Source organism: Bufo bufo, chromosome 3, assembly GCF_905171765.1.
Source record: "Bufo bufo chromosome 3, aBufBuf1.1, whole genome shotgun sequence".
NCBI classification, from domain to species: Eukaryota; Metazoa; Chordata; class Amphibia; order Anura; family Bufonidae; genus Bufo; species Bufo bufo.
Genome location: NC_053391.1, coordinates 107,360,940 through 107,433,028, shown reverse-complemented (window position 1 = coordinate 107,433,028; position 72,089 = coordinate 107,360,940). Strand labels below are relative to the sequence as shown.

Sequence of the window (72,089 nt, the reverse complement as noted above, 5' to 3'; positions counted from 1 at the left end):
CAGTCCAGGACTCGAACATGAACATGCGGGAGCAGGCGAGAAGGATTGGAGGAGCAGAGAGCAGGTAAATTTGAATCTTCTGTGTATGGAGGCAGGCTGCGGGCATTAGATAAAAAGTAATTATTCTCAGAGAGCCCCTTTAAGCTAAGACCAAAAGTTGGGGAACATGTATACAGAGACTGGCATCCAGCTTTAGCTTCTATTTGAAAAAGTTTTCCTGCAATGTTGATAGTCTGAGAGCAGTTGATGTGATCTATTGTCTCTTATTGTGCCTCTTGAATGTCCTTTTCCGCTGGATGCCAAATCCTTGATCAATAGGCTGCGCAGAGGGCACTCACCTCGTCCATGAGGATCTTTGAGATTCTTATCTTTAAAATAGCACAGAACCTTCCAACACATTATGGAATAAAACACAGAAGAGACAACTGAATAAAAGTTTATTACATTGGCTCATACAATTGTTATGTAAAGCAATTCTAGTGCAATTAATGCCTCATGTCCACTTCTATACATTGAAATACTGACATGGTTCCCTTGGCTGCCACTGCCTCCGTGTGGGAGCAGAGTCCAGTTGCTAGTGGAACGAGATCAGCTGGGTGGCCGCTCTGACTGGGCCAGGGTTCCAGAGCATTGGAGCGTGCAGGGACGCTGGCGTGAGCTGTTCTGTCTCAGGGCACATCTACCTTCACTTGTATGAAGCAATGTGCATATTTCTATAGAACATTTTCTGCTGCTAATGCTAACGTTGACACTGGCAATCGTGAGCTTTTGGCTATCAAGTGGGCTTTTGAGAAATGGCGTCATTTCCTGGAGTGGGCTAGACACCGGGTAGTGGTCCTTACTGACCATAAGAATCTGATGTTTTTGGAGTCTGACAAAAAAATTAACTCTAGACAGGCATTTTGGGCATTGTTTTGTTTTTTTTACACGTTTTAACTTTGTTGTTTCATATACAGTACAGACCAAAAGTTTGGACACACCTTCTCATTCAAAGAGTTTTCTTTATTTTCATGACTATGAAAATTGTAGATTCACACTGAAGGCATCAAAACTATGAATTAAGACGTGGAATTATATACATAACAAACAAGTGTGAAACAACTGAAAATATGTCATATTCTAGGTTCTTCAAAGTAGCCACCTTTTGCTTTGATTACTGCTTTGCACACTCTTGGCATTCTCTTGATGAGCTTCAAGAGGTAGTCCCCTGAAATGGTCTTCCAACAGTCTTGAAGGAGTTCCCAGAGATGCTTAGCACTTGTTGGCCCTTTTGCCTTCACTCTGCGGTCCAGCTCACCCAAAACCATCTCGATTGGGTTCAGGTCCGGTGAATGTGGAGGCCAGGTCATCTGGCGCAGCACCCCATCACTCTCCTTCATGGTCAAATAGCCCTTACTTTCAAAGTTTTCCCAATTTTTTACACAGCTGATAGTCCTACTGAATAGACTGTTAGAATTTGTATTATGGCAAGAAAAAAGCAGCTAAGTAAAGAAAAACGAGTGGCCATCATTACTTTAAGAAATGAAGGTCAGTCAGTCAGCCCGAAAGATTGGGAAAACTTTGAAAGTAAGGGCTATTTGACCATGAAGGAGAGTGATGGGGTGCTGCGCCAGATGACCTGGCCTCCACAGTCACCGGACCTGAACCCAATCGAGATGGTTTGGGGTGAGCTGGACCGCAGAGTGAAGGCAAAAGCGCCAACAAGTGCTAAGCATCTCTGGGAACTCCTTCAAGACTGTTGGAAGACCATTTCAGGGGACTACCTCTTGAAGAACCATCAAGAGAATGCCAGTGTGCAAAGCAGTAATCAAAGCAAAAGGTGGCTACTTTGAAGAACCTAGAATATGACATATTTCCGGGGGCGTGGCCTAGCCGTCATGGTGTGAGGACGCAAGTCGTTTCAGCTCCGACATTATCCTGCAGTATCCTGATTGTCTGAGCATTTGGCCTGATAGAAACCCCCCTATGTGATCCGCAACTCTCGGTTTACCGGTAACCGGAGTTTCTGCTCTGTGGCTGCTGCGGTCGCTGTCTGCTGGATCCTTTTGAGTGAGGCCTGTGAGCGGAGCGTTATCCTGCACTGCGGACCCCTCGGTGAGAGCGGGAGAGGTGGGGACGCACGAATATCTTACTCACCGGTGGTGGTAGTCGGGTGGGGCCTGGAGCTGCAGGTCGGTGTGGCCCCCCGACTCTCTCCCTGCTGGACTGCCGGCTTGAAGTCCCCCACGTGTCTGGCAGTGCGGGCGCCATCTTACCTGTGACGCTGGGAACAGTCATCTTCATGCTCCAGGACTGGCGCGGGATCTTGGCTCTCCTGTCTACATCCATCTGACCCATCTGACAATTGTATTGGGTGGAGAGTGCAGCTCAACTGAGTTGTAGGGCAAGTACATCCTGACTCCAGGAAAATAATCTTTCTAGAGAGTGGTGCGACTGCTGACCTGTTGCCCCTGAGTGAGGGTGCTGATTAAAGGGCGAGTACTCCTACTACTGGTGAAAGGGAGATCACCTTATGGGCCGGAAAACGGGCACCTCAGGGCCAGCTAATCCACCTAAACTAATGCTGGACAATATGAGCCAGACAGAGGATCGAGAGGTTGGGACCTCCTCTGAGCGCCCAGAAGTGGACCTTGCAAAAGTTATGGCGGCCATCACTAACTGCCAGACGGCGCTTACGGTCAAAATTGACCATGTCCAGGCTGATCTTACTCTCCTCAGACATGATATTGATAAGATTAGAGAGAGAACAACTGAGGTGGAAAGGAGGGTGAGTGATGTGGAGGACAGAGTTCAACGTGATGACTCTGCGATAAATGCTCTGCAGAATCAAGTTAAGACTCTGATGGCGAAGGTAGAGGACGCCGAGAACCGTAACAGACGGAACAACATCCGCATTATGGGTTTACCTGAAAGAGCAGAAGGGCCCTCTCCTGAAGAGTTTGTGGAACGTCTTATAAAACAAGTCTTTGATCCTATAAATCTATCAGGGACTTTTGCAGTGGAACGTGCTCACAGGATCCCCACTCGTCCCCTGCCTCCTGGAGCCCCATCTCGTCCTTTCATCTTTAAGTTCCTAAATTACAGAGACCGAGATGCTATTCTGGCAGCAGCTCGCCGACTAAAGGACATTCATTTTGACAACACCCGGATCTCCTTCTACCCAGACTTTTCTACAGAAGTGCAGAAGCAACGTAGGCAGTTCACGACGGTGAGAGAGAAGGGACTTATCTATGCCATGATGTATCCGGCACGGCTCAGAGTGCAGGAGGGAGAGCAGGTGAAGTTCTTTGCCACCCCTGAAGAGGCATCGGACTGGCTTGACCGCAGAGGCTGAGTGCTACATATCTGATGTTTTGGGTGTCTCATCATATGTTTCAGATGATCGAAATATTAACGGAGCTGAATGTGTGATGGTTGTGGTAACCTGCTGCATAGGTTCAGTTTTAGGTTTACCTAGAGCAGTGGGGTTAAGAACGGGTTCTCCGTTCCCCTTTTTCTACTAACGAGGCAAATGGGGGGAGGGTTTTTAGGCTTGGATAAGTTGGGGTCATCTGGGCAGGGCGGGGGGTATTGCCTGATGTTACGAGCATATTTAGGAGCTCTTGCTCTAAATTTTGGAAGTTGGTATGAATGTGCGAGTGTATGGCTTGGGTGGTGCAGTTACTTCTGGGGTTATTGTCTTAACAAGCCGCCATGATGTCGGTCTGTCGGTTTGTCTCCTGGAATGTCAGGGGTCTCAATGACAAAATTAAACGATCTCTGGTCTTTAATTTTCTGCGAAATCACAATCCTGACGTTCTGATATTACAGGAGACACATTTGCAGGGGCGGAAGCTTTTAGCGTTAAAGAGACCCTGGGTAGGTTCAGCATACCACGCTGTATATAATTCTAGGGCCAGAGGTGTGTCAATTCTGGTGGCAAAGTCCCTTCCCTTCCGATCATATTCTGTGCATACTGATACGATGGGGCGTTTTGTGATTCTCCACGTTGCAATCAGGGGCATTGACTACCTTGTGGTGGGTCTTTATGTCCCCCCCCCTTTCGGAGGGAAATATTGGATGAGATTATGAGAAAAGTAGCATCTATGCCCCCGGTGCCTCTGATTGCATTTGGGGATTACAACGCGACTCTGGACCGGTCGTTGGATCGACTTCGACCTAGTGATACCCATAATGAGGCGTTAAGCTCCTGGGCTGATGTATTCGATTTAACGGAGGGTTGGAGGTACTTGCATCCGGGATTGCGCCAATATTCCTGTTACTCTGCTTCACACGTTACGCTCTCACGGATAGACTTAGTATTCCTTAGTAGAGATCTATTGCCCTCTCTGGTGGTGGCTGACTACTTGCCATGAGGTATCTCTGACCATGCCCCTCTGTTAGTAATTCTGAAACAACCCCTGGCACCGGCTGAGAGAATATGGAGACTCAATAGTAAATGGCTGGAGGTCCTGCCTGTTGTTTGGGCTGTACAGCAAGGTATGAAGGACTATTGGGACTTCAATGAGGGCTCAACTAACCCGTTGATAGAGTGGGAAGCCTTCAAAGTTGTGATGAGGGGTACTCTGATTCAAGCGATAGCTACGTATAGGAAGGAGATGAGTGCTACTAGGACTAAGTTAGAGGGGGAGGTGGTAGAGAAAGAGCAGGCTTTTATTACAAATCCGGATGGAGAGAGCCGTAGATTATGGGATGAGGCTCAGAGGAAACTTAGTTTACACCTAACAGAATATACCCAGAAGAAGTTATTGTATCAAAGGCGTGTAATATTTGCTGATGGGGATAAGAATGGGAGTGCTTTGGCGTTCCTGGCTAGGACTGAGTCGCCTCAGACGGTGGTCCCACACATCACCTGTGGGGATGGCTCAAGGGTATATCGACCGGAGGGCATATGTGAGCAATTTGTTCAATTTTATGCGGACCTGTATAGCTCCAAAATTGGGATGTCCCCGGATGAGATCCGATCTTTCCTTCAGAACATCCCCCTCACACCATTGGCAAGGGCGGATAGTAAGTTTTTAGAGGCAGCTATTGATGTAGAAGAAATTAAAGCTGCTATTGGAGATATGGCAGTAGGGAAATCACCTGGTCCGGATGGGTTCCCAGTCGAATGGTACAGATTAGATGTTGAGTTGCACTCTACACGTCTACTGAAACTTTTTAATTACGCACATGACTCCGGTGGGTTGCCTTTATCCTTTGGAGAGGCTACCATTGTGGTAATTCATAAAACTGGGAAGTCTCCAGACCACTGTGCGTCATATAGACCTATTTCCCTACTGAATACTGACGCCAAAATCTTAGCTAAAATCTTGGCCAAGAGACTTAGTAGGGTAGTCTTATCCATTATTGACCCTGACCAATCTGGCTTTATGCCTGGAAAGACAACTGATATCAACCTTAGGAGATTATTTACGAACTTGCAGGTCAGGCATGATAATGCGGGTTCAAGGGTCCTGGCATCTCTCGATAATGAGAAAGCCTTTGACTCGGTAGAGTGGCATTTTATTTGGGAGACAATGTCCCGCCTTAGCTTCCCTCCCTCCTTCATTCAATGGGTCCAATTATTGTATCAGGCGCCTACAGCGCGCATCAGAGTAAATGGCTTTCTTTCCCGGCCATTTAGGTTATACAGAGGTACAAGGCAGGGTTGTCCCCTGTCCCCGTTGTTGTTCGCTCTGATAATGGAACCTCTTACTCAATTGATTAATAATAGCTCCTTGATAGAGGGGTGGACGATAGCTGGGATACAAGAGAAGGTATCGCTATACACGGACGACCTGTTGGTGTACTTGGCTGACCCTGGCCCCTCCTTAGAAACCCTGCTAGATGTGGTGAATGGATATGGTAGATATTCAGGATTGCGAGTGAACTGGGCTAAATCCAGTCTATGTATGGTGGACATAGAGGAAGGGATGGATATCTCTCCGGTATCCCCCTTGAAGGTGGTAGATAGTTTTCTTTATTTGGGGATTCACATACATAGAGACCCTCGGCAATTCTGCCATCTGAATCTGAGACCCACTATGGAATATGTCACACGCAAGTTAGAAGCCTGGGAAAATCTCCCCTTGACCTTAATAGGCAGGATTAACATCTTTAAAATGGTGTTGCTACCGAAACTATTATATGTATATAGAGCGGCTCCAGTGAGGGTCCCGAAGTCCCATTTTGATGTATTAGATAAAGTTATGTCCCGATTCTTATGGTGCCATCAGATCCCTAGGATAGCAAGGAAGACGTTGAAAGCCTCCTACTTACAGGGAGGTTTGCAACTTCCTGACATATGTTTACTATATAGCGACACGCCTGATGTATGCTTCCTGGTAGATTAGAGCAGATCCCAATAATCCGGCGGTGGTGCTGGAGGCTGTGCTAGTTGGTTCATATGAAGCTCTAACGAACTTGGTTTATAGGGGAGGTGGAGTTCTGGTCGGTGGGAGGTACACTGAGGCTATGGTGACGGTTATAGAAGCTTGGGCGAGGTTTGTGAATACACATATGGATACTCAAGCAGGGGACATCTGGTCTCCGTATATCCCACTATGGCGTAACAAGCATCTCCCTGAGCTTTTACACTTGCAAGATTTTGAATTTTGGCCTAGGAAGGGGCTTAAGTACTTGACGCAGCTATTCCAGGATGGGGTCTTTCGCTCCTTTGAGAGTTTGCGGTCAGACTTCCTGTTACCTCGGACGAGTTTTTACCGGTTCCTCCAACTGAGACACGCTTGTGATAAACAGTTCCACTCCTTGACCCTGAGCTTGGAGTGTGGTCCTCTAGAATCAGTAGCTAGGAGGGAACAATCATATAAACCAATTTCTTCCTTTTATGGTGAAATCATTAAGATGCAGGAGTCTCCTATCCAGCGATCATTTGTTAGATGGTCGGCGGATATCCCAGAGTTGGAGGACTCTCATTTGGAGGAATGGCGTCTGGGGTGGAGGAGGTCTGTCGTGAGCTCTCGAGATCAACTCATTCAGGTCAAATGGATGCATAGGGTATATCTGACCCCGGTGCGTCTATATCAGATGCGGCAGATACCGAGTCCTGGGTGCGACAGGTGTGGAGGTGATAGCGGATCCTTTTTCCACATGGTTTGGTTATGTCCGACTTTACAAATATACTGGAAGGGGGTGTGCAATTTCATTAATGTTAAGCTGGGTCTGCCAGGGATCTGTGATCCTATAGTTTGTGTTATGGGGCTAGTTGCTGATGCGACTCCATCCAAGTATAGTAGAATTCTGCTACGACTTTTAATGTTCTATGGTAGGAAGAACATACTTTTGAACTGGAAACCTCCCAAGTGTCCCACGGTAAACCAATGGGTGCAACTTATTAACAAAGATCTTCAGATGTACAAATTGACTTATGAAGCGAGAGGGATCCCTGATCGGTTTGACAAAATCTGGGGTATATGGGTGCAGGCGGAGGGTACGGTTTGAGGCCCATTACTGGTTGGGACTGCGTCACCCAAGTGTGTGTTTGTGTGTGCGGATGTGAGTAAGTGAGTGCAGACCTCTGTTTCCTTCCTTTTTTGCGACAACAGTGATGTTCTGTAATTAAATACATTTATGTCTCTTACTGTCGTACATTATGACATTGATGGAATTGTCTGGTCTTGCTTACGTGTGTGACTGTCATGCAGAATTGTTTTTCCCTTTGGGATTGTTGTATTAACTTGAAAAGTGTTAAATAAACGCTATTAAAAAAAAAAGAATATGACATATTTCCAGTTGTTTGACACTTGTTTTTTATGTATATAATTACACATGTGTTAATTCATAGTTTTGATGCCTTCATAGTCATGAAAATAAAGAAAACTCTTTGAATGAGAAGGTGTGTCCAAACTTTTGGTCTGTACTGTATGCCGGGTTCCAAAATTTTTAAAGATGATGTCTTGTTTAGAAGCTTTTGTGCCACTCAAGCCCCGAAGTCTGTGGCTGTTCCGATTTTACCTGAAGGGATTGTGGTTTCAGCTATTTATCCTGATCTGGCCTACGAGATCTCCACTAATCAGGTTCAGGAACCTGATGGTACTCCTGCAGGTAAATTATTTGTCCCTGAGGGGTTTAGTACCTTTATTGTCTGAGTTACTCTGTGTTGAGCGGTAGTGTGCTCGGGTGCTCTGGCCGAACACATCGGTATGCTCGTGTGCTCTACCGAGCACAATGGAAGTCAGTGGGAGAACTCCAGGCACCCCCTACTCGGAAGAGAAGAGGGTGTCTAGAAAAAAGAGAGGGGTCCAGCTTCCAAATAACGTGGAATCTTTTAATAATACAGTGCAATAAAACCATGTACATCCAAATCTACGCGTTTCGGATCTTTAACAATATAGTTCCTTACTCATGACAAAAAAGGATAGTGTGAGCCAAGACTAAATAGTGACCAGCTGAAGTACAAACAGGTGGCTACAATCAGTCATAGCCACACCCTCACATCATGGGTGTCTGGTTCACAAAAAATGGTTAGAAACTGATGGAAACCCCATCAAAATGGTTTAGAAACAGCATTAAGAGGATAGCTGGATGCGTCTTGGACTCCTATTATCTACGACATACAATAGACAACCACACAAAGGCTATATGCCAAAAGCCAGGTATATGCAAGCCATCAATCTATCCATGAGACAGATGACAGGCTTAGTCAGCATACCTTACAATGGCAGCCTTGTGCATTATGAGACATTCCAAACCAGCTCTCATCTGACTGAGAGCCATTAAGCCTCAAAGTTACTGCAGATCTGTTGGATGAATTGGGTGGACCTGCGCACCTGGATAAATATCATTAGGGAGACAAAAAGTTTTCTGATTGTCCTAACATAACATAATATTTAATAACCTTTCTATAAAGGTTTGTCATGTAAAAACTCATTTGCATAAACATGGAAATATGGGAAAGACATGCAAATGAGCAGAATCTGCCTTGTTTTTCAGCTGAAAAACCATTTGCATGGAAAATTCGCGATCTACACTACTCATGAACAGCGCCATCTATTGGTTTCGTAGTCTTATGACAAGATTATTAGTGTAGCCTTTTGCATGGAAAATTCGTGATAAAAATTCACGATTAGAATATTCGCGATCTACACTACTCATGAACAGCGCCATCAATTGGATTCATAGTCTTGTCATAAGACTATGAAACCAATAGATGGCGCTGTTCATGAGTCATTACAAGCAGGGCAATAGTCCTCAGATACACGAGCATACCGATGTGTTCGGCCAGAGCACCCGAGCACACTACCGCTCAACACAGAGTAACTCAGACAATAAAGGTACTAAACCCCTCAGGGACAAAGCTTATATTACAGCAGATAAAGTGCTAGAAGATGTGTGAATGATAGCAGCAATCTGATATACACCTCAGTGTTAGTGCAGGCTATTATAGGCTGAGTGTTTTCATGTCTTTCCCATATGCCCATGTTTATGCAAATTAGTTTTTACATGACAAACCTGTATAGAAAGGTTATTGAATATTATGTTAGGACAATCAAAAAAATGTATGTCTCCCTAATGATATTGATCTAGGTGCGCAGGTCCACCCAAGCCATCCAACAGATCTGAAGTAACTTTGAGGCTTACTGGTTCTCAGTCAGATGAGAACTGGTTTGGAATGTCTCATAGTGCACAAGGCTGCCATTGTAAGGTATGCTGACTAAGCCTGTCACCTGCCTAATGGATAGATTGATGGCTTGCATATACCTGGCTCTGGGCATATAGCCTTTGTGTGGTTGTCTACTGTATGTCGTAGATAATAGGAGTCCAAGACGCATCCAGCCATCCTCTTAATGCGGTTTCCAAACCATTTTGATGGGGTTTCCATCAATTTCTAACCTTTTTTTTGTGAACCAGACACTCTCTCTTCTTCAGAGCAGGGAGTGCCTGGTTTGATGCTTGGGTCTCCCATTGACTTCCATTGTATTCAAGCACCCGCAGTATTCGGCCAAGCATAGCGATGCTCGAGCCGAACAGCAGTTTGGCTGAGCATGCTCGCTTAACACTATTGAGCGGACATCCGGGTATTGAGGGCACTAGTAGGTTGGAGTTTATGCATTATTGGTGGCCAACAATGTCTAAAGATATTCGGACATATGTTACGGCATGTGAAACTTGTGCTAGGTCCAAGACTCCCAGAACAGGCCCTGCCGTAGAGCTGCGTCCTTTGCCTATTCCCAAGACGCCTTGGTCACACATCTTCATGGATTTTATTAAGGATCTTCCATGCTCCCAAGGGAAGACAGTGATCTGGCTGGTTATCAACAGGTTTTCTAAAATGTTTCATTTTGTACCATTGAACAAGCTTCCATCTGCAAAGGAATTATCTTCTATATTGTTGGATCATATTGTTAAACTTCATGGTATTCTTGAAAATAGTGTAGGACAGAGGAGTTCAATTTGTATTGAAATTTTGGAGATCGTATCCTGTATTCTTTTGTTTGAAATTGCTTGATTCTTTCAAATTTCACAATGTTTTTCACAAGTCCTTGTTAAAAAAATAAATGTAATCCTCTGATTTCTAAGAAACCTCCTGGTCCAGTGGAGGTGGAAGGTGAAACAGAATTTGAAATAGGAAGAATTCTGGGTTCTAGAAGTAATATTTGATTTACTGGAAAGGTTATGGTCCTGAGGAGACGTCAAGGGTGTAGGCAGAGTAAGTCCATGCAGATTGGTTGATTAAAGGGAACCTGTCACCCGGATTTTGGGTAAAGAGCTGAGGACATGGGTTGCTAGATGGCCGCTAGCACATCCGCAATACCCAGTCCCCATAGCTCTGTGTGCTTTTATTGTGTAAACAAACCGATTTGATACATATGCAAATTAACATAAAAGAGTCATATCTTACTTGTGTGACCAGAGAAGAGTCATATTTTGAAGCTCTGACTCATCTTAGGTTATTTTGCATATGTATCAAATAGGTTTTTATACACAATAAAAGCACACAGAGCTATGGGGACTGGATATTACAGATGTGCTAGCGGTGATCTAGCAACCCATGTCCTCAGCTCTATACACAAAATCCAGGTGACAGGTTCTCTTTAAGAGATTTCATGAGTTACTGTACATTCTGACAATTGAGGGTCCGGCTCCTATTGAGGGCCGGTGGCCCTTCCTGAAGGGGGATACTGTTGTGGTTCCCCCCAGACACTGCTTCTCTGTGCAATCAGAACCAGCTCAGCTGGGCATCCACTTTGACTTTGGAGACCCAGGCCAATGATGAAGCGCATCGGAGCTCTAGAGCAGTGTTTCCCAACCAGCGTGCCTCCAGCTGTTGCAAAACTACAACTCCCAGCATGCCCGGACTGCATTTGGCTGTGCGGGCATGCTGGGAGGTGTAGTTTTGCAACAGCTGGAGGCACACTGGTTGGGAAACACTGCTCTAGAGCATCAGGGTGCTCAGCTGGCAGCTCCACCTGGCATGCAGGGACACTGGCGTGAGCTGTTCCCTGCTCCCTATATAAGGCCGATACCTGCTGGTCTCTTGCTGTAATTGAAGACTCCTCTGGCTTGGTATTGCGACTATGTTTTTGGCTTCTGACTATTTGGTATTGTATTGATCTCCTGGATTTTGACGTATTGTTTTTCTCGTTTGCCTCTGGTGGTTTTTGTACTTCATTGTTCGACTGGCATTACACTCTTTACTGTATGACTGCTCTGATTGTTTGTCTGCTTGTGTGTCACCGTCATACTCACATATTCCAGCATTGGGACTGCCACCCAGTTCTGGGGTCACTGACTAAGGTGACCGTCGAAGTAGCTAGGGATAGTGGGTCTGGGAAGTTTTAGGGCTGCACTATCCCTGTTTGTGTGGGGAGGTGGTTACCCTATCCTAATCCTTTTTCTTTCACATTTGCCAGTCTATAGAACAAAAACTAAAATTTGTGAAAGCTAGAAATCCTTTATAATCATCACATTGGATATTCCATAAGATTTATGTTGGAGATAATAAGACAGAGGAAATGGTATTTTTACGGAAGAATGTTCCCATGGTGAAAGATGTCAAACTAGTGCAATATCCAAGGTGTGCCATTTTACCAGGTCCTTAAAGGGGTTGTCCTTTATGGTCTAACTCCAGGATTGCCATGCATTCCTTGGCTATAATGGAGGCCATTTTGGAAACAAAAATGACAGAAATTAAAGCAGGCCCAGCATGCATGTGGAACCTACACTCCCTGAATTGTATGGTAGCCGTCATGGCACATAACAGGTTAAATTTAGTGTTAGGAACCCGTCTTACAGAGTTCGCCTTGATGTGCGGCAGACGGGCTCAAATAATTTTTTACAAAATGATTTGCCAAGCATCTCTAATTTATTAGTATAGCACTAGCAATTATTATGCATTTTTGCACTTTATTTGGTTTGCAGTGAGCTGTTGCATTGCATGTTTTGTTTTACAGTCTTGTTCTCAGCCATAGCAACGTGCCCCTGCGCTTTGGGATGTGCTGACTGACCCCCTTTTTCTTTGCAGTTTGTACTGGAGGTGTGGCTGCCTCCTTAGTCGTGCACTCCTGACCAGCCTGTCTGCCCCATAGGGCTGATTTTAATTAGTGTGAGTATATAGCTTGGCCTGCTCCCCCTCACTCACTGGAAGCCATTTGGCACCAGGAGAGATATAGTTGTGGACTCTCATTACAGTCTTTGGTGGCCATTTGGCACCAGGAGTGGTGTGGAGTGGGCCCGGCGTGCATGTTGGCACCTGCATTCCTTGGATATAATGGAGGCCATTTTGGCACCAAAAATGACAGAAATTAAAGCAGGCCCAGCATGCATGTGGAACCTACACTCCCTGAATTGTATGGTAGCCGTCATGGCACATAACAGGTAGAATTTAGTGTTAGGAACCCATCTTACAGAGATCGCCTTGACGTGCGGCAGACGGGCTCAAATAATTTTGTACAAAATGATTTGCCAAGCATCTCTAATTTATAAGTATAACACTTGCAATTATTATGCAATTTTGTACTTTACTTGGTTTGCAGAGAGCTGTTGCATTGCATGTTTTGTTTTACAGGATTGCCATCAGTACCAGATAGGAGGAGGTCAGACATCCTGCTTTCCTGCTGATTAGTTGTTACCACGTAGCTCCAACACTAGAACTACACAGCTCTGTCCATTCACTTCAATGGGTGCAGTTACCAGCTCTGTTCACTGCATATAGGACTATTTTATGACATATTAACAGCCTATGTGTGAATAATCTATCTATCTCATATCCATCTATCTATCTTTACAAAAACTGTGGATTATTTCTGGATAACATTTTTTGAAATCACTCCATATATTCTACTCTCTGTCCTGGCTCTAACATCTTCCCTTGTTTGGTCTCTTAGCACGGCAAATAGCCTTGTTTAAAGGAGCATTTACACTGCCCAATTGTTTGGAAGATTATTGGGAATAAATGTTCGTAGGAAAGCTTGTTCCTGATAATCTGCCCATGTAAAGTACCGCAGATCACTTCATTCTCTATCCCGTATTGATTATGCTTTGGGAAACTCTACTCTATGCAACGTACAATACACTGTTGAGTATGGGGCTCGTGGAGTCTCTGATCACTCCTCACTGCTCCTAACTTTGATTGTGCCCACTGCCCCGGTAAGACACTCTATGAAAATACACCCCTTCTGGCTTACCCTTATTACCCCTAATAACCGCATTCCTGATCAGCTCTCTGTGTTTCTGTCCGATCATGTCACACATAATGACCCTACTTTAATTTGGGACACTTTAGAGGCCTATTTACAGGGGTGTTTGAAGTCCTCCATATCATATATTAAAAGAGACACAGCCAGCCACGAGGTAGCTTTGGCTAGGGTCTGCACTCGCCTAGAGGCCGCCTATGTTGCGGACCCAACTTACTCCAATGGGGAACAATGGTTACAAGTGGGGCGCCAATATCTCACTATGTTGAAAGAGAAAGCTCAACGCAAGTTATTTTTCACTAAACAGGGGAATCAATCCGGCAGACTCCTGGCACATATTGTACACCAGTACCAGGGCCTTGCCCGCGATTCTGCAGGTACAGGCCATGGATGGTTCACTTCTAATAGAATCCACTGATATAGAATTCTTGAAATCTGCAAGCTATAGGTATTTGTACATGGCTCAAGCCACCCATACTCTGGATACTATTAAGAGTTATCTCCGTGACCTTCAGATGCCCCAGCTGCCAAAGGATTCTCTAGACTCCCCAATTACCTCTATAGAATTTGCAGGAGCTATTGCCTCTCTGGCTAACGGGAAAGCACCTGGCCCTGATGGCATTCCTCTACAGCAGGGGGTGGCCAACCTACGGCTCGCGAGCCGCATGCGGCTCCTCGCACCTTCATTTGCGGCTCGCAGAGCAGCGCGCTCTCCTCCACATATGCGGCTCGCAGTGGAGCGGGCCAGTTATTCCTGTACTAGGGATGTCGCTCGCAGGTATCGAAAAATCAACAGCACAGGGGAGAAGGAAGCAGTCCCCCCCTTCCCCTGTGCTGCTGCCACTGCCACCAATGAGAACACAGAGGGGAAGAGGGGAGGAGCTGTGGCCAATGCCACCAATAAAGTTAGCTCACTCATTTATTCAAATACAGGAGGCGGGTGCTGTCTGCAGAATCATATAGCCCGCACCCGACCTCTATGAGAGGTAGCTGGGATCCGCGTCAGTTAACCCCTTAGGTGCCGCACCTGAGGGTTTAACTGCCGTGGATGGCAGTGCCGTCATAGAGGCCAGGTGTCGGCTATGTGATTCTGCCGGCACCCGCCTCCTGTATCTGTATTAATTGTATCTGTATTAATTGTCATTGCACAGTGCACAACCCCCCCCCCCCCCCCCCCCCCCCGCGCTTAATACGTGGAGGCCCGCGCTCTGACCTGACGCTGTGCACGTCAGGTCACTGTGGAGAGGGCGCAGCGGCAGCAGAGGTAGGATAAGCCTCCTACAGTGTTTTTTTTTTATTAAAGTACTGATCATAGGGGTCTTATCTGACATGGGGGTAGTATGAGCTCACATAAGACCCCCAAATCCTCATCAGACCCACAAAATTAGCCTCCCAGTGCTCATATTAAGACACCAAAAATCAGACACCCCATGCTCACATCTCCCCTATGTCAAATCACCCACCCACACATGATCTCAGAATGAGGGTGGGGTCATCTGAGCATGGGGCGGTCATCTGAGCATGAGGGTCTCATCTGGGCATGGGCGGTCATCTGAGAAATCTTGAAACACATTGTGAAAAACAAAGATTGCCAGAAGTCTCACTAAAGCGGTCTACATTACAGGAAGGAAAGGTGCTTTAAATGCACTTTTAAATGTTTGATAACTCAATTGCAGTAATACTGTTGTGTGCATGCATATTTGTGTAAATGTATAGCTTGTGGCTCCTAGCAGTCATACATTTTTTTTTTTCTGGCTCTTAGTGTCTGTAAGATTGGCCACCCCTGCTCTAGAGGTATATGCCCGCAATTCTGAACACTTGGTGCCCCCCTTGAAACGTATGTATGAGGAGGCCTTTACGGTTGGTGCTTTCCCACCATCCCTATATGACACCACGATAGTGGTCATTCTGAAACCTGGCAAAAATTCGGTTGAATGTGGGTCCTATAGATGAATTTCATAACTGAACTTAGATTACAAGATACTGGCGAAAATCTTGGCCAACAGATTGAATAAATATATACTTACCTTTAGGCTACATGCACACGACCGTATGTGTTTTGCGGTCTGCCAAAAAACGGATGACGCCCGTATGGCATCCGTTTTTTTTGCGGATCCATTGTAACAATGACTATCTTTGTCCGCAAAATGGACAAGAATAGGACATGTTCTATTCTTTTTGCAGGGCTACGGAACGGACATACGGATGCTGTTCGTATTTTTTGCGGACCCATTGAAATGAATGAATCTGCATCCTATCCGCAAGAAAAACGGAACGGACATGGAAACAAGATATGTTCGTGTGAATGTAGCCTTATCCATCCAGACTAATCTGGTTTTATACCTGGGAAGTCAACTACGGAAAACATTAGGCGAGTGCAGACAATTACCCAAATAGGTGTTCGTCAACAGCAGCAGTGGGCCTTGGCGTCACTTGATGCCACCGGGGTTTTTGACTCAGTTGAATGGCCATACCTACTCACTACCCTTCGATCTTTTGGATTTGGCCCCTCTTTTATTAAGTGGGTATCCGTACTTTATAAGAATCCAGGATCCAATGTTTTTAAATTGGGAAGAAGTACGCAGCAAGGCTGTCCTCTCTCTCCCCTGCTGTTTGCATTGGCTATTGAGCCCCTGGCTATCCGACTCCATCAGGACCATCTGTACAGCGGTATATGGGCTAGGGACAGGGAGGACAGAGTGGAGATGTATGCAGACGACCTTATTTTATTTATGTCTAAAGTGGAGGACACTCTCCCCCGCACTATGACTATCATAAAGGACTTTGGTCAGTACTCTGGACTAATCAGCTGGTTCAAATCCTTCTTATTGCCACTATATGATGCTGATTGGTCTACCATCAGTATTGATCTTCCTGTAGTTCCCCACTTTAAAATATCTGGGAACTGTTATCACTAAAAACTCTGCCCCTTTCCACGCTCACAATATTCAGCCTTTATTATCTTATTGCAGAGACAAATTTAGGATCTAGAAAGACCTACCTCTATCAGTATCTGGCCGAGCAAATTTCATTAAGATGATTTTATTGCCTAAGTGTATGTACAGTCGTGGCCAAAAGTTTTGAGAATGACACAAATATTAGTTTTCACAAAGTTTGCTGCTAAACTGCTTTTAGATCTTTGTTTCAGTTGTTTCTGTGATGTAGTGAAATATAATTACACGCACTTCATACGTTTCAAAGGCTTTTATCGACAATTACATGACATTTATGCAAAGAGTCAGTATTTGCAGTGTTGGCCCTTCTTTTTCAGGACCTCTGCAATTCGACTGGGCATGCTCTCAATCAACTTCTGGGCCAATTCCTGACTGATAGCAACCCATTCTTTCATAATCACTTCTTGGAGTTTGTCAGAATTAGTGGGTTTTTGTTTGTCCACCCGCCTCTTGAGGATTGACCACAAGTTCTCAATGGGATTAAGATCTGGGGAGTTTCCATGCCATGGACCCAAAATGTCAACGTTTTGGTCCCCGAGCCACTTAGTTATCACTTTTGCCTTATGGCACGGTGCTGCATCGTGCTGGAAAATGCATTGTTCTTCACCAAACTGTTGTTGGAAGAAGTTGCTGTTGGAGGGTGTTTTGGTACCATTCTTTATTCATGGCTGTGTTTTTGGGCAAAATTGTGAGTGAGCCCACTCCCTTGGATGAGAAGCAACCCCACACATGAATGGTCTCAGGATGCTTTACTGTTGGCATGACACAGGACTGATGGTAGCGCTCACCTTTTCTTCTCCGGACAAGCCTTTTTCCAGATGCCCCAAACAATCGGAAAGAGGCTTCATCGGAGAATATGGCTTTGTCCCAGTCCTCAGCAGTCCATTCACCATACTTTCTGCAGAAGATCAATCTGTCCCTGATGTTTTTTTTGGAGAGAAGTGGCTTCTTTGCTGGCCTTCTTGACACCAGGCCATCTTCCAAAAGTCTTCGCCTCACTGTGCGTGCAGATGCGCTCACACCTGCCTGCTGCCATTCCTGAGCAAGCTCTGCACTGGTGGCACTCCGATCCCGCAGCTGAATCCTCTTTAAGGGACGATCCTGGTGCTTGCTGGACTTTCTTGAACGCCCTGAAGCCTTCTTAACAATAATTGAACCTCTTTCCTTGAAGTGCTTGATGATCCTATAAATTGTTGATTGAGGTGCAATCTTAGTAGCCACAATATCCTTGCCTGTGAAGCCATTTTTATGCAACGCAATGATGGCTGCACGGGTTTCTTTGCAGGTCACCATGGTTAACAATGGAAGAACAATGATTTCAAGCATCACCCTCCTTTTAACATGTCAAGTCTGCCATTTTAACCCAATCAGCCTGACATAATGATCTCCAGCCTTGTGCTCGTCAACATTCTCACCTGAGTTAACAAGACGATTACTGAAATGATCTCAGCAGGTCCTTTAATGACAGCAATGAAATGCTGTGGAAAGTTTTTTTTGGGATTAAGTTAATTTTCATGGCAAAGAAGGACTATGCAATTCATCTGATCACTCTTCATAACATTCTGGAGTATATGCAAATTGCTATTATAAAAACTTAAGCAGCAACTTTTCCAATATTTATCTGATTCTCAAAACTTTTGGCCACGACTGTATGTTCTTGAACATGCCCTATATATAGTGCCCAAATCATTTTTCCAGCAGCTTAAATCCCTCCGGTCCCCGTTTATATGGGGCTCTACCAGACCCAAATTATCTCTCTCTACTTTGTGTCGTCCCAAGGTGCGGGGGGGGGGGGAGTGTCCCTAACTGATTTTTATTTCTATTATTTGGAGGGACAGCTATGGTATCCAAATTCAGAGGCCCATCTGGCCCTGTACTTGAAACTCAGGTCTCTGTAGCCGGTGCTAGAACAACCTCATCTCTTCCCCCGGATGCTTCTACTTATACATAGTGGCGCTATACAGGTATGGGAGACTAATAAGGGCATACATGGCTTCCAGGGACATATAGCTGAAACCCCTCTATGGGATAACCCTGCCTTTCCCCATTTACCGTCTCTACAGGACTCTGGATTTTAGAGAACTCATAGGGTGTTTTCCCTGGGTGATGTGTTCCAGAACAATGTTTTTTGTACATTTGCTGCCCGGCGAGACAAATTCTCAATGCCTCGGACGGCTTTTTACAGATATTTGCAACTACGACACGCCATTCATACACACTTTTCGGACACTCCGGTTACAATCTCAAACAACCCCTTGATTGGGGTCTTCCGATCACAGGGGCCACGCAGATTTATATCTGCCCTATATACACATCTGTTGGGAACTAAACTGCAGAATGTACAAATACCGGCTATTGGGAGGTAGAAAGCCATGATCCCTGACCATACAGAGGAGGACATCCTAGACATGCTTGAATCCCCTCTTTATGTATCCCCCACTGTTAATAACAAGTTCATTGAAGTATGCATTCTCCATCAAAGCTATCTGACACCCGCCCGACTATATAAAATGGGAAGGTTAACGCATACAAGAGGTCACAGATGCTCTAGAGAGGATGCAGACTTCTGGTATTGGGAAGATGTTACATTTCTCTCAGATCTTTTGAGCCTTCCAATTCCCACTCTCCCGATCATATGTTTATTTGGCGTTTTAGATGAAACTACATATCCTCATTATGTCCGGATATTTCTGCGTGAATCCTTATTTTTGGCACGAAAGGCTATCGCTCGAAGATGGATGGGTGAGAGAGGCCCTTCCTTGTCTCGATGGAAAACCCTTGTGAATACAATTATTCCATATGAAAACATAGTATATAAACACAGAGGTTGTCCTGCCAAATTCTGGGGGATATGGGGATCATGGTGCTCCTCTCCACATACTTTATACTAGTGCTCAATCACTGAATGCTGCCTTAGCTTCTATTGCTTAAATACTGTTTGTGTATGATTACGTACATTGATGTCCGTGTATACCTGTATATTTGACTTGGGTTTCTTTCTGATAATTGTCTGTTAGTTGGTGCAATGTAAATGAGCCTTAACTGTCTCAGTAAACGATGAAAATGGACAGCACGGCTAGAGGGAAACGTATGGCTAGCAGGTGAGCACCTCACAAAGTTTGGGTCTAATTCAGTTTAAATGTATATTCTGAAAGTGAAGAATTGGGACAGCACTCTACAGTCAAGCAAAAGCGGGTGCCCTTTTAATCCAGACACGACAAAATAAAAAGACTACTACAGCCGAGACATCTCATCTGGAATAAAAGGACACCTGGTTCTGCATGACTAGACTGCTGTCCCAATTCTTCTCAGTGGGAACAAGAAGAAAGGACGCTTGACTGTTTCGGTCGAACGCATGGACAGTAGGAGGCGCACTATCACAACTGGATGATTTGTATTTTTCAGGTTTATTGGTAGACAACGCGTTTCGGGGTACTTCTGACCCCTTTATCAAGTCGGAGGTTTTTAGGTTGTTGGTCAAAAACCTTATGTCAGCAAGGCTGGTGTATCGGCAGCACGAGGTGAACGCTGATGGCCGCATTTCACCTCAGCGTTCACCTCGTGCTGCCGATACACCAGCCGTGCTGACATAAGGTTTTTGACCAACAACCTAAAAACCTCCGACTTGATAAAGGGGTCAGAAGTACCCCGAAACGTGTTGTCTACCAATAAACCTGAAAAATACAAATCATCCAGTTGTGATAGTGCGCCTCCTACTGTCCATGCGTTCGACCGAAACAGTCAAGCGTCCTTTCTTCTTGTTCCCACTGTCTAACCCGAGTGGTGGGGTGGCTCCCACCCAAGGGATTTGGAGAGATCTGGGCTGCACCAACTGTGAACCGTCTACAAACAACAGTCACTGGGGTTGCACCCAATTAGGTGCAACCAAAAACTTTATTTTTGTGGATTTTCCACTTATTGAACATACTCGCCCTATGAGCGCCTTTCTCTACCCTCTGGCCATAATTTCCAATTCTTCTCAGTCAGACCGTCAATGCAGCCATTGAGAGCCCCCTACCCCTGTAGTGACGCAGAGCGTCAAAAAAATTAATGAATACAATGCTCTTCTGTGGGCATCTTTACGTAAGCCTAGCAAGAGAACAATAGAGCTGTCATACTGCCATTCTAAATCCTACTGTTATACAAGCAGATAACATCTTTTCCTCTTAACACCAGTAAAATAACAATGGGATCCCTTATCTATACAGGAGTTTTTATCTGTGCCGACTGCTACAGAAGGATGAGATTTAGCATTTCATCTTTCAACGAAAAGTTTAAAATGTGTTCCCTATGAATATATCTTTCTGACAGGTGTCCCTTTAAATGTGAAACCAGCACAAGGCAAATACCACATCCATCCCCATGAAGTAGCCCAGGCAGGTTTAGTAGAAGATTTAATGGAATGTGTTATCACATACAATGAGAGAAATGCACACAAATCAGATTAATTCATAAATGATTGCACTGAGATTTTCACATCTTATGCGTCACCTTTGTACACTATGACAGGCGTCACACCATGTGGCGCTATTCTGGCAGGGTACCTAGCCATGCAGGGTCATAGATGTGTATAGGTAGACTGTATTAGCTTGTACATTAGGCAATTTCAACTATTCCTAGGTCTAGTATTGTCTTCAGAGAGAACACTTAGCAAAAAAAAAAAAAGGAAGACGAAACACATTATGATCACTTTAAGGGCTCTTTCACACCTGCGTTATTGTCTTCCGGCATAGAGTTCCGTCGTCGGGACTCTATGCCGGAAGAATACTGATCAGGATTATCCTAATGCATTCTGAACGGAGAGTAATCCGTTCAGGATGCATCAGGATGTCTTCAGTTCCGGTACGGAACGTTTTTTGGCCGGAGAAAATACCGCAGCATGCTGCGCTTTTTGCTCCGGCCAAAAATCCTGAAGACTTGCCGCAAGGCCGGATCCGGGATCAATGCCCATTGAAAGGCATTGATCCGGATCCGGCCTTAAGCTAAACGTCGTTTCGGCGCATTGCCGGACCCGACGTTTAGCTTTTTCTGAATAGTTACCATGGCTACCGGGACGCTAAAGTCCTGACAGCCATGGTAAGTGTAGCGGGGAGCAGGGGAGCAGCATACTTACCGTCCGTGCGGCTCCCCGGGCGCTCCAGAGTGACGTCAGGGCGCCCCAAGCGCATGGATCACGTGATCACATGGATCACGTCATCCATGCGCATGGGGCACTCTGACGTCATTCTGGAGCGCCCGGGGAGCCGCACGGACTGTAAGTATACCGCTCCCCCGCTCCCCGCTCCTACTATGGCAACCAGAACTTTAATAGCGTCCTGGGTGCCATAGTAACACTGAAAGCATTTTGAAGACGGTTCCGTCTTCAAATGCTTTCAGTACACTTGCGTTGTTACGGATCCGGCAGGCACCTCCGGCAACGGAAGTGCATGCCGGATCCCAACAACGCAAGTGTGAAAGAGGCCTAGGACGTCGTAGAGCAGAGTTTGTCATTTGGCACACTGATTTGCAAGGTCACAACACTGCAGATATACCTAGTGCATTACCACAATTCAGAGACTTACGACTGAACTGCATTACTAGTGAATGACAAGTTTAGCTCAGCTACATCTGTAAGTACACATACATGGAGAGAATCATCTCAGCCCATAGTGTGTCTGAGCAGCAGTTTCATGCAAAAGGCTTGTCTGTGCAAACATAGCAGTACGATGAGGTGGGGCTGTCACAACAGTAAGGGGGGCTCAGTACATTAATGCTTCACTAAGCACAAAGCTGTCAAGAAACTCATTTTAGTTTTATGTACAATGCCCTCTATCAGCCAAGGCCAGGATCTTTCGGAGTGCACAGCTTATCGCAGGACTCTGCCGACCCCCAGTGGTCAAGTACCAGATGTCATGGTCTGGGTTATGGATGTTTGGCCAAGCTGGTCAAGGTCTGACCACTTTAACTGGCCATTTAGCTTATCGACGGTTAAATCTGTAAAAGTACTATACAGTGTCACTGTAGGCTGAACGTGTAGTACAGAGGGTTAAAAAGTCTAAAATTTGTCAGATTTCTAAGGGATTAAGGTGCTCTGGCGAGTCCCTGGAGAGACCAAAATCCATCACGAGCGACACCTGGCATCATACAGTCCGTTTTATAATCCCAGCTCCTCCACAGTGGATTCATCATCGTCAGTTCTGCAACCATGTTGCACTAAGGCAATCAGGAAATTTCAGCAAACTGGCTGTACAGAGGTTTCTGGCCACAAATTTCAATAATCCTGTAAAAAAAATAAAATAATGAGAACATAAAATGGTTAATAACCAATCCTGGTGAAAGAACAACGAGAATAAGGGAAGCGTGCCGGACAAAACCGACTTTAGTAGTTGGCTACAGAACTGTGGAATGTATAGCCAAGAAATGACATGGATGTCAACGGAGGACAACCCAAATTGTTGATTAACCAGGAGCTGCAGGAAATGTTATAAAAATACAAAAAAAAACAACTAAAAAAAAATACAAAAAAACACACCATCGCTCTCCTGCTAAATCCCCATCACTCTGGTGTCAATGCATGCTCTGGTGCAGAAAATAAATAAAATAAAAAAAACTGCGCGATTCGCCATTTTTTAGTCACCTTGTCCCCCCAAAAAATAGGATAGGACTGTTCGATTATGGGCAGGACGTTCCATAAAATGCAGAATGCACGTGGCTTTTTTGGTGTTTTATTTTTTTTCGCGTGGTATCGAATGGTATCACAATACTTTTTTTTGGTATCGGCACAACCCTAGGTGAAAGTGTATCGTGAGTGGAAAAAGGCACCATTGTGAAAACTGTGGAAACTGCGGAGCATGATGTGCAACTGATATGAGAGGTGAACGTCAGCTACAAAGGTGCGCAAGGGTGGACCGACACGCCACACTGGAGCAGCTCACCGCCAAAATGAACCAGGGGGCTACTAGACGTGTGTCTAAAATAACAGTTCAGCAAACCCTACTGCGTATGGGGCTCTGAAGCAGACGGATGGTCGCTGCTCCTCTGCTAATGATTGGCAAAGGGTTGCATTTTTTCTGCTTCATCGAATGGATGGATGTTGGAGTGTCAAACAAGAAACATTAGAGAACAAAGACCCTGCAAAAGAAACTAGTGGTGGCATAGTTATGGTTTGGGGAATGTTTTCGTGGCATTCTCTGGGCCCACTCATCCATGTAGAAGGCACTTTCAACCGATTTGGGTAGGAAACCATCCTTGCAGATCACATACACCCATACTTGCTGATTGTCTTCTATGTCACACAGATAGAAGTGCCCGACTTTGGTTAGAAGAGCATGGATGCCCCTCCACGCACCCTCCAGCAGCTGTGGGATGTACTGCAGTCAGCATGGCGCCAGATACCTGTGACAACCGACCTTATTGAGTCACTTAGAGCTTGTCTATGGTGCACATGGCGGTTACTCTGGATATTAGATGGTGGTCATAACAATGGGATTTGACTGCGTACAAAGAATAAGAGCAAATGTAGTACAAAAACATACCCGATGATTCCAGCTGGGATCAGGAGAACGATTGCTCCAAACAAGAAGGCAAACCCTTTCATGAAGTAGAGTGTAGCTGGATACAGGGAATTAAAGATGCTGGTGGCCAATATGAAGGAGATTCCCTCCACACAACCAACGACGGAAAATAATGCCCCTGCGGAGGAGAACAATACAGAGAAATAAGGATGGAGACCGCTTCATTAAGATCAATGCTGCAAACAGTCTACTTCAGACCCTCTCAAATTACCCCGTCTACGTCTAATTACTTAGAATCCTGAAATAAGTAGAACAGATGCAACATTTCTACAGCACCACACAAGTAATACAAGTAAGGCCTCTTTCACACTTGCGTTGTTGGGATCCGGCATGCACTTCCGTTGCCGGAGGTGCCTACCGGATCCGTAACAACGCAAGTGTACTGAAAGCATTTGAAGACGGAACCGTCTTCCAAATGCTTTCAGTGTTACTATGGCACCCAGGACGCTATTAAAGTCCTGGTTGCCATAGTAGGAGCGGGGAGCGGGGGAGCGGTATACTTACAGTCCGTGCGGCTCCCCGGGCGCTCCAGAATGACGTCAGAGCGCCCCATGCGCATGGATGACGTGAACCATGTGATCACGTGATCCATGCGCTTGGGGCGCCCTGACGTCACTCTGGAGCGCCCGGGGAGCCGCACGGACGGTAAGTACACTGCTCCCCCGCTCCCCGCTACACTTACCATGGCCGTCCCGGCAGCCATGGTAACCACTCTGAAAAAGCTAAATGTCGGGTCCGGCAATGTGCCGAAACGACGTTTAGCTTAAGGCCGGGTCCGGATCAATGCCTTTCAATGGGCATTGATCCCGGATCCGGCCTTGCGGCAAGTCTTCAGGATTTTTGGCCGGAGCAAAAAGCGCAGCATGCTGCGGTATTTTCTCCGGCCAAAAAACGTTCCGTACCGGAACTGAAGACATCCTGATGCATCCTGAACGGATTTCTCTCCATTCAGAATGCATTAGGATAATCCTGATCAGTATTCTTCCGGCATAGAGTCCCGACGACGGAACTCTATGCCGGAAGACAATAACGCAGGTGTGAAAGAGCCCTAAGGGTATATTCATGGCAGATTTGTAGCAGAAATTTCTGCAACCCTGGCTCCATACCTCTGAATGGGGATGCCTTCTGCCACAAATTTGCTGCATGTGAATATACCCAGAAATTGTCATGTAGAAGAAACATTACTTGAGATTTTTCAGCAGATCATTTGCAAAATGAGTAACATGACATTTTATTCCAAAATAGCCAGCCGTGTATTAACAGTGATGTGTACTATGTGTGGATAGCACACGGATGGAAAATTCAGTTGTGTGCATGAAGGCTATCCCATCCCAACTGATTGTCTAGTCTTAGGATAGGCATCAATAGGAGATCAGTGGAGTCCGACTGAGATTTTCTTTAAGGCTCAATTCACACCTGAGCGTTCTGAAAGGAGCGCTCTGTATGCGCGATTGTACGGACGTTTACAAGCGCGCATACAGAGACAAGTGTGCACACAGTGTCGCGCGTTCCCGAAAGTCTATGTACGGGAACGCGCGACAAGCGCCCAAAAAAAACGCTCCTGTACTTGTGTGAGCGTCGGGCGTTTTACAGCGCGATCGTACGCGCTGTAAAACGCCCAGGTGAGAACCATTCCCATAGGGAAGCATTGGTTTCTCCTTGTTGAGCGTTTTACAGCGCGTAGGAACGCGCTGTAAAACGCTCAGGTGTGAATTGAGCCTAAGGGACGACTGGTCCAGTGAGCACGTCCCGGTCACCAGGCACAGCCCGGTATTGCAGCTCAGTCCCATGTACTAGAATGGGTAAACTAATACGAGGTACAGACAAGACTAACAGTATAGACCCTACAAACAGCTCATCAGCAGGGGTGCCGTCACTCAACCCCACAGGATGACATGGGGTCAGCCTAATCCGTGTTTTCCTCTATACGAGACAGGAAGCTGTGATTTTAAGGCAACTTTCACATTAGCGCTTTTTGCAGATCCGTCATTAACGGATCCGGTTGTATTATGTCTTCTATAGCTATGACGGATCCGTATTTAACACAATTGAAAGATAATGGGGGACGGATCCATTTTTTATTGTGTCAGAGAAAACTGATACGTCCCCACTGACTTACATTGTGTGCCAGGACGGATCCGTCTTGCTCCGTACCACATTGCGGACAGAAAAACGCTGCAGGCAGAGTTTTGGTGTCCGCCTCCAGAGCGGAATGGAGACTGAACGGAGGCAAACTGATGCATTCTGAGCGGATCCTTTTCCATTCAGAATGCATTAGGGCAAAACTGATCCGTTTTGGACCGCTTGTGAGATCTCTGAACGGATCTCCCAAACTGAATCCAAAACGCTAGTGTGAAAGTAGCCTAAGTCCAACAGGTTTTAGCTCATCTCCACCAGCATCTTGTAACAACGCACACGGGCAATTTAAGCAGATTGGACAGTGGTTGGTGGAACAATGTATGGGGCATCTTAGAACCGTTACATACAAAAAAATGCTGTTTAGCACAAAACACTGCGGGCAGACGTTACCTGCTGGCCAATGAGAAACTATAAAATGCCCTTTCTAATTGCAGCATGGTCTGAGTGTGGTTTTTACAGATGTTTTCCCAAAAACACAAGTAAAACATTGGGACAAAAAAAAAAAAAAAAACACCCCCAAAAAAACACTTTGTAAAAAAAATGCATGCATTTTAACCTTGTACAGTACATGTATCCTTACCTTGCTCTCCATCGTCCACCAGTTTAGATAGCTTGGATCTAATAATTGGAGTAGTTGCCATGGAGAAGAACCTTAAACCATATCCTAGAAGGCAAGCAACGAGAACACATAAGGATGCAATCATTTAGGTGATCGTATATCTAAGGCCGAGTTCACACAGTCAGTTATTTCCATTATTAATTTTAACCCAAATCAGTTGCGGGTCAACAACACAGAACAGGTGCAGATCTTTCCATTATACCTTATGTCTGGAGGCTTCACTACTGGTTTTGGCTCACAATAACTGATGAAAAAAAACTGACCAAATAACGGAAGTGTGAACGCGGCCTAATACCATTTGGTTGTTAGAGACTTGTCAACTGTTTAAGTAAATCATGCCGGAAGACCTTTTCCTAAAATTCAGTAAATAAATTGACAACTGCATGTTACCCACACAAATCCCTACAAACTGACAGTATCCAATCAGTGTAGGAACATTCCCCTCGTCAGTAGGGTGTGTCAACACCCATTTGTGAATTAATTCATACATTTCCAAGAAGAGTAGCACAATGCAGAGTTCTAAGAAATTATGTTATTTTATGAAGAATATACACAATTTTTGAACAGGCACTGTCACAGACGTTCCCGTGGCAGGTACCAGGAGATCGGAGAGACTGGCAACTCGTGGGTTAAATTGACAAGTTCACTGTGGATCTTATTGTGTCTGTGTTTTGGTAAATGCCACATCCCTTACTTCAGGTGTTGCTTGTTGGTGATTTGCCTTTCCCATAAGTAGCAGCTTCTCACTCTTGGAGGTGTGGTTTATAGATTTTCTTCCTGCCTTCTAGCTGGTCGGTTGTACTCTGTGATGCTTCTGGAGTTGGCAGTTTTCTACTTTCAGATAAGTTTTGTCTTTTCTTATTGTTTTGTGTTTGTATCTGGGTCTGAGACAGAGACTTCCATTTGTCCATCTGGGGAGGAATGGGTTGTCTCTGGTCCTAACCTCATTCCAGGGCCTTGAAGGGATATAAGGGCCTAGGTATACAGCATATGAGTATTCCTATCTTCAAGGTCTATTCATATTGATAGGTAGTTAGGGCCCGGATTAGGGTTGTTTAGGAGGTGACCCGTTCCTTACCTAGTTTCCATGCCCAGTTACTGTTCCCCTTCCTTCCTGTGTTTAGTGTGGAGGCCCCACAAAAGAGAGAGATTCTTGTCCACATTATGGACAAGGATAGCACTGTTTTTTATTATGGCCTGGAAGGCCCGTTAATACAGTCGGCACCCCTGACTTGCGGACCATAAAACAGGCAAGTGTCATGTGCATGAGCCCAAAACCAGGAATGGGTCCAAAACACAGAAGAGGTACATTTTTCCGAACAAAACGAAATGATGCAACCTCGATGAGCTGGCGTGTTGTCATGCATGAAGATAAAATTAGGCCTGTGTTGTCCATGCAGAGGCACAATGACTGGATTAATGATGTTATGCAAGTAGTATGGGCTTGTCACTGTACCATTCATAAAGTGTAGGGCAGTTCTGTATTGACTAGACACACCTGCCTACTCTTTAACACAACCACCACCAAAGGCTCGTCTGGTAACAACAGTGGCTGATGCATAGTGCTCTCTTTGACGTCTCCAACATTGGCGGCCATCATTTCTGCTCAGCCTGAATTGACTTTAATCAGTGAACAGCACTGAGGCCCACTGCTCCTTCGTCCAGCGTAGATGCTCCCTGGCCCATGCAAGACGAAGACGCCTGTGCCTGGTGGTGTGGTCAGGTATCTTTGCAGGTCATTTAGCAAGCAGACCAGGCTGATGTAAACGGTTTTGATTGGTCTGATGTGACACTTGGGTGCCTCTCACCTCCCTCAATGTGCCTGCAGTTGTGTGGAATTCATGATCCAGTTCCGCAGAGCATTGTTCACAATGAAGTGGTCATCAGTGTGGGATGCGGCCAAAGGACGTCCACTTCTATGCCTTTCTGTGACTCTTCCAGTCTCTCTGTATTTCTGTTGCACCCTGCTGATGACATTCTGTTACACTAAGCTCAGTGGCCACTTCTGTCTGAGAACATCCTGCTTGAAGCATCGCAAAGGCGAAGTACTGTTGATCAATTGTTGTCTTCTCATGTCAAAATGTGAACAGCATGATGAGGAGGACTGTTTAAATACCAATTTTAATTGAATCAGGAAATTTAAAAATCGGGCGATTCATGGATGAAACACCTGTTGTGAATTTTACAGTTAAGCTCCGTGTTAGAGAACAGCAAGTTGTGCAAACAGTACTGTAACGTTGGACAGTTGGACATGTGTGTTCAAAAGTTTACATAGGGTCACATTAAGTTCATCTGTAAAGGTTAGAGTGCATTTTAGGTTCATTCTGAAATTTCACCCGAAAGCCAAATATCCCAAACTTTTTGTGAGTAATGTATTTGCCCATGCCAAATTTTAGTTTTTCCTTTTCAATAAATTTGCAAACATTACTAAAATTCTGTTTTCATTTTCTCATTATGGGGTAGAATGGTGGGGAAAAAACAGATTATTTTTAGCACAAGGTAGGCCCGCAATATAATTAAATATAACAAATGGGTATGAAGACTTTTTGAATGTTTTGTACATAATACTCTTACTATTTCTTTTCCCGTGGCACTTGTGCTGGACTTTTAAACTGTTAAAATGTGAGCCATTTAACTCAAACAGTCCAAACAGGTTAAGGCCTTATTCACACTACCGTTTTATTTTTCAGTTTTTTTGCGGGCCGTTTTTTGCGTTCCGTATACGGAACTATTCATTTCAGTGGTTCCGCAAAAAAAACGGAATGTACTCCGTATGCATTCAGTTTCCGTATTTCCGTTCAAAGATAGAACATGTCCTATTATTGGCCGCAAATCATGTTCCGTGGCTCCATTCAAGTCAATGGGTCCGCAAAAAAAACGGATCGTATACGGAAACTAGGGATGTCCCGATACCATTTTTTTAATACTGAGTACGAGTACCGATACTTTTATTTAAGTACTCACCGATACCAATTACCGATACTAATTTTAACAATAAAATACACACACATGTATTTTCTGACCACTGACCAACCAAAAGGCCCAAAAACAGAACTATAACATTCCAAGGAGACATTATACTGTATGGGGGCCACAAAGAGACGTTATACTGTATGGGGCAGCCACAAGGAGATGTTATACTGTATGGGGCAGCCACAAGGAGATGTTATACTGTATGGGGGCCACAAAGAGACGTTATACTGTATGGGGCAGCCACAAGGAGATGTTATACTGTATGGGGGCCACAAAGAGACGTTATACTGTATGGGGCAGCCACAAGGAGATGTTATACTGTATGGGGCAGCCACAAAGAGACGTTATACTGTATGGGGCAGCCACAAGGAGACGTTATACTGTATGGGGCAGCCACAAAGAGACGTTACACTGTATGGGGGCAGCCACAAGGAGATGTTATACTGTATGGGGGCAGCCACAAAGAGACGTTACACTGTATGGGGGCAGCCACAAAGAGACGTTACACTGTATGGGGGCAGCCACAAGGAGATGTTATACTGTATGGGGGCAGCCACAAGGGGACGTTATACTGTATGGGGGCAGCCACAAGGAGACGTTATACTGTATGGGGGGCAGCCACAAGGAGACGTTATACTGTATGGGGGGCAGCCACAAGGAGACGTTATACTGTATGGGGTCAGCCACAAGGAGACGCTATACTGTATGGGGGCAGCCACAAGGAGACGTTATACTGTATGGGGGCAGCCACAAGGAGACGTTATACTGTATGGGGGCAGCCACAAGGAGACATTATACTGTATGGGGCGGCCACAAGGAGATGTTATACTGTATGGGGCAGCCACAAGGAGACGTTATACTGTATGGGGGCAGCCACAAGGAGACGTTACACTGTATGGGGCAGCCACAAGGAGATGTTATACTGTATGGGGCAGCCACAAGGAGACGTTATACTGTATGGGGGCAGCCACAAGGAGACGTTATACTGTATGGGGGCCACAAGGAGACGTTATACTGTATGGGGGCCACAAGGAGACGTTATACTGTATGGGACGGCCACAAGGAGACATTATACTGTATGGGGCAGCCACAAGGAGACGTTATACTGTATGGGGCGGCCACAAGGAGACGTTATACTGTATGGGGGCAGCCACAAGAAGACGTTATACTGTATGGGGGCAGCCACAAGGAGACGTTATACTGTATGGGACGGCCACAAGGAGACGCTACTGTAAGGAGTCAGGAAAACAATTTTTGAAGCCCCCCCTCCTCAGTATAATAGTCTTGTGGCCATCATACAGTAATGTATATTTCTTCTTGCCCTAATGCCTGCTTTTAGAGATCAATGTGCAGCTTGCAAGCAGGAAGGGAAGGACCAGGGCCATAGAAGACAGACACTATCACCAGGGACTTGCTCCTGGCAAACACAGCTCTGCTGCAGTGAATGCAGTGGAGCAGACTGATATAATTACAATGTATAGTTATTGCAGGGACTCAGAGAATCGTCTGAGAGTTTATTAGTTAAAAGAATCTAATGAGTCAGAGACTGTGTCACCGAGTCCCTGCCAGACTTCCTGCTCTGCTACATGCACCCTGTACACACACAGCTCCACTACATGCTATACTAATAATGCCCCCCCTTCCCCCGGACGGACTTACAGGGAGCCGCAGAGCAGGAAGTCTGGCAGGGACTCGGTGACACAGTCTCTGACTCATTAGATTCTTTTAACTAATAAACTGTCAGACGATTCTCTGAGTCCCTGCACTACGCTCCCTGTGCTGTGAGTCTCTGATTGGTTGGAGGGCGGGGAGGGGCGGGGCGGAGCTAGCTTCCACTGTCGGCTCCTATTACACACTGCCTGCTGCTGCCCTCTGAAGCTGTTAGCTGTGCGAGGTGCAGGGGCAGGCTGCGGACTGACACAGACACATAGAAGCGGCGCACAGTTATCGGCAGTGGTATCGGGGACATTTGCACGAGTACATGTACTCGTGCAAATGCCCGGTATCGGTACCGATACCGATACTGGTATCGGTATCGGTACATCCCTAACGGAAACCATACTGAAAGGTTTTTGCGGACATACGGAACGGAAACTGAGACACAACGGACCCGTGAAAAACGGAACGCAAAACACTGAAAATCGACATACTGTAGTGTGAAAGAGGCCTAAGACAGAGCTTCATGTAGCACATCTCTGCAGCTTTAAGTTAACCCTACAAATCCCGTAGCAGACAGACAGGAAAACCACAATCTGCATTCAGCAATTTTCATTTCAGTTGTGCTGCCTTGAATCTGAAAATTATTACAACTATCAGCAAATTCCTCATGAAAACGCTTGTCAGCATATTCTCATGTCATAAGCTGTGCACAGAACTGGTCTGCCACAAAAGTTTCAGCTTCTTACGCCACAGCCACATTTGCACTTGTTATTCCAGTATATTGTTTGGCAGCACCGGTGCCCGACAGATATCGTTCACTGTGAATGCCGGTATTCATGCCAGAAACCCAGTGGATCCCATTGCCGTGAATGGTTTCCATCGGGTGCTGCCTGTGCCTGGCATATGCTGGATACAACAATTCTGATGTTCTGTTCTTCTGTTGGAATAGAATGCAGGAATAACAAGCGAAAATTTGGATGTAGCCTTAGGCTCAGTTCAGACCTGAGCGTTTTACAGCGCGTTCCTACGCGCTGTAAAACGCTCAACAAGGAGAAACCAATGCTTCCCTATGGGAATGGTTCTCACCTGGGCGTTTTACAGCGCGTACGATCGCGCTGTAAAACGCCCGACGCTCAAACAAGTACAGGAGCGTTTTTTTTGGGCGCTTGTCGCGCGTTCCCGTACATAGACTTTCGGGAACGCGCGACACTGTGTGTACGCTTGTCTCTGTATGCGCGCTTGTAAACGCCTGTACAATCGCGCATACAGAGCGCTCCTTTCAGAACGCTCAGGTCTGAACTGAGCCTCAGGCCAGGTCCACCACGTGAGTACATCACGGTCGCATTAAGCATAGACCTAACTAAACCAAGACTACTGGGGGAGAAGGTGTGTAGTTAATAGGTTAACATGACTAAAATATGAAAACAGAAGGTGTTTTATTTTTAAAGGGGTAAAAAAATAAATAATATATGACTTTTCAGAAGATCCAAAGATTCCCAGCACATTGCTGTCCTCTACTTCCTGCTGCAGTGATGACATCCCAAGGTAGTGACATTTGATGCAGTCAATCACTGCAGTGCTTGGTTGCAGCAGTAAGGCTACTTTCACACTAGCGTTAACGTTTTCCGGTATCGAGTTCCGTCACAGGGGCTCAATACCGGAAAAAAACGCTTCAGTTTTGTCCTAATGCATTCTGAATGGAAAGCAATCCGTTCAGTATGCATCAGGATGTCTTCCGTTCCGTCCCTTTTACGGTATTTGGCCGGAGAAAATACTGCAGCATGCTGCGGTATTTTCTCCGGACAAAATTCAGGAACACTTTCATTGAAATGTATTATGCCGGATCCGGTACCAAGTGTTCAGAAAATTGCTGCATTGACGGATGCGCAGACCTTTAAAAATGTGAAAAAAATAAATACAGGATCCGTTTTTCCGGATGACACCGGAGAGACGGATCCGGTATTTCAATGCATTTGTCAGACTGATCCGGATACAAATGATCTCAGTTTGCATACGGATTTCCGGATCCGGCAGGCAGTTCCGGCAATGGAACTGCCTGCCGGATTCTTCTAAGGCTTCTTTCTCATGACATTCTTTTTTTCCGTTTACAAGCTGTTTTTTGCGTTCCGTATACGGTCCATATACGGAATCATTCATTTCAATGGTTCCGCAAAAAAAACCTGAATGCATTCCGTATTTCCATTCCATTGAAAGATAGAACATGTCCTATTATTGCCCGCAAATCACGTTCCGTGGCTCTATTCAAGTCAATGGGTCCTCCAAAAAAAAAAAATGGAACACATACGGAAATGCATCCGTATATATTCCGTATCCGTTCCGTTTTTGCGGAACCATCAATTGAAAATTTTATGCCCAGCCTAATTTTTTCTATGTAATTACTGTATATGCCATACGGAAAAACTAAACGGAAAAACGGAACAGAAACACAAAACGGAAACAAAAAAACGGAATGGATCCGTGAAAAACACGGGAAAAGCCATACGGTCATGTAAAAGAGGCCTAAGGCTAGTGTGAAAGTACCCTTCGATATCACTGTGTTGGGACATATTCGCAGCAGCAGGTAGCACAGAAAGGCAATAATTCCTCTGAATGGGGGCAGCGGAAACTGATGAATAGGGCTGAAACGATTCCTTGAATCAAATAGAGTAACTCGACACAAAAAATCCTCTTTGCAAATTTTTGGGATTGAGGATTCGTTTGTACTACAGTACAGACCAAAAGTGTGGACACACCTCATTCAAAGAGTTTACAATTTTCATAGTCATGAAAATAAAGAAGATTCACACTGAAGGCATCAAAACTATGAATTAACACATGGAAGCTATAGGAGGGGGGCTGTGGTGTTTTTTAAAAAAAATATCCTTCTTGAAAGTGCCTGCAGAGTACAGCGCTCCACTGCGTGCATGTGTGACCGGCCGCTCCGGCCATTTTAGGGGAGCAGCAAGGGGCCCCGTTCTTGTGATTGGTGGGGGTCCCAGCGGTAGGCCCCCCAACTATCTGATAGTTATCACCTATCCCTGTGATGGCTAACCTCCAGCACTCCAGATGTGGTAAAACTACAACTCCGAAGATATACACTTGCTTGGCTGTTCTCAGAACTCCATAGAAATGAATGGAGCGTGCTGGGAGTCATAGTTTCACCACAGCTGGAGTGCCGGAGGTTAGCCATTACTGCCCTATCCTATAGATAGGGAATAACTTGTACCTACTGAAATACCCCCTTTAAGAAAACAGGAAGGAACATTCCACACACTAAAGTTAGGACAGTTGACATCTACCCAAATGAGGTATCAACACTGCATGATCAGAAAGTTCTTGACCACTTCATAGCTGTAGAGCTTTAGGTGGTAAGCTATATAAAGTGCCAGGAGGGAGTTTCATGCTCTCTACATCAATGCTTGGTGCTTCCTACCCGGTTACACTTCACGCAGACAGTATAGAGAGGCCAAATTTATCAAAAATGTTTCAAAATATCTGGACGTTTCTAAGGCAAGAGTACAGAAACTGATCAGTGTACTGGATTCTGATTCCTGTAGAAAAGAAACTTGTACCTCACCTGTAAACATGATTTGAGTAGTTGCAGCCATGGAGAAGACCACCAGGCCTGAGATGTTCGATAGGAAACCCATCTCTGCCACCCAGCTGTCTGCCAGGCACAGCTGGAAGAGTCGTAACCCTGCCAGGCTGCTGAGGTATGTGAGGTGCTCTGCTGCTGATCCATAACCAATCAAGTCTGAGTCCCAGCACAGGGGAAAGCTCAGCTCATAGATTACCATCAAGTCCTTGGCCCCCATGTGTACAGTCACCACCAGCAGGAGAGCCAAACAGTACAGGGAAAGCTTGCTTCGTCGGCCATTCTCTCCAGGCAAAGTAAAGAGGCGAAATATTGACTGATAATGTTTGATAGTAAACAATCTGGATGGCTTCCTGTCCTTCACCGATTCCCGGACACAAAAGTAAACGTAGAGGGCCGCAAAAACATTCACAGCGAACGCTAGCCAAAAAGGGTTAATGTAACCCTGAACTTTCCGCCAGTGTCCTCCAATGATGCTGGCTATCATTCCAGCAATGCCCAGGCAAGCCTCCAAGATGGCAACCCTGAATGTTCGTGATGGTCGATCTGTGACGTCTGCTATGTAGGCAAAGCAACCAGCAAGGATCATGTTAAAATCACCAGTGATGCCGCCAATAATGCGCCCAAGTAATAAAAAACCAACGTGTAGATCTTGGTACATGACCACAAGGTAGACGACAACTTGCAAGGTCAGTCCGATGAATGGAACGATGAGTACTGTGCGACGTCCCACATGGTCGCTCCAGGGGCCGAGCAGCATCACAGAGAAGAGGCCAACCAGCAGACCACTCAGGTTCAAGTAAAGACTCCAATGTGATGTCAGGGACTGCACTTCCTACAAACAAGGAGAAAGGTCAAGATACAGTAAACCAAGATTGGATAACATTGAGAGGAAGAGCACTGATAAGCTGGAACACAAGTACACAACTGCTAGACTCTGCCCTAAAAATGTGTATTCTAGACTAACTGGGATGTTGGTCTGAGCTCTGCTGAGATAATTTGCCAACATGCAAGCCTACTCGTCTCTAGTCCCCTATGATATGAGCAGAGGTGGCCATACACATACCAGCAAAATCGGGCAAATCTGCTTAGGGTACTTTCACACTTGCAGCAGAGTGATCCGGCAAGCAGTTCCGTCTCCGGAACTGCCTGCCGGATCCGGCAAAACGTATGCCAACGGATGGCATTTGTAAGACTGATCAGGATCCTGATCAGTCTTAAAAAGGCCTGATCAGTCAGAAAAATGCATTGAAATGCCGGATCAATCTTTCTGGTGTCAACCGGCAAAACGGATCCGGCATATTTTTTTTTTTTCACCTTTTTTTCGGTCTGCGCATGTTTGCACTAATACATTACTATGTAAAAAAATGCATTCAGGCAAGTCTTCAGTTTTTTGGGCTGGAGATAAAAACCGTAGCATGCTGCGGTTTTATCTGATCAGTCAAAATGACTGAACTGAAGACATCCTTATGCATCCTGAACGGATTAATCTCCATTCAGAATGTATGGGGATAAAACTGATCAGTTCATTTCCGGAATTGAGCCCTTTTGACGGAACTCAGTGCCCGGAAAAGAAAAACGCTAGTGTGAAAGTACCCTTTTCCCGACTAACTTATGTGTGTGAAGGTGTCCTGACTCCCTACCAACAGCATGAATTTCACCATGCCTTACAACAGATGTGTCTGCAAGCACCATTTTCTGCTCTCCAGATTGATAACACATGCATATGGGGGTAGTCAGGAAGAATACAGCAGCTGTCACCGAACGGGTCTCTGGCTGACTGCTATTGAAGGTGCATGGGCACCTTAGCGATGGCTGAGAAAAAATGTATACAGGAAAATTACTGATCGGACAGGTCCTGCCACTGGGATCACGAATTATCACTACAAAATCAGACATTTTTGGTCACTAGGTGCAATGCCAGCCGAAGGGAGGGGAAGAATCCAAATTTCTTCTGACTGGGCACAGCTCAAAAAGATTAAAAAAAAGTTTCCAATTCTCTCTGGTGTGACAACCTGAGCTTCAGAAACTTGACCGTCACCGGTGTCATGGCAGGTGTACTCCACAGACGACTTTACTACATGTTGTAGTCAGCGTGACTATATAAGCAATCACATAGTCATTTATAAAGGACAGAGGTTTTACAGAAATTACATGGATTACACCACACTTAGGCTGACACACTCATGATGATATATACAGTATATAGGGTAATAACAGTATTAGAGCATCTGTCAGCATGAGCAACCCTATTAAACCAGGTAGGGTCAAAAATGCTGATGGAAACAACACCTTCGTTATCTTTGTACATAGAAGCGTATTAGCTCTTTGGAGCACGAAGGGTGCTGGCCAGAAGGCTAGGAGCAAAGTTACCTCCCCTGTGCGCTCCCTCACACCTGTGATTGACAGGGCCAGACATCTTGTCTAGCCCTGTATTCTTGCTCCTGTTCTGTGGCTCAGCGCTTGCGCAGTTGGAATTTGTGCTTCTTTGGAAGAAGCACGACCTCTCCCTTCAAACTACATGGGACTGCCAGAGATAACAGAGCGTTAACGCGGCTATCTCCCGCAGTCCCGCAGACTTTCAATATTAATTAAATACCTTGACAGCTCTCATGACTTTTAGGCCTCCTGCACACGACCGTTTTTTTTTTTCCCCCGTTTACTGGCCGTTTTCTGCGTTCCGTATACGGAACCATTCATTTCAATGGTTTCGCAAAAAAAAGGAATGTACTCCGTATGCATTCCGTTTCCGTATTTCAGTTTTTCCGTTCCGTTTAAAGATAGAACATGTCCTATTATTGCCCGCAAATCACGTTCCGTGGCTCCATTCAAGTCAATGGGTCCGCAAAAAAACAGAACACATACGGAAATGCATCCGTATGTTTTCCGTTCTTTGCGGAACCATCTATTGAAAATGTTAGGCCCAGCCCATTTTTATCTATGTAATTACTGTATACTGTATAGGAACATACGGAAAAACGGAACAGAAACGGAAACACAACTGAAACAAAAAACGGAACAACGGATCCGTGAAAAACGGACCGCAAAACACTGAAAAAGCCATACGGTCGTGTGCAGGAGGCCTTAGACTAATGTTCTGTGGACTGAAAAGCTACAATATCATTCCACAATAAGGACATCATACCAGCGGTGGTGTTAGTAGTCTAACAGTATGAGAATGTTTATCGTGTCTCAGTGTAAGGCCTCATGCACACGGCCGTTGTTTTGGTCCGCATCCGAGCCGCAGTTTTTGCAGCTCGGATGCGAACCTATTCACTTCAATAGGACCGCAAAAGATGCGGACAGCACTCCGTGTGCTGTCCGCATCAGTTGCTCCGTTCTGTGGCCCCGCAAAAAAAAAATAGAACCTGCCCTATTCTTGTCCGTATTGCAGACAAGAATAGGCAGTTATTTCAATGGCTGTCCGTGCCGTTTCGCAAATTGCGGAACGCACACGGACACATCCGTGTTTTGCGGACCGCAAAACGCACAATGGTTGTGTGCATGTAGCCTAAGGTTAAAGGATACATCCACATGGTAGGGAACTCTGTGACAATCATACCTGACCCACTGATGTGACACAAGGGGACAGGTCAGCACTGCAGCGGCTGTCAAACGCGGGAGCAGGTAAGTATGCTTCTCTCTGCAGGTCTGACCACATGGGGGGGGGTTTGCCCGAAAGGCCCATGAAGATGGAACACCCCTTTCTACCTCCCCAGTGTGGTTAGGAAAGGGTATCCCCCGTATGTGGTACTATGTTTAGAAGGTATTTCTATTTTTTACAGTTAGAGAAATCATCATGTAGTCCAGGGTTTCTCAACTCCGGTCCTTGGGACCCACCTACCGGTCAGGATTTGAGAATATCCCACAGAATGAACACCTGTGGTAAGTCCTGATGGATGGACACTAATTATATCACCTGTTCAATACTAAGGAAATCCTTAAAAAACATGACCGGTAGGTCCCGAGGACCGGAGTTGAGAAACCCTGATGTAGTCCGTTCTCATCCAGTGACATAATAGTATGCCGCAGTGAGCGGGACGTTCACAGGAGCCGCCATACTATTAGGCAGCTTTCACTCAGTCAGTGTTTGATCAGTGATTGCGACCCAAAACCAAGTGAGGGTCAAACACAGAGCAGGTGTAAATCCTCCCCTTGTACCTCATCTCTGTGGAGGCTCCATTCCTGGTTTTGGCTCACAATCAACGACTGTGTGAAAGCAGGTAAGTGGCCTTTGTTTAGTAACCAATTAATAAGCAAAAAAAGTCAATTTAAAGGGGCTGTCTGCTTTTTTTTATATTGATAACCTGTCCTCAGGAGAGGTCATCAATAATCAGACCGGGAGTCGGACCCCACAGATCAGCTGTTTGAAGAGAACTTTTCGCTGTTTATCCCCTATTAACTTCTATGGGGCGGCTCCTTCCTGTTCAAGTGAATACTACAGAGCCGTCCCATAGAAGTGAAAGGGGGCGCCATAGTAGTAATTACGCTGCTCACAGCTGCAACGCAGACGGCGAGTACAGAAGGAGTGAAGAGAAGGCAGCGCTTGTACGTCTCTTCAAAAAGCTGATTGGTGGGGTGCTGGGAGCCGTACCCCCACCAATCTGTGAATGGGCCCTAAAAAAGCAGACAAGCCCTTTGAGGGCTCATGCACATGACTTATCGGCCTGGGAAACATGGTCAGTGCGTCTGCCGGCTCTCCTGGACTGACCGTGGCTCCCGGGAAAATGACTGTATTAGGCCCCTTTCACACGGGCAAGTATTCCGCGCGGATGCGATGCGGGAGGTGAACGCATTGCACCCGCACTGAATACCGACCCATTCATTTCTATGGAGCTGTTCACATGAGCGGTGATTTTCACGCATCACTTATGCGTTGCGTGAAAATCGCAGCATGCTCTATATTCTGCGTTTTTCACGCAACGCAGGCCCCATAGAAGTGAATGGGGTTGCGTGAAAATCGCAAGCATCCGCAAGCAAGTGCGGATGCGGTGCGATTTTCACGCATGGTTGCTAGGAGACAGTCTATAAACTGTATTATTTTCCCTTATAACATGGTTATAAGGGAAAATAATAGCATTCTGAATACAGAATGCATAGTAGGTTTTCAATTGAGGGTTAAAAAAAAATAAAAAAATTAACTCACCTTCTCCTCTTGTTCGCGTAGCTCCCGTCTCTTCTTTACTTCTCAAAAGATGAACTATCGGCTAAAGGACCTTTGGTGACGTCAGATCACATGCTCCAATCACATGGTACATAACCGTGGTGATGGACCATGTGATTGGAGCATGTGATCTGACGTCACCACAGGTCCTAGCCGATAGTTCATCTTTTGAGAAGTAAAGAAGAGACGGGAACTACGCGAACAAGAGGAGAAGGTGAGTTAATTTTTTTATTTTTTTTTTAACCCTCCATTGATCACCTACTAAGCATTCTGTATTCAGAATGCTATTATTTTCCCTTATAACCATGTTATAAGGGAAAATAATAAAATCTACACAACACCTAACCCAAGCCCGAACTTCTGTGAAGAAGTTCGGGTACCATTACAATGTTTTGCACTCGGCAACGCACCCGCACATTTTCCCGCAACGCCCGTGTGAAAGAGGCCTTAGTGTTTTATGCGATTGTGGATCTCTTGTACCAGACTGTGTTCCCTAGAAGAGATCTGCAATCAGAAATGAACTGACCGTATCATAAAAAAAACTGAGGAACAGTCAGTTCAGGGGGAGATCCGCCAGACGCATGGACTGCGTTTCCCAGGCCGATCACAGTTGTGTAATGTGTTAAATCTACTTCACAACAGAGTAATAAGCAGATGACTCACACTGAGACTGGCTGATAAATCCTCAATAAATTTATTATCAGTTCTAAAAGTCCAGTGATTAAAATGGATGAACGTAGGCGATTTCTATATTTCTTATCTGACGCTGGCTGTGCATCAACATGTGGTTTGGGCCCAGTGTTAGACACACCTGAAGAGCTATGCACCCAATGCAGCTAATTTGTAGACTATAGTGATACCTGTTAGGCTCATGCCCACCAACGTAAGGGCTCTGTGCCCATCTTGTGGACCGCAAACAGCAGGTTCCACAATATATGGGCACTGGCCATGTGCACTTCCTGCTGCTGACCCACTGACTTGAATAGGTCCGCGATCCGCAAAATACAGTCAAAGATAGGACATGTCCTATCTTTTGCAGTGAGGAGGCACGGACTGGAAGTCCACGGAAATACTATGAAGCACTTCCATGGGCTTTTGGGTCTTTGTCTCCACACTGTAAAAGATAGGTCCATGTCCTATCTTTTGCCGTATCTTGTGGATTGCGGACCCATTCAAGTCAATGGGTTCACCGGTGCCCATGTATTGAGGACCGCTATTTGCTGTCTGCAGCACGGGCACAGAGCCCTTACGCTTGTACTTCACCACTGAAAACAAACAAAGAAAAGTACGCCAGCCCTGGGGCGGAGAAGAAACTATACCGTTTTTGCGACAAATTCAGGTGCAAACAAAGGTGCACCTACATAAATAGGTCGGGGGGGGAGGTCACAAAAGTTGGAAAACTTCGGAATTAGTCCACAAAAAAAAAAAATAGGCGAACGAGGTGTAAAAGCCTCCTAAACAGACTCAATTGAACTAGTAAATGCAATTAAAAAAAAAAAGGACTTTTTTCCCGGACCTCAGACAGAAATAGCTGAAATGGATGCCAAATGTGCATAACTGATGCACAGTATGTTATTTTTTATTTTTTTTATTTACAGGATCCATTATTTTTCTGTTCTTCTGAAGTATCAGAAAAATATTGGTGATGTTAACTCTGCCTAAAGCCGCATTCCCAAGTCCATAGTGTTTTGCGGATCCACAAAACACGGATACTGGCCGCGTGCGTTCCGCAATTTGGAGACAAGAATAGGACATACTTTATATTTTTTGCGTGGGGCCGCAGAACAGAATCACGGTCTTTTGCAGCCCCATTGAAATGAATAGGTCCGCAACCGTTCCGCAATACAGCCGTCTGACTGAGCCCTAATACTGTATAAAACTGACTAAAAACAGGCACAGACTTTATTAAATGTGCCCTATTGACTTCTAAACTGTAAATGATCAGCTGGGACCTTAGGGACCACTGATGTTGAATAGAATGAAGGGGCTGGGGCACTCCTACAATAGTTTTTCCAGGGGTCAGGCCTCCAATGATCACACATTAATGACTAATCTAGAGAACTACAAGAGAGTAATACAAACCTCTGAGTGCCTCCATATACAGTGATCCCTCAAGATACAATAATAAATTGGTTCCAGGATGACCATTGTATGCTGAAACCATTGTAACTTGAGTAAAATCGGTTCCAAAGCGCCAAAATGTCATCCAAGAAAATGAAGATTTAAGAAAAATAAGCAGATAACCAAGACAGATAAGACAAGTCCTTATATATAACAGTCAGGAATAGCTGCTAACTAGCAACTAATCCAGCTATTTTACCAGAGAAATGGCCTTGATGGAGTAGAGTCTGAGACATTGTCCGAGTCTGGTTAGAAAAGACCATTGTATGTTCAAAATATTGTATCCTGAGCAGGGTGGATAAAAATCAATGATTTAAAAAACTAAAGAAAAAAAAAGGATTTTATTTTTTATTTAAATCAGATTTTTTATTTTATATAAAATGCTTTTTGAGTTAAATATATTACCATCCAAAGGTTATTCCATCATGAAATAAAGATTCGTTTTTTAATTATGTAGAATAAGACTGTATATGTTAAATTTTTTTGGTAAATAAATTCCATAAATCCATTCACAAGGTCATGCTCTTCCAGAGGCAGTTTCTCTGCCTACAAGATATTATCACAGATGCTTGGTTTACTTTTGCAGTTCTCAAAACTGAATTTGACTCAGCAGAGATCACATGCCTCTTCACAGCAAAAATTTTATAACATGAACAGAGTTGAGAAAAAGACCTTAATCCTAACTTCTACAAACCTATGAATGCAGAATCAACCTAATCAAACTAATATGAAAAGTTATTCTAAAAATCTTCAACTACTTGCATATTATAAGTTATACCAGCAAGAATTAGTCTTTATGTAGAAAACTATGATTTAAATCAAGCCTTACTGACTAGGGATTTAAATCAGTTTGATTTAAATCAAATCCACCCTGAGGGTCTATTCACACGTCCGTTGTTTCTTTCCTGATCTGTTCCGTTTTTTGCGGAACAGATCTGGACCAGTTCTGTACCCATTCATTTTCAATGGGTCCTGAAAAAAAAAATCGGACAGCTCAATGTCTGATTTTTTTCCAGGACCCATTGAAAATGAATGAGTACAGAACTGGTCCAGATCTGTTCCGCAAAAAACGGAACAGATCAGGAAAGAAACAACGGACGTGTGAATGGATCCTGAGGGATCAATGTACTGTAAAATCAAAGTCATATACCGTACAGTATGGGCTATGTTACAATATCACGCCTTACATTTCCATAAAATGGGCATGAGCCCAATATTTTATACTATTTCCAGTTTTCTTTATACAGGCCTAGAACAGCACAAGGGTCTGTACCGATCTCTCAAGGTCAATCCAAATCATCACCTGCCTTTTTATGAAGTACCTGGGTTGGCAGATTAGGGTACTTTCACACTTGTGTTTTTCTTTCCCGGCACCGAGTTCCGTCAAAAGGGCTCGATGCCGGAAAAGAACTGATTAGTTATATCCCTATGCATTCTCAATGGAGAGCATTCAGTTCAGGATGTCTTCAATTCAGTCTTTTTGACTAATCAGGCAAAAGATAAATTGCAGCATGCTACGGTTTTATCTCCGGCCAAAAAGTCTGAAGACTTGCCATTTTTTTTCATAGGAATGTATTAGTGCCAGATCCGGCATTCAAAATATCGGAATGCCGGATCCGTCCTTGCAAAAACATAAATGCCGGATCCGTTTTTCCAGATGACACCAGAAAGACGGATCCGGCATTTCAATGCATTTTTCTGACTGATCAGGATCCTAACCAGTCTTACAAATGTCATCAGTTGGCATACGTTTTGCCGCATCCAGTTCCGCCAACGGAACTGCTTGCCGGATCAATCTGCCGTAAGTGTGAAAGTAGCCTAACGCTAAGGCAAGCTGCAAAATTTCTAGGTATCCATTATATTAAACCATTCATCATCCATGCATCCAAGCTGCCAAGCCCCAGAAAGCGTTACAGAAGGACGCAGACTCCCAACAATTTCCATGCTTTTTGCTTTTTTTTTTTACCCCATCTAGCACAGATTTTATCTGCCGGGTTTGTAATTGAGATTCATTTACTACTTTGACACCTGTACGATGAATTTACAGTATGCATGTTCTGTGAAGGCATTGCTTTCTTGAGGCTTTTTATGGTTCGCTTACTTTATTAGGCAAGAATATAAATGTGTCCACGTGATGGCACCTGCATAACCAGCTCTCACCTTAACAAATAGCGATGTAATGTTAGCTCTGACTGTTTGTACAGCAGTGAGGGACTAAGGGAGTCTGAGCGTTCAGAACATTACACTGATCTTTCCAGGCTCCTCGCAAATCCTGGACAGATTTGCTGGCTGGCTGACATTTCCCAATAACATAGGAACTAAGGATGAGCAAACTGGTTCTACCGGGATTCGGTCCGAAGTTCTCAAAGTTCAGATCCAGCCGAACCGGAATTTTTTGTGATTAGTTTCGAGGAGAGAGAGGGAGAGAGAGAGCTTAGTTCACAAATAGTGTTTCTCAACAATATATATGTGTTGTCTTTCTCATTATGGAGAGCCCATGGTACACCACATACGCAGTATTGTAGGCCAGATGATGCCCCTCTGGGTTTCAGCTAAATATATTTAAATTTGCTTTCCTAAACCTGACGCCAGCAGATGTCAGACATGATGATTTGCATATATTTTACTCATAAATCCAGGAACATTACCTAGCCTACAATAGTAGTCACGTATATCAACCGGTCTCCATAATAGAAATAGTACCCACCCAGAGGTTTCCCTTAAAGTGTTTCTGTCACCTGAAAAATGGGTATTAAGCTGGCTGACATTAGCGATGTGCTAATGTCAGCTGAATATAACTATATTAGTGCCATCTCACTGCCTAAAGTCTTTATTGAGAAAAACGAACTTTCATAATATGCTAATTAGACTCGAGGAGAGGGGAGGGGAGGAGAGGGGAGGGGAGGGGAGGGGAGGGCATTGAACCTGCTCCTAGAGGCTGCGTTTACCCACCTCTTTTAATGCCCTTCTCTTGATTGACAGGGCCAGGCAGCGCTGCCCTCCTCCCGCAATGAGGAAGCCAACAGCCGCCAAGCGTCCCTCCCTCACTGCGCCTGCGCGAGATTTACACTGCAGACACGGCCGGCGGGAGGAAAGCAGCGCTGCCTGGCCCTGTCACTGGTATACTGGACCAGGTCGCCGCCCTACAAATGTCTTCCATGGAGGCATCTGCTTTTTCAGCATGAGAAGAGGACATAGCTCTAGTTTAATGCGCTTTTAAGTTGGCTGGACAAGAGAACCCCTGAGTGGTATAACAATGGGAAATTGCGCACTTAATCCACCTGGCAATGGAGGACCTAGACAAACTCTTCCCCCTATTTTTCCCTAAGAACTGAACAAGACGACTATCGGACTTCCTCAATTCCTTAGTGACCTCCAAGTAATTCAGAACCGTACGTCTAAAGTGTGAAAGGAACTTTCCCTGCTATTTTTTGGGTTATTACAAAAAGACGGGCGGATGATCTCTTGATCACTGTGGAAGTCAGATACCACCTTAGGCAGGAACCCTGGGTCTAGTCCGAGTACTATCCTATCTTCCAGGATTCTAAGATAGCCTTTATTTCAACCAGCCTTCTTGCGGATGTGATTGCAATCAGAAATGCTGTCTTGAAAGATAGGAATTTGAGCGGACAGTCTTCCAGAGGTTCAAACGGACTCACAGTTAAGCCATTTAAAACAGTGTTAATGTTCCAGGAAGGAACTCGGGATTTCAAAGTGGGCCTCAATCTTGATGCTGCTCTTATGAATCTTCTGATCCATCTGTGACTTGCCAAGTCCGCATCGAAGAAACAGCTGAATGCCAATACCTGTACGTAGAGTAGATGGCCTAAGACCCAGTTCTAGACCCTGTTGAAGGAAATCTAAGATTTGTTGAATCTTTGGTCCAACTAGGTTTGGAGAAGATTCCCCTGACCAATAGCAGAATCTCCGCCAAATTTTTAGGTATATGTTAGATGTCCCCTTCTTCCTACTGGACCCGAGAGTAGCTATGAGCCTGTCTGAAAGTCCTTGACGCTTCAGTATTTCGACCTCAGGATCCAAGCTGTCAGTCTTAAAAACTCTGTCGGGATGTAGGATGGGCCCCTGATGTAGAAGGTCTTCCCTGAGCTGAAGAGTCCATGGGCTGGAGATTGAAAGTTTTTTGAGGGAGGAAAACCAACTCCTCTTTGGCCAAAAAGGGGGTTATTAGGATGACAATTCAATTATCTTGTAGAATTTTCTAAATTACTCTTTGAATAATCGGTATTGGAGGAAACGCATAACACACATTCCAGACCCATGTCGTGGCGAATGCATCTATCATCCAAGGATTGGCCCTGGGATCTAGGGAACAGAATCTGTTCACTTTTTTGTTGTCTTTTGAGACAAACAAATCTGTCTGGTGTCCCCCATCTGTCGACTATCATTCCGAAGACCTCCGGATTTAGGGACCATTCTGTTTAGTCTATTGTGTGTCGGCTTAGAAAGTCTGCCTCCTGATTGAGGGTCCCTTTGAGATAAGTTGCCGAGATAGACCTAAAGTTCCTTTCGGCCCAGTAAAATACTTAGTTTGAAAGGTCTAGAAGATGCTTTGATTTTGTTCCTCCCTGATGCGAGAGGTAAGCCACTGTCATTGTGTTGTCTAACAGGATCCTGAGGTGGTGATCCAAAAGAGCCTCTTTCGCCATTTTTAAGGCTTCCCAGCGCTCAGCTCTCTGAAGTTTGAGGATTGGCTGCTTACCGAAGGGGCCCAGGAACCTTGGTAATAGGATTCCCCAATTTTTGCTTCCCAGCCTGACTGACTCGCATCAGTCTTGATCTGAACATAGGGATACTTCCTCCGGACCACACCCTGTGAGAGATTGTTGTCCACCTTCCACCAGCTTGAGGCTTTTACATAGGCTGGAATGGGAACCTTGCAATCTAGCGACATCTGTTGCTTGTCCCAGATGCCCAGAATCCAGGACTGCATGGGACGGGAATGTAGTTGACTCCAAATTACTAAGGGAATGCAGGCTGTCAGAGTTCCCAGCAAACTCATAGCTTCTCTTATAGAGCAGATCGTCTTCCTCTGGAAGGTTCTGACTTTCTGCTTTAGAGTATGAATCTTGTCTGTGGGCAGGAAAGTGGTCTGTGACTGCGCATGATGACTCCTAGGTACCGTACTCTGGTCGATGGCTGTAGACAGGATTTCTGTGAATTGACAATCCAGCCCAGTTCTGTTATGCCCCTTTCACACAGGCGAGTTTTCCGCGTGGGTGCAATGCGTGAGTTGAACGCATTGCACCTGCACTGAACGTGGAGCCATTAATTTCTATGGGGCTGTTCACATGAGCGTTGATTTTCGCGCATCACTTGTGCGTTGCGTGAAAATCGCAGCAAGCTCTATTTTGTGCGTTTTTCACGCAACGCAGGCCTCATAGAAGTGAATAGGGCTGCGTGAAATCGCAAACAAGTGCGGATGCGGTGCGATTTTCACGCACGGTTGCTAGGAGACGATCGGGATGAGTACCCAATCTTTATTATTTTCCCTTATAACATGGTTATAAGGGAAAATAATAGCATTCTGAATACAGAATGCATAGTACAATAGGGCTGGAGGGGTTAAAAAAATAATAATTTAACTTAATCCACTTGTTTGCGCAGCCGGCATCTCTTCTGGCTTGTTCTGTGAGCAATAGGACCTTTGATGACGTCACAGCGCTCATCACATGGTCCATCACATGAGCTTTTTTTTACCATGGTGATGGATCATGTGACGGACCATGTGATGAGCGTAGTGACGTCATCAAAGGTCCTATTCCTCACAGAACAAGACAGAAGAGATGCCGGCTGCGCGAACAAGTGGATTAAGGGGAGTTAAATAAATTTTATTTTTTTAACCCCTCCAGCCCTACGCTCGTGTGAAAGAGGCCTTAGAGTGGATAAAAAGGTGTCCAGATTCTTAGTAATTGGTCTACTGTATCTCCCACTAGAAGGAAGTCGTCTAGGTAAGGGATCAAGTTTAGTTATTTTTGTCTCAGGAATGCTAACATCTCGAATCACCAGCTTGGTGAATATGCTGGGAGCCGAGGATATCTCAAATGGAAGAGCTGTAAACTGAAAATAGTGAATGTTGCCTTGCTGGTCTATTATGGTGAATCTTAGGAATTTTTGAGAGTTGCGGTGGATCGGGATGTGATAACACGCATCTTTTAAGTCCACTGTAGGGATTCAATCCTGATTTTCCCGTAGGATATGTACTTGTTGAGGAATTTCAAATTTATAATCATACGGAATAACCCTTCCTTCTTTTTCAGCAGAAAGACTAGAAAAGAATCCCTGGCCCCGTTCTGAAACTGGGACCTGAATTACAACCTCTAAATCCGAGATCTTTGATCCCTTGCCAAATGCTGCACTGAGCTTTCACTGATCCCAGATTTGATATCAAAAATCTCCTCGGGGGGCTGAAGAAAATTCTATTTTGTAGCCCACTCTGACTACCTCCTGGGCCCAGGGTTACCGTCTCCCAGAAAGATAGAAATTTCTTTAGCCTTCCCCCACTCTGGCATCATTGTTTATCAGCAGGTTTACTCTGGGGATTGAGGAGAAACCTTTCCCCTTACCCTCTTTGGGGTAACTCCAGCAGCCTGACTTCCCTTTCCCTCTGTAGGATCTCTCTTGGCCCTGAAAGGAACGAAAGGGAATTTTCCTCCTATAAAAAGGTCTATCCTCTGGAAACCCCTTCTTTTTATCTGACTCCTTTTCCAGGATCGAAGACATATTCACCTGAAAAGGGGATAGAGCATAACTTCATTTTTGAAGTCTTGTCCCCTGACCACCATTTCATCCAAAGGGCACGATGTGCCACATTAGAAAGACCTGCATCCTTAGCAGAGAATCTAATGGACTCAGCAGACGCATCCGCTAAAAAGGCCTATGCTGATTTTAGAAGAGGAATGGAATTTATTATTTCCTCCCTGGGGGTCTTATCCCTCAAATGGGATTCTAATTAATTTAGCCAAAGATACATATAAACCTCACGACCGAGGTTGCAGCAATGTTAGATTTAAGATTAAACATTAACGCCTCCCAGGATTTACGTAATAAGCTGTCTGCTTTCCTCTCCATGGAGTCCCTCAATTTCGATGCGTCTTCAAAGGGTAAAGAGTTTTTTTTTATTTTTTTTTTTTTTATTAACCTTGGCTACCTGTACGTCTATTTTGGGGATCTCGTCAAATAGTCTTGACTCTGCCGGATCAAATGACAGGCGGTTCTTGTATTCTCTAGATACCCCTAGCCTCTTCTCAGGGTCTGACCACTCCTCCAAGATCATATCCCGAATGTTTTTGTTAATCGGGAACGCTCTGGTTCTTTTTGTCCTTAGTCCCCCAAACATCTCCTGAATGGAGTGAGTTTTTTTGAACATCCTCCACGCCCATGGTGGCTCTTACAGCTTTAACCTCTTCAGGACACATGACGTACCGGTACGTCATGTATAGTTCCGATCACCGCTGCCCGGCGGGCAGTGATCAGAACCCGGTGCCTGCTCAAATCATTGAGCAGGCACCATGGCTAAATGCGCCAGGGGGTCCTGTGACCCCCCCCATGTCGGCGATCGCGGCAAACCGCAGGTCAATTCAGATTCAGACATGCGTTTAACCCCTTCCATGCCGCGGTCCGTAGGGACCACTGTATGGAAAAGGTTAAGAGGGAGCTCCCTCCCTCCCTCTTCTATCGGGGGCTGCTTTGCCTTTTCAGCCCCCGATGGGAGAGGGAGGGGGCCCCCCTCCCTCCCCATCACCCACTGCTCTGCTGTGGCAGCGAGTGATGGGTACCATGGCAACCGGATGCCTTAACAGGCGTCCGGCTGTCCATGGTACTGATCAGAGGCTGTCCATGGTGCTGATTAGACTTCTGCTAAAGGCAGAAGTCTAATCAGACTTTGTAAAGTGAAAATACAGTACAGTACACTATATTATACAGACATCAGACCCACTGGATCTTCAAGAACAAAAAAAAAAGTTAAAAATCAAAAAACACATTTATCACTGATTAAAAATGAAAAAAAAAAAATTCCCTACACGTGTTTAATATCACCGCGTCCGTAACGACCTGATCTATAAAACGGTCATGTTACTTTACCCGCACGGTGAACGCCATATAAATAAAAAAAAATAAAAAAACTATGATGAAATTGAAATTTTGCCCACCTTACTTCCCAAAAAAGGTAATAAAAGTGATCAAAAAAAGTCATATGTAGGCCAAAATAGTACCAATCAAACCGTCACCTCATCCCGCAAAAAATGACACCCTACCTAAGATAATCGCCCAAAAACTGAAAAAACTATGGCTCTCAGACTATGGAGACACTAAAACATGATTTTTTTTGTTTCAAAAATGAAATCATTGTGTAAAACTTACATGAATAAATAAAATAGTATACATATTAGGTATCGCCGCGTCCGTGACAACCTTCTCAATAAAAATATTACATGATCTAACCTGTCAGATGAATGTTGAAAATAAAAACGGTGCCAAAACAGCTATTTCTTGTTACCTTGCCTCACAAAAAGTGTAATATAGAGCAACCAAAAATCTTATGTACCCTAAACTAGTACCAACAATACTGCCACCCTATCCCGTAGTTTCTAAAATGGGGTCACTTTTTTGGAGTTTCTTCTCTAGGGGTGCATCAGGGGGGCTTCAAATGGGACATGGTGTCACAAAACCGGTCCAGCAAAATCTGCCTTTCAAAACCGTATGGCATTCCTTTCCTTCTGCACCCTGCCGTGTGCCCGTACAGCGGTTTACAACCACATATGGGGTGTTACTGTAAACTACAGAATTAGGGCCATAAATATTGAGTTTTGTTTGGCTGTTAACCCTTGCTTTGTAACTGGAAAAAAATTATTAAAATGGAAAATCTGCCAAAAAAGTTAAATTTTGAAATTGTATCTCTATTTTCCATTAAATCTTGTGCAACACCTAAAGGGTTAACAAAGTTTGTAAAATCAGTTTTGAATACCTTGAGGGGTGCAGTTTCTAGAATGGGGTCATTTTTATTGAGTTTCTACTCTAGGGGTGCATCAGGGGGGCTTCAAATGGCACATGGTGTGAAAAAAAAAACAATCCAGCAAAATCTGCCTTCCAAAAACCATACGGCGCACCTTTCCCTCTACGCCCTACTGTGTGCCCGTACCGTAGTTTACGGCCACATATGGGTCGTTTCTGCAAACTACAGAATCGGGGCAATAAATATAGCATTTTGTTTGGCTGTTAACCCTTGCTTTGTTACTGGAAAAAATTGATTGAAATGGAAAATTTGCCAAAATAATCTAAATTCTGAAATTATCACCATTTGCCATTAACTCTTGTGGAACACCTAAAGGGTTAACGACGTTTGTAAAATCTGTTTTGAATACCTTGAGGGGTGTAGTTTCTAGAATGGGGTCATTTTTGGGCAGTTTCTATTATGTAAGCCTCACAAAGTGACTTCTGGTCCCTAAAAAGTGGGTTTTTGAAAATTTCTGAAAAATGTCAAGATTTGCTTCTAAACTTCTAAGCCTTGTAACATCCCCCAAAAATAAAATATAATTCCCAAATTGATCCAAACATGAGGTAGACATATGGGGAATGTAAAGTAATAACTATTTTTGTAGGTATTACTATGTATTATAGAAGTAGAGAAATTGAAACTTGGAAATTTGCAATTTTTTTAAAAAAAAATTGGGTAAATTTGGTATTTTTTTTATAAATAAAAATGCATTTTTTTTAACTTCATTTTACCAGTGTCATGAAGTACAATATGTGACGAAAAAACAATCTCAGAATGGCCTGGATAAGTCAAAGTGTTTTAAAGTTATCACCACTTAAAGTGACACTGGTCAGATTTGCAAAAAATGGCCTGGTCCTTAAGGTGAAATAAGGCTGTGTCCTTAAGGGGTTAAGGAGGTCATCTCATCTGTGGCAAAGTAGAATTTTTTTTTACTGCCTTCTGGAATTTCTCCCTCAGAAAAGGGGGTTCTCCTCCTCCCACTGTCTGGAAGAAGAGGCGTCGTCACAGTCACCCATGCATTCCGAATCAGAAGAGGCGGGTGGGATTAACTTTTGCCTTTTCGGGGGTAAGGGTCCCTGGTCAGCCTCGGACATCTGAGATAATGAAGCCTTAACCTCCTTCTGAATCATGGAACGAACCTTGTCCCTCAGTGAGGCACGTTCCTCCTGTACTATATTAGCAATGCACGCTTTGCAAATCTTTTTGGGGTAACTATTTGAAACATGAAATAGATTTTGCAGGTTTTTTTGGTTTCTTCTGAGCCTCCTTAGATACCTGTGAGGCGAAAACAGATCAAAATTAGACGGGAGGAACTATGAACTGCAACAAGGTGAAAACACAGCCGTGCGGTGGCCGGAACACACCAGACTTAAGTAAAGGGTGATCCCCAACCCCCAATATGTTCAGGAAGTGACGTCATCCAAAGCGCAATTGCGCCGGGTGCTCGCTCCAGCTTAAGCCACGAGGGGCCAGGAGGAGGATGCTACCCCAGGAGCAGGCTCAGGATCTACCAGAGCAAGCCCTCCTGGCTCTCTCCCCTGCCCAGCATTAGCACAAAGACCGCCGGTGCGCAGGGGAGTACCGCAAGCTCCAGCAGTTAAGATAAGTGCCACAGCACCTATTCTCCCTGCAGGGAGTTCCAAACACAGATCAAAATCATCTTCTCTCCATCTCCCTGACCCACAGGCAGACCTTTCTCTGCCCTGGCCTCTGTAGGGACAGCAAACACTGGTGTATGGTGGAGGGGGGTGTTTTAACCTCTCTCTGTTCCTGCCCCTACAGAGGTCGATCTCCTTGTTGCCGTTATGGTGATGATATGGAAAATGTTGCTCCCATCTGATTTTGTTTACGATTAAGGGTTTGAGTCCTGAAAGAACTACCTACTTCCAGATGTGAGGCCGACTTTAGCTATTTTTCTAGCTTTGCTACATAAGTCTGTTTAAATTGAAGGAAGGCATCTCTGCCAATTTGCTGTGTGGTTCCAGAGGACTGATATCTGATCAGTGATGATCCGACACCCCACACCCCCACCGATCAGCTGCCTCCTCAGTTAGTCTCCAGCTGCAAATGGGAAAGTTCAGTGGAAAGTTACACAGAGGAGGTGCTCAAAGTTTGTTCCATATGCTCTACAATAATTCAGTGCCTAATAGCAGATCTGAAGGACCCAGATCTGATCCCCCAATACCCAGGCACCTCATATAGATTATATTTACCCCACGCTCCCCACCTGATCACCGCACAGCCGCCACTGCATCTCTCGTGGGTGACGCTAGGAAGGCTCATGGGAAGGGGGGGGGAGTGGATGGGGTGGTCATTATAGGGAGTTGAATAACTCCCCTCCCTGTCCCTGGAGGTCCACTTCCTGCAATGACTGGCCTCAGCAGCGATTTCTCCCCAAGCAGCACATCTCTGCTGGTTCTGGGGACATGTCACCGCTGAGGGCAGTCACATCACTTATAACTAGTCCAGATGAACCAGATTATCTCATTATGCAGGTGCATCCGTTTTTACCATTATATATAAGTTTCATACTTATGGCAGAAGCTTTCAGTTAAAGGGGTATTCCCATCACAGACAATGGAGCATATCGCTAGGATATGCCCCCATTGTCTGATAGGTGCGGGGAAAGGTGGTGGAGGGGGCACTGCGCATGGCTATTGCACTGGCTCTGCTATTTCCGTCGGCCCTATAGAAATAAATGGGAACGGTGGCCAAGCAAGCACGGTGTGCTCCAATTCACTTGTATGGGGGGAGCGCTTGACGGTGGCCGGCCACCACTCTGCTCGCTCCGTTCTCCTCTGGGACCCGCACCTATCAGACAATGGGGGCATATCCTAGTGATATATCCTCATTGTCTGTGATGGGAAAACCTCTAACAATTCTACTGTACCAGTAGAGAATACATGGCAGTAACGTAATTGCTTCTTTTGGGCACCATGACTGTGCCCTCACATGCGGCAGATGTTAATGGGGTTGTTTTGGTGGCAAGCACAGATTCTGCAAATTCCCTTCAGGTGAATCGAACTGATTTTCAGTCAAAGAAATTTCTGCAACAAATTCTGCGGTGTGTGTGAAAGCGCTCTTAGGGTCCATTCACACGTCCGCATCCGTTCCGCAATATTGGGAACGGGTACGGACCCATTCATTCTCTATGGGGCCGGAAGAGATGCGGAGAGCACACTATGTGCTCTCCGCGTCCCCAGTTGCGGAAAAGAATAGGCAGTTCTATGGGGGGTGCCAGCAGGGTGTATTGCGGATCCGCAATACACTACAGACGTGTGAATGGACTCAGACATCGCCTTTCATTGCTTTAGGCCTCTTGCCCACGAACATAAGGGCTCCGTGCCCGTGGGGCAGCCGCATGCGGATCACAGACACATTCACTTGAATGGGGTTTGTGATCTGTCCGTTCCGTAAAAAGATCTTTTTGCGGAACGGAAGCACGGAATGGAACACCACAGAAGCACTCCGTAGTGCTTCCGTTCCCCCACCGCACCTCCTGGATTTGCATCGGTGATGCGAAATGCACACGGCTGGTTACTCGTGTATTGCAGAACCGCCGTGTGCGGCCCGCAGCACGGGCACGGAGCCCTTACATTCGTGGGCAAGAGGCCTTACTTGCAGTGGAGGGATGGAAGTTACTAAAAGGCTGCTGAGGACCACGTTGCCTGCAGTAACCGACCACAGACCAAAGTACACAGCAAGCAGCGTTCCTCTGATGTGGTGCCTGCAGATCTATAAGGGTGGCCTCACATGTGGCAGAACTATCTTTTACAAACTTGCAGATTTTTTTTGCGTGTATAATGGCATGGAATTTTGTTGCCATTCTACAGCGGAGGATAACGCAAGCCAAACAATTCACAGCCCCATAGGATAACATTGGGGGGGGAGTCTTGATGTTGCAGATTTTCTGACGGATAATTCTTGAGCTGCGTGGTGGTAGCAGGATACAAGGTGACAACATAGGACGACTCTAAGGTTTTATGTCATTCTGTCAACATAGTAAAATGATGCAGGTCACAATGTCTGCCATGTAGCGTGGCCCTGAGAGATGATGATCTAGCTGTACTAATCTATAATATGGTGCTCAAGGGTTGTTATGGGACAATATTCTACCCCCATTTTATATCAATTCTGCATGAATATGTCGGAAAAAAGTGGAGCAAGTTCTAACGTGTGTGCAGATCACATGTGATTTATCACAATTCTGTTCTCTCCTGTACAAAGCGCAGTCGGATCAGGCACCAGTAGCAGCAGTCAGATCTGTTATCCTGTAGTTTATGGTGCTTGCTTGGTTTTACCAATTGTTCTTATGTTCTGTATTTCTACCCCTTTGTATTTCATACGTACAGCTACTGATGGCCTAAAATAAAGACTCGCACTGCGTCACCCCTGGCTCTACGCACATTCAGCACTCCATGTGGACAGCAGTGAGGGGGCACAGTTTGAAAAGCAGCAAAGTATTGTTATTTTCACCTTATGTATGCACAAAAAAAATAAAAATCTTTGGAAATCCCCTGTAATTACAGTTGTACTTTATACTTTCCTCATGATGATTTCACAAGCTTTGAATTCAGTTTCTAGGTCATCAATATGAGATAGCCGGACAACGCCTTTTAGACCCCTTTCACACGGGACGAGTTTTCCGCGCGGGTGCAATGCGTGAGGTGAACGCATTGCACCCGCACTGAATCCGGACCCATTCACTTCTATGGGGCTGTTCAGATGAGCGGTGATTTTTACACGAATCACTTGCGCGTTGCGTGAAAATCGCAGCATGCTCTATATTCTGCGTTTTTCACGCAACGCAGGCCCCATAGAAATAAATGGGGCTGCGTGAAAATCGCAAGCATCCGCAAGCAAGTGCGGATGCGGTGCGATTTTCACACATTGTTGCTAGGAGACGATAGGGATGAGCAACCCCGGACAGCATTAAAGTAAATTCACTGTATTATTTTCCCTCATAACATGGTATAAGGGAAAATAATAGCATTCTGAATGCAGAATGCTTACTAAAATGTAGATTGAGGGGTTAAAAATAAATAAATAAACTCACCTCATCCTCTTGTTTGCGCAGCCATCATCATCATCATCCTTCTTCTTCTTCTAGGACCTATGATGATGTAATCGCGCTCACCACATGGTGAGTGCGGTGACATCAGCGCAGGTCCTGAAAGAAGAAGAAAGAAGACGATGCCGGCTGTGCGATCACAGGGATAAGGCGAATTCATGTTTTTAATTTTTTTTAACCCCTCAATCCACATTTTAGTAAACATTCTGTATTAAGAATGCTATTATTTTCCCTTATAACCATGTTATAAGGGAAAATATTAAAATCTACAGAACAACAAACCCGAACTTCAGTGAAGAGGTGCGGGTTCGGGTCTGGGTACCACATTCAGTTTTCTATCACGCGCGTGCAAAATGCATTGCACCCACACGGAAAAAACTGAACGCAACGCAATCAGTCAAAACTGACTAAAATTGCATGCGCACTCACGCGGATTTCCCGCAATGCACACGTGACGCCCGTGTGAAAGAGGCCTTAATGACCAGACAAGTTTTTTGTGATTTAGCTCACAACGGTTGTAACTAGTGATGAGTGGAGCGAGCTTCGGATGCTACATCCAAAGTCACTTCGCTCAAAAACTTCAGGATAAGGCCTCTTTCACACTACCGTATGGCTATTTCAGTGTTTTGCGGCCCGTTTTTCACAGATCCGTTGTTCAGTTTTTTGTTTCCGTTGTGTTTCAGTTCCGTTTTTCCGTATGGCATATACAGTATACAGTAATTACAAAGAAAAAATTGGGCTGGGCATAACATTTTCAATAGATGGTTCTGCAAAAACGGAACGGATATGGAAGACATACGGATGCATTTCCGTATGTGTTCCGTTTTTTTTGCGGACCCATTGACTTGAATGGAGCCACGGAACGTGATTTGCGGGCAATAATAGGACATTTTCTATCTTTCAACGGAACAGAAAAACGGAAATACGGAAACGGAATGCATAAAGAGTACATTCCGTTTTTTTGCGGAACCATTGAAATGAATGGTTCCGTATACGGAACGCAAAAACGGCCCGCAAAACGGAACAAAAAAAACCTGTAGTGTGAAAGAGGCCTAAGGCTCCATTCTCACGTCCGTGGTGTGTTGCGGACCCGCAAATTGCGGATCCGCAACACACCCGCCCAGCACCCCTATAAAAATGCCTATTCTCGTCCGCAAGCTGCGGACAAGAATAGGACATGTTCTATCTTTTGCGGAGCTGAAGATCGGGGCCGCGCGCAAATGCGGATGCTGACAGCACACTGTGTGCTGTCAGCATCCATTCCGTCCCCATAGAAAATTAATTGGTCTGCACCCGTTCCGCAAAATTGCGGAACGGATGCGGACCCATTTGCGGACGAGTGAATGGAGCCAAAGGGTGTACAGAGATCCGTCTCTGTACAGTATTAAAATATACGTCCTCCGATGAGCCAAAGTCAGTTATTCACAGTCACACGAGACTTCGTTGAATAACTTCGGTGGTTGGTTTTTAAAGTGGAAAACTACTTTAAAACTTGGAACAGAGCTCGGCTTCGGTTCCGAAGTTTTGAGCGAAGTGACTTTGGATGTAGCATCCGAAGCTCTTTGCTCATCACTAGTTGTAACTTTTTTATTTGTTGGACTACCAAAATAATGTTTGCAATGTTTTTTTTGCAATTTATAGTTTCACATGGGTGAGATAACTGAAATCCAGAAAGCTGCAGTTGTTTCAGCAAAGTGTAATTTGCTGAGACAGTTTTGTCTAGATGTTGTTCTGGGCTGGATTTCATGTGGACTCGGGGATATGTTTGGTAGTGGGATCTGCCAGTCCACACCCTTCCACTACATGTATTGTCTTTTGCTGGAGGTGATCACAGGTGAGGCCTGCTGTAATTAAGGAGGGATAAAACAACCCTCTATGTATGACTTGGAGGGAGAAAGGCTGAGGAAGCCTGAGAGGCTGCTGGAGCTAATCTCGTGTGTGAACAGCGCTCTATAGGTGAGGTAGAGACAACACGTGTATTAGGTAGAGCCCAGACGGGCAGGTGTTTATTTTTGATGTTTATGTATGTGATGGTGATATATAGGGATGAGCGAACGCATAAAACTTTGTTCTAATACTGTACGGAGCAGGAGCGCTGTACAGTATTATAATGTATTGGCTCAGATGAGCCGAAGTTATTGCCTTAAGTCTCGCGAGACTTTGCGAAGCAATAACTTCGGCTCATCTGAGCCAATATGAACTTTTATGCGAATCGACTTCAGGTGTTTTATCTGAAGTCTATTCACTCATCCCTAGTGCTGAAGTGCCAAAATAAAGCATCTTTTGGACTTGAACCCCATTGTCAGAGGAGAAGTCTGTGATTGCGACCCCCTCCTGAGAGAGAGCAATCCTTTACAATATATTTTTTTGGCACCTAATATATCCCCAAAAATGTCATTAAAAGACGTCTGGGGAACACCGACACTTTTTTGGTATTTGGCACTTTTCCACTGTAACTTGGGGAAAACAACCCTTGTGGGGGGTACTGTACACAGGCAGAGCTGAAGAGGGTCTGCTAAGACCCTGCAGCTCTGCTATAAATTAAACACCTGGCAATCATGCGATAGGGCTCAAAGAGCAGTAATAAACCACTTCTGTCTTCGCCTCTGTTAAGATTGCAGGAGAAGGAGCTTTAATCTCGCATCATACATGCACAGCACTTTGGATTCATGCCCTACACCATGCACTGTACATGAACAGCCCTTGATCAGAAGGAGGTTAAAGTGACTGGGGTTGGGTGCAGCTCCCTGCACGGCCAGGAGCGGAGCAGTGTTTTTTTAGGAACAGACCTCCACCAATCACTTTATGAAATCGGAATACCCCTTTAATGGCCATGCAGTTTTGAGGATTAAATTGCTGTTCATGTGAAAAACTCTAAGGCCTCTTTCAGACGGGCGTTGCGGGAAAATGTGCGGGTGCGTTACGGGAACACCCACGATTTTTCTGTGCGAGTGCAAAACATTGTAATGCATGTGCACGCGCGTGAGAAAAATCGCGCATGTTTGGTACCCAAACCCGAACTTCTTCACAGAAGGTTCGGGCTTGGGATCGGTGTTCTGTAGATTGTATTATTTTCCCTTATAACATGGTTATAAGGGAAAATAATAGCATTCTGAATACAGAATGCATAGTAAAATAGCGCTGGAGGGGTTAAAAAAAATAATAATTTAACTCACCTTAATCCACTTGATCGCGGAGGCCGGCATCTCCTTCTGTCTCCTTTGCTGAACAGGACCTGTGGTGAGCATTAATTACAGGAAAATGACCTGTGGTGACGTCACTCCGTCATCACATGATCCATCACCATGGTAAAAGATCATGTGATGACCGGAGTGACGTCACCACAGGTCATTTTCCTGTAATGAATGCTCACCACAGGTCCTGTTCAGCAAAGGAGACAGAAGGAGATGCCGGCCTCCGCGATCAAGTGGATTAAGGCAAGTTAAATTATTATTTATTTTTAACCCCTCCAGTGCTATTTTACTATGCATTCTGTATTCAGAATGCTATTATTTTTCCCTTACAACCATGTTATAAGGGAAAATAATAATGATCGGGTCTCCATCCCGATCGTCTCCTAGCAACCGTGTGTGAAAATCGCACCGCATCCGCACTTGCTTGCGATTTTCACGCAACCCCATTCTCTTCTATGGGGCCTGCGTTGCGTGAAAAACACAGAATATAGAGCATGCTGCGATTTTCACGCAACGCACAAGTGATGCATGAAAATCACTGCTCATGTGAACAGCCCAATAGAAATGAATGGGTCGGTATTCAGTGCGGGTGCAATGCGTTTAACTCACGCATCGCATCCGCGCGGAATACTCTCCCGTGTGAAAGGGGCCTAATCGTTAATCTGAAAGCCAGGCCGTTCTCTGGTACCATGGCATCTCTGTGCAGTTTTCAGCCACTACTTGTGGGCTCATCCTAGCAGCAGGTGTAAAGGTGAGGTCTGCACCAGAAAATCCCTTTAATAAACAAACAAACCACCAGGCATTACACTAGCATTAAGATTACTGGATGCTGAGTAATGTAGTCCGTCATCTCCAGACGAATCATTTACATTACTATATGCTATGACTCTATAGCAGGGATCAGCAACCTTCGGCACTCCAGCTGTGGTGAAACTACGACTCCCAGCATGCACACTTGCTTAGCTATTTTCAGGACTCCCATAAAAGTGAATGGAGCATGCTGGGAGTCGTAGTTTCAACACATCTGGAGTGCCGAAGGTTGCTGACTGCTGCTCTATAGGCTCACATCAATACTGGTGGGCATATTTCCAGTATGTTGTGAATAAGCTTCAAACTGCTTGGGGCTACTTTCGGGGTACAAATGGACACTGTCCTGGAACAGTTTTTAAAATTTTGTCCAGCTCTCTCTTAGCATTTCAATTTTGGCAATATACTTCATTTGCACTGCACATGGCCTTAAAAACCGCACATGGCCTGCACATTCTTATTCGGTGGATGAACCTCACATATCCACCACGGCCATGTTCGGGACGGAGCGCTGTACAGTCAGTGAAGAGACAGTAATGAAACAAGAGGGCAGACGTCACATATCGGACTTCGGGGCAGATCCCTTTATAACGTTCAATGGCGAAGTCACTTATAGTGCCGGTTACAGCACCTTTAGGTGGCCAGCCGTTTTTTTTAATGAGGGTGTGCACGGATCATGAATACCTAAAGGAGGATGAAAGAAAATAAAACATCCATATCCAAACGGGAACCTACCAATGATACAATGGAGTGCAACGAGGTAAAGGGCTCCACGCTGTATCATACTTATGACTCCACCGCAGGTAGCATGCAGTCCACGCATGACGTACAGTGAGAAAGCAGCCGCTTTGTATACACATCGAAGCACATTTGCTTACTGCAGAGCATTACACCAGTGTGCTACTAAGTATTCCGCTACAAGGTGCGCGCAGATTGAGAAATGTGGTGCAACTATTGAGGTACACCAGGCACAACCCCAGGGTAAACCCTCTGCCACTTTTTACAAGGTGTGACTTTAATCCGTTATTTTCCACGGAAGGAGCTTAAAGGAGTTATCCAGTAATATATAACGATGTCTGACCCCGCCAATCTGATATTGATGACCTATCCTGGGGAACAACTGGTTTCAACACCGGCCCCATGTTCCTAAACGAGAGTCTGGTGGTGGCTCTTTCCTCACTGAAGACCTGAGCAAGCTCCTGTAGGAGGCTATCGGGAAGACTAGCGGTCAGTCACACAGGCATTTAGTCCTGACGTTGAGACTCCGACTGATCCCAAGGACAGGGGTCACCTAATCCCCTGTGTGACTGAAGAGGCGAGGAGTGTGTGACCACTGCTCCATTCACTTCTACAGGACTGCTGTAATCCACAGACCCTCACCGACGGGGGATGCCCAAGTCCCCTGTGTGAATGGAGAGGTGGAAAGGCATACATAGGGGCTTCACTGACCCCAATTCTTGTGACCAGCGGGAGTCTCCCAGGGGTAGGACCCCCACCACCATCATCATCATAAAATGATCAGCTATCCTGTGAAGAGGTGAAAATTGTGGGGTGGGTTCACACTAGCGTTATGGCTTTCCGTTATAACAGAACATAACGGAATCCTTAATGCTAGTGTGAACCCACCCTAACCCCTTTAAAGGGGGTTTCCCATAAAAAAAACACTATTCACAGAAAACTGAGGACACGTATGGGGCTGTGGTCGTGCTGCCCCTCCATTCCCCTGTTTTCACCATCAGTGGGGGCCCCAGTGCTCAGACATCCCCTTTTGCAGGTAGGGGGTTGTGTGTGTTTCTTTGGAAATATTCACATCAGGCATCGCAGAACTCTCTGGTCCAAGCAGAAACATGGCACCGCACGGGTGATTAAAGGAGTTATTTTCATATAACCTATTGGAGTGCCGTTCATTTTTCTGGACATGTGTATATATATATTTAACTTTCCTGGCAGGCATTAGTACCTGGTACAGACACCCTGCATTGTGAGCAGTCCTAGGGCCCACCAGTAAAATGTATTTTGGGGGCCCATCGTACGGATACATTCAAATATAATAATCTAACATGTTTGTTATCTGAACATAGGCTGGCTGAGGTGCTGTACACTGAATATCTGTATGTAGTGCATAAGGTCTACTGTGTTGTGTCACTTGTGCAGGGGGTGGGAGACTAGGGGCCCACTGGGGGATTCACCTGTACCCCTGCGGGCCAGTCCGAGCCCGATTGTGAGTAACACACTGTCACCAGACGTTTTTGCAGTCCAACTACTTCTGGATACAGGACTCTGCCCATCTGTATACCCACAGTGTGCCCTGGTAGTGACCACCTGGGATTGGCAGTGGTGCCATCAGTAGCCTGAAGTCTGGCACATGACAAGTACCAAAAGTAGTGCAAAATTACATCCACCAATCAGATTCCAACTCTAATTTTTCAGAGGACCTGGGGAAAATGAAAGCAGTAACTTGATTGGTTGCTATTGGTAACCCTACCAAAAGTAATGGAAAATGGCATCCACCAATCATATTTCAGCTCATTTTTTTTTCAGCAGCCCTGGGGGAAATGAAGGCAGTCACCTGATTGGGTAACCCTCTGTTGTGACACGTGATGTCTACGTACGGCCTCTCACCTTCTCCAGGGGGTTCGTGCTGTTAGTGCAGCCCTCGGTCTTGCTCCCATTGTAGCCGATGTCAGCGCTAAGCCGCTCCCACAGATACTGAGTAGTGAGCGGGCCCTGAAGCGCCACCGAAAACATTGCCAAGAACAGCACCGGCTCCACCGTCAACCGGCCCGTGTAGCAGCGCCGGAACCTCGGCTTCTCCGAGCTGTCAGCGCCCATGTCCGGCGGGCACACGACGTCCGGCAGGTCGTTCTCAGACATAGCGCTGAGCATAATGCGCCCGGAGGATCGCTCCCTCCGCAGTGCGGCCGCAGACAGGGCGGGGCGGAGCTCCAGGTAGCCCCGCCCACGACTCACCCCATGTCTCGCCCACTGTTCTGTCATCTCTGCTGCTCCTGACTCATGTCCGTGCGGTAATTGTACCCGCTGTCTGCCAGTCACATTGCACTGCTGTGCGGTAATTATACCGCTGTCTGCCAGTCACATCGGTGCGGTAATTATACCCGCTGTCTGCCAGTCACCCCGCACTGCTGTGCGGTAATTATACCCGCTGTCTGCCAGTCACATCGGTGCGGTAATTATACCCGCTGTCTGCCAGTCACATCGGTGCGGTAATTATACCCGCTGTCTGCCAGTCACATCGGTGCGGTAATTATACCCGCTGTCTGCCAGTCACCCCGCACTGCTGTGCGGTAATTATACCAGCTGTCTGCCAGTCACATCGGTGCGGTAATTATACCCGCTGTCTGCCAGTCACATCGGTGCGGTAATTATACCCGCTGTCTGCCAGTCACCCCGCACTGCTGTGCGGTAATTATACCAGCTGTCTACCAGTCACCCCGCACTGCTGTGCGGTAATTATACCCGCTGTCTGCCAGTCACATCGGTGCGGTAATTATACCCGCTGTCTGCCAGTCTTATTGCACTGCTGTGCGGTAAATATACCAGCTGTCTGCCAGTCACATTGCACTGCTGTGCGGTAATTATACCAGCTGTCTGCCATTCACATTGCACTGCTGTGCGGTAATTATACCAGCTGTCTGCCAGTCACATCGCACTCAGGGCCGGTGCAAGGATTTTTGTCAACACAAGCGAATCTACATTTCTGCCCCTCATGATTCATGTCCATTTCTTGCCCCCCCCCCCCCCCCCATGTGCCAATATCATAGTGCCATCCTCTCCTCCCCCCTCCATGTGCCAGTATCATGGCGCCAATAGCCCCCCCCCCTCCCCCCGTGGCAGTAAAGTAACAGTCCGGTATTTAAATAAAATAAAAAAACACTTTTAGGCTGGGTTCAGACCTGAGCGTTCGGGATGTCGCGCTCTGTATGCGCGATTCTACGGGCGTCTGACATACGCGGCTCCGGAACAAGCGAACGCCTATTGTCGCGCGTTTCCGCTAAGTCTATGTATGGGAGCGCGCGACAAGACGCCCCAAAGAAGCTCAAGAACTTTTTTGAGCGTCGGGCGTTTTACAGCGCGATCGTACGCGCTGTAAAACGCTCAGGTGAGAACCCTTCCCATAGGGAAACATTGGTTCTTGCCTGTTGTGCGTTTTACAGCGCGTAGGAACGCGCTGTAAAACGCTCAGGTCTGAACCCAGTTACCTCCATGTCAGCGATGCGATGCAGGCCTCTTCCTGTGTTCCCACCAGCCTCTAGTGTTGAAGATTTGGTAATCGTGTTCTTATTTAGCCTGTCTTTCAGAAAAGTTTATGATGGGATTCGAACCCATGACCTTCTGTATCAGAGGCAAAGCATTTACCCACACAGCTATGAGAGCTGCATAGCCAATTAATAATAATAATAATAATAATAATAATAAAAAATTTAAGACTTCTACTGTAGATAACTTTGATACCTAGTGTGCAACTATACACATGACAGTTGCCCCAACACACCCAGCTCTGCTACATCCATACAGTGTGCTGGGGCAGCTGTCATGTGTATGTACACTAGGTATCAAAGTTATCTACAGTAGAAGTCTTATATTATTATTATTTTTTTTTTTTAAGTAACTGGCTATACAGCCCTCATAAATGCCTTGCCTCTGATGTGAAAGGTCGTGAGTTTGAATCCCAGGAGAAACTTTGATGAATGTCGGGAAGGGGTTAAAATCTCCAAGAAGAAAATGTAAAAACCTATGAAATTAGGGAAGAGCGAATGAATTCTAACAAATCAGATCGTCTCGTCCCACCCCGACAATCTGTCGCCTGCAGCGCGAGGGCAGAAGCTCCCGGCCACTACACTTACAGGCAGCGGTGCATGAACAGTCGCTGCTCCGGTAGCGGAAGCAGAGCCTGTGTGCGGGTAACGCTAATCTGAGCAGCGCAGGCGCGAGGTTGTTGTGGCCGGGAGAGATGAAGGTGGGCGGCCCCTCACAGGCAAAGAAATCTTGCTAATGAGATTAATGCTTTAGAATCGATCCACTTATCCCTATATGAAATAAAAAAGATTTTTAATTAAAAAGATTTTTATTAAGTAGTAAAAAAAAAATCATATTCTTTACCCACTAACAACCCATGTAATAAAGTTAATTTTTAAATATTGATGACATATCAAGAAGAAGAAAGAAGACTATGCCGGCTGCACAATCCTCTTGATCCTATTTTTTTTTTTTTTTTTTTTTTTTATTACCCCTCAAGCAACATTTTACTAAGCATTCTGGATTAAGAATGCTATTATATTCCTTTATAACCATGCTATAATGGAAAATAATACTTTAATCAATTTACTAACATAATATCCTAGCAACCATGGGTGAATCACATTGCATCCGCACTTGCTTGCGGATGCAATGCAATTTTCACACAGCCCCATTCATTTCATTTCTATGGGACCTGCGTTGAGTGAAAAACACAGAATATTTATTTTACGCACTTATATAGCGCTACTATATTCCGCAGCACTTTACAGACATTAGCATCATGCTGTCCCCAATAAAACTCACAATCTATATTCCCTATCAGTATGTCTTTGGAGTGTGGGAGGAAACCGGAGAACCCGGAGGAAACCCACACAAACATGGGGAGAACATACAAACTCCATGCAGATGTTGTCCTTGGTCAGATTCGAACCTAGGACCCCAGCGCTGCTAGGCACCAATGCTAAAAACTGAGCCACCGTGCTGCCCTATAGAGTATAGAGCATGCTGCGATTTTCACACAACGCACAAGTGATGCGTGAAAATCACAGCTCATCTGCACAGCCCCATTGAAGTGAATGGGTCCGGGTTCAGTGCGGGTGTAATGCGTTCACCTGACGCATTGCACCTGCGCAGAATTCTCGCCTGTGTGAAAGGGGCCTTAAGGACCAGTTCAGGTCTGAAGTCACTTTGTGAGGCTTACATATTAGAAACCACCCATAAATGGCCCCATTTTAGAAACTACACCCCTCAATGTATTCAAAACTGATTTTACAAACTTTGTTAACCCTTTAGGTGTTCCACAAGAATTAAAGGAAAATGTAGATGAAATTTCACTTTTTTGGCAGATTTTTCCATTCTAATCCATTTTCCGGTAACAAAGCAAGGGTTAACAGCCAAACAAAACTCAATATTTATTACCCTGATTTTGTAGTTTACAGAAACACCCCATATGTGTCACGGATGTTCCTGTGACAGGTGGCAGGAGATCTGTGAGACTGACAACACGTGGTTTGATCTGACAGGTTTTCCTTGTAGATCAATAGGTGTCGTTGTTTCTGGTAATGGCCCCATCCCTTACCTCCCGGTGTTGCTAATGTGGTCATTTAACCTTCTCTATTTATAGTTGCTTCTCCCACAATGCTGTGTGATTTTATAGTTTCAGTTTCGGATTGCTGGTGTGTGGATCTCGACAGAGTTCCTTGTGCTTCCATTGCTTCTTTGAAGTTAAGGCTTTCCTTTCCCTCTTTGTATTTTGTTTGTGTTGCATTTCCCTGTCATTTGTATTAGGCCTGGGGGAGACTCCTGTTCGTCCTTTTTGGAGGAACAGGTTGTCTCAGTCCTGACGTTTTGTACCAGGGTCCTATAGGGTGAGTTAGGACATTAGGTATTCCTGTGTATGAACTCACCTGTTCATACTGGTAGTTAATCAGGACTTTGATTAGGGTTTTACTAGGAGGTGTCCATCTTCTTTCCCTAATTTCCAGGCCTTATTCCCTCACCCCTTTCCCTCCTATGTTCGATGTGGTCTTTCCCTCCCACACCCGAACGTGACAATATGTGGTCGTAAACTGCTGCACAGGCACACGGCAGGGCACAGAAGGAAAGGAACGCCATATGGTTTTTGGAAGGCATATTTCACTGGGATCATTTTAAGCTGCCATGTCACATTTGAAGACCCCCTGATGCACCCCTAGAGTAGAAACTCCAAAAAAGTGACCCCATTTTGGAAACTACGGGATAAGGTGGCAGTTTTGTTGGTACTATTTTAGGGTACATATGATTTTTGGTTGCTCTATATTACACTTTTTGTGAGTAAAAGTAGCAAAAAATTGCTGTTTTGGCACTTTTTATTTAGTTTTTTTTACAATGTTCATCTGACAGGTTAGTTCATGTGCTAAGTTGTTACTGGCGCGGCAATACCAAATATGACAACTTTTTTTTGTTTCAGTTTTACATAAAGCATTTTTGAAAGATTTTTTTGTGTCTCCATATTCTGAAAGCCATATTTTTTTATATAATTTTTGGGGGGGGCGACTGTTATGTAGGGGCTCATTTTTTTCGGTATGAGATGATGGTTTGATTCGTGCTATTTTGGGAGGCATGTGACTTTTTGATCGCTTGGTATTACACTTTTTGTGATGTAAGGTGACAAAAAATGCTAACTTTTGACAGTTTTAATTTTATTTTTTTCATGGTGGTCACCTGAGGGGTTAAGTCATGATATTTTTATACAGCAGGTTGTTACGGACGCGGCAATACCTAATATGTATACTTTTTTAAATTTATTTAAGTTTTTTACACAATAACAGCATTTAAAAAAAAAATGTTTTAGTGTCTCCATATTCTGAGAGCCATAGTTATCTTTTGGGCGATTGTCTTAGGTAGGGTCTCATTTTTTGCTGGATGAGATGACAGTTTGGTAATATTTTGATCGCTTGGTATTTCACTTTTTGTGATGTAAGGTGACAAAAAATGGCTTTTTTTTACATTGTTTTTATTTTTATTTTTTTGCTGTGTTCACCTGAGGGGTTAGATCAGAGGTGCACAACCTTTTTTTTGGTCTGAGGGCCACATTGTCACATCGCTCTATTTTAAGGAGACGCAAATAAAAATAAAAGTTGATTTGCATCAGCCTATTACACAGGCCAATGTAAAGTGACTGGGGAGGAATGATCGCTATCAGTCATTCCTCCTTCATTTAGTTACATTGATTATCAGTAGCACATCCCTGATTACACAGAGATGTGCGGCACGATTTATACCGGCCAGTTATCAGGAATGAGCGCTCTTATGAACACTTGTTCCCAGTAATTGACCTGAATATCTTGCAGTGTAATAGAGGCTTAAAGGGATTTCCCAAGTTCTTGCAGCATGGCCCCTGAAACAGAAAAGTTATACTTACCTGCTCCCCACGCTGTTTTTACTTGGCAGTGAATTGCCATGGTCACATGCACCTCTCCAGCCAATGACTGGCTTCAGCGGTGATGTGGCCACAAGCAGTGTGTCACTGCTGAAGCCCGTCATTGATTGGAGAGGTGTATGTGACCACGACAATGCACTGACAGGTGTAAAAGTGCTGGAACTGGAAGATGGAAGCAGAGGGGGCCAGGGCGGCATGGAGCAGGCAAGTAGGAATCTTCTGGTTCAGGGGCCATGCTGCAGGAACTTGTTAAGTCATTTTTACAGGAAAAGTGGTGACATTTTCTTCCTGCCTCCTATTCATAAATCAGCGATTTTCTTCACTGGTTATTAGCACCTCCAGCCTGTTACGGGCGCCATATAATAACCAGTAAGCATTTTCCCTTACTAGTGGGGAAAGCGCTTATTGGTTAACACTTTAATAACCAGGCCTGAACAGACACTTACTTTTGTAAATTAGCGTACGTGGTGGTTCGAACGGTTGTAACTTTTTTGTGTTGGGACTACCAAAATAATTTTTGCAACTATTTTTCACTTGACACATATGGCCTTATAATTTATTTTTTAGTTTTATTTGGGGGAAACTGTACAAAACATTTAAATTTTTTATTTTTTTTTAAACTATAGTTCCTAATTCTTTAAAGGGATTTTGTCACGAGGATTTGTGCTATAGAGCTGCAGACATGTATGGCTAGATCGCCGCTAGCATGTCCGCAATATACCTGTCCCATAAAGCGGTGCTGCGCTACTTCACAGGCGGGTGTGGCTGGGCTGCAGGAAGGTTAGTACAGCCCCTTGGACACATACAAGACTCATTTACATATATATATAAAATCATTTTTTAAGCACAATAAAAGCACACAGCTTTAAGTGACAGGTATATTGCGGACATGCTAGCGGCGATCTAGTTGTATGTCCGCAGTTCTATAGCACAAATCTTGGTGACAAAATCCCTTTAAATATGCAAACTGCCACAAAAATAAACCATTATAATTAGTTCCCTATTTTGTGTCGGTCGTTATGTATTTATTAATTTTTTTTTATTTTTTTCATTTTTATTATTCTATACTAACATACAAAATATCATATTACACACACAAAAAGAATATCAGAATATATACCCAACCCACCATGCCCGAGAGAGGGAGAGAAGAAAAAAAAAAAATACAATTATTATGCATTATTTTTTTTTTTTTTTTTCAAATATCCTTTTTATTAAAATAGATACATCAATTCCAGAATACCAAAGTACAAACAGTTGTCCAAACAATTTTTAGCATTGCTTATCATATGGTTACAACAATCGATCAAATTGTCAATATACAATTATGCATTGCCTACGCACAAAACTTGTTACATAAGTATCACATTCTTTTGTGTTACAGACAACCGCCTTAGATACCATTGTGTAGATATATCCATCCATTTTTTTAATTTTTCCCTCCTTGACACTAAACTTAAACTCCCCCCCTCCCCCCCCCCCCCAACTTCATCAGGTCCACTGTATATACCTATATCTCTTCTAATGTAGTTTTTATTAAATTATTTATACCTCCCTAATCTACTTGTAATTTCCCTAGGGTGTTCTTTAGCTTCCTTTTCAAGTACCACTCTGAGCCTGTAAATGGAAGCATAGTTTCTATTAGTTCCGCACTGTTCAGGGCGACTTTTATAAACGGTTCCCATCTGCCAAAGAAAACCTCTACCCATCTTCCCTTAAGATGTTCTGCTTCTGCTCTCTCCAGTAAAAAACAAGTCTTAGTGTGTGCGAGAACTTCTTCCATTGTTGGAATGGCGGTTTGAAGCCAGTTTTTGAAAAGACATCTTTTAGCTGCTAATAACAATAAGTGTACCAACGGAATTACTCTTTGCCTCACGGGTGCCACTTGGAACAACAACAGTTCCGGTATCATTGGAATTCTTATTCTCAGGTGATACTTAATTTGAGAAATAACCTCCGCCCAGAACTTGTTAGTCTCTTTGCAAGACCAAATCCCATGGAATAGGTCTGTACCAATTTCGTGACATTTTGGACATTCAGTGATCCTATCTGTTTGAGACACCCGAGGGGCAAATTGAAAACCATGGATAGCTTTATGTGCCATCCTAAAATATGACTCTCTCCATCCCTCGTTTGGTGTCACCTTCCTAACTACCTCCCAGCCTTTTAAGATAGTTTGTTTTATGTCTATCAATGGGAATTCCTTTTTCCATTGTGAGAATATTTTCTCCGCCACTTGTCTTTGTTTCATATCTCTTAGGCCTCCATATAGCTCCGCCAATGATTTTTTCCTAACACCCTGTCCAATGAGTATATCAAAATCTTTTAGACCCATTTCTCTATTTAAGTTTATAACCCTTTTAGTTAAAAAATCTTTAATTTGTGTATATGCTAACGGGTGTTGATTACGCAGCGTTGGGAATCTCGTAGCGAATTCTTCCTGGTTAAGGTACCTCCCTGCTTGCACCTCCCATAAATCTCCTATTTTGCCTATCCCTAATTCCCTCCATTTCTGAAAATGCTTAGCTTCAGTTCCTGCCGGGAATTCTGGATGACCCCATAAGCTCATGTATTTGGATATGCTGAATGGCAGGGAATATAGCTTGCGAATTGCTTTCCAACTCGCCACCGTGTCTTTCAACAAAAGGCTCCCTTTGATCTCGGCCGGCAGTGCACTAAATTTAGTGTGCATCAAAGCTGACAGTGACCAGGGTGCTACCAGTTGTATCTCCAGCTTGGTGTTAGTATAATACTGTGTGCCAAATACAGGGCCGGCCTTTGGGGTGTGCGAGCTGTGCGGCCGCACAGGGCGCCATGGCAACAGGGGCGCCCAGCGGCCGACACAGCTCGCAGTCGGTCACTCTCTACTCTCTCTTACACAGGCTACAGCAGCCAGCCGGCCCGACCCGAGATTGTGTTAGCGGTGAGGCGACTAGGTGAGCCTGGGCCTGGTGAGTGGCGAGCTGAGGCTGAGCCGCTGGTTCTGGAGCGTGGAGGAGTAGCTTAGGGGCGCAGGCGCAGCGTCCAAGTGCTGCAGCCTGCGCCTTCACAAAGACTAGCCGCGGAATGATCCGCCGCTCAATGTGTGACTGCGGCCGGACCGGCGGTGCGCCTCTGCAGACAGGTGGGAGGGAGCAGTCGCAGAAGACAGACAGTGTCAGTGAGTACCTACCTGTGTTTTTTTTTTTTTTTTTAAACCAAATATCTTGAAAGACTTTCATTAAATGGGGGCAGGGTCTAATTAAGGGGGGCAGCCGGGCAGGACTACTGGATAAGGGTGTCAGTCACTGGGCATGATTAAGGGGGCAGGGGACTGGATAAGGCCTAAGGGTGACACTGGGTATGATTAAGGGGCAGGGGAGTGGCTTTGGTTGACACTGGGTATGATTAAGGTGGGTAGGGGACTTG

The 72,089-nt window shown here is 45.0% G+C and overlaps 1 protein-coding gene across 1 annotated transcript; it reads right to left on the bottom strand.

Moving 5' to 3' along the window:
• Window positions 1-20,977: 20,977 nt before the first annotated feature.
• On the bottom strand, window positions 20,978-63,442 carry SLC46A1 (solute carrier family 46 member 1). The gene is made up of 6 exons (XM_040423460.1): window positions 63,125-63,442; window positions 35,112-35,964; window positions 26,864-26,947; window positions 24,106-24,262; window positions 22,060-22,850; window positions 20,978-21,289 (listed from the first exon to the last, which is right to left on the bottom strand). Exons 1-5 carry the CDS (start codon window positions 63,386-63,388, stop codon window positions 22,793-22,795), a joined length of 1,416 nt encoding a protein of 471 aa, XP_040279394.1. The 5' UTR covers window positions 63,389-63,442; the 3' UTR covers window positions 20,978-21,289; window positions 22,060-22,792.
• Window positions 63,443-72,089: the final 8,647 nt, after the last annotated feature.

Coding starts and splice junctions, on each gene's coding strand:
- SLC46A1 (XM_040423460.1), bottom strand. CDS start 63,388: ATGCTCAGCGCTATGTCTGAGAACGACCTGCCGGACGTCGTGTGCCCG. Junction 35,965..63,124: donor GCACGAACCCCCTGGAGAAG/GTGAGAGGCCGT, acceptor CCTTGTTTGTAG/GAAGTGCAGTCCCTGACATC. Junction 22,851..24,105: donor ATCCCAGCTGGAATCATCGG/GTATGTTTTTGT, acceptor TTTTTTTTACAG/GATTATTGAAATTTGTGGCC.